Source organism: Phascolarctos cinereus, unplaced genomic scaffold (assembly GCF_003287225.1).
Source record: "Phascolarctos cinereus isolate Bilbo 61053 unplaced genomic scaffold, phaCin_HiC Scaffold_4;HRSCAF=312, whole genome shotgun sequence".
NCBI classification, from domain to species: Eukaryota; Metazoa; Chordata; class Mammalia; order Diprotodontia; family Phascolarctidae; genus Phascolarctos; species Phascolarctos cinereus.
The window spans coordinates 539,191,279-539,263,367 of record NW_027555847.1 but is presented as its reverse complement, the minus strand read 5'-3'; positions in this window follow the sequence as shown (position 1 = coordinate 539,263,367).

Below are 72,089 nucleotides of genomic sequence, written 5' to 3'. Positions count from 1 at the left end.
CCTGTACCTTTCTTACATAGCATATTGAACTTGCAAACATTAGTCATGGCAGTGCTATGAAGTCTGGTCAAAAGACCTGCCACATGCAGCAGGAGCCAAGAAACATGAATAGGTTGCTGTGTGTGTTTTCTATTCAAGGCTGGTATGTAGGACAATTTGAATCACATTTCAAACCAACATTTCCTTTGTATTTATTTAACTGTGTCAATATTTCCTGGCATTAAAATAAAAAAAATAAATATTCAGAAATAATTATTTAAATAATGACATTTGACCTGAGGTATATAGATTATTAAGAGTGCCCTGATTTCACCAAGGAAATATATTATTTTGTTCTATGCTTTGATTTGTCATGACTGACCAAAGAAGAGTTGACAAGGTTGTGAACACATTTCTGACCCAGCTCAAGCCCCACTCCTTTCAAGAAACCTTCTAATTTGCCAAAAACCCACAGCACTGTCTCCTACAAACCCCATATTATAGGTTTATAAATTTAACAGGATTGTAGAGAGCATCTAGGCCAATACCCTATTTTACAAGTGGAAAAACTGAAGCTGAGAGAGTTTATGTGATTACATGAAATAGTAAATGGAAGAAGCAGCATTTGAACCCAATGCCCTGATTCCAAATCTGATGACACCAACTTACCTCTCCTGAACAAACTCATTATCTGTACTATCTATTTGGCACATGTTATCTGTGTTGCCTCATTATGTGAATTTCCTAGCTCCCAAACCTCATCATAATTCAGCCCTTCCAAAGCAGGGACTATGGATTATATTTCTGAGTATTACTAGTACTTAGCAAAATGCCCTAAATGTAGACCCCAACTTAATGTTTGTTGATGGTGATTTAGGTATCATCCAGTACAAGACACTCATTTTACAGGTGAAGACACAGGCTCAGGCAAGAAAAGTGACTTATCCAAGATCATGCAACTATAAGTGGAAGATAAAGGATTTGATAATGATATCTGTGAGTAAACAATTTTTGTCTCAGTTGTACATGCCCAACATGGTGGGCTGAATACATGGATATTTTAGGTAAGAATTTATAATCTCGTCATTTCCTGATGTTACTCTTCCCATTGCAAAAAATTTTTAACTTATCTGAGCACTATAGGCCACCCAATTTCATTATTTAAAAAACTGAATATATAAAGATTTCTTTCTGAAGATTAAGAAGAGAATGAAAACTTTTCTTTCAAAATTGGTACTATAACTTAAATGCAGGCAGATTACCACTAGAGATGCCAGCAAGCAGGTCATAGACAAACCTGAGCAACTGAATAAGAGATAAAAATGCAGTTAATTATCCTGATGTTTCCAAATATCAAAAATTCCACTCTGTGCAAACAAAACCTTTTAATGCTTGACTAAATACGTATTACTTTTCATTTAAATATTTTAATATCATACAGACACCATCTTGAGAAAGAAAAAAAACAGTCCTCATTATAATAAATTATCTGATTCTGAATGCTATCAGTGTGGAAAGTTTAAATGCTATTTTGTGGAAAGTTTAAAGTTTGTGATGGACTAATGATATGGTTCCTCACACATTTTACTTTGCAAAATTTTGTCGTACAATACTCCACAAAGCAGTCACCAAGCATGGCACAATAAAAACAAAGACCTCAAAGCCTGGCACAAGCTCAAAGTATTTGTGGAGATCAAGATGGATGACATAATTACCAATATTTATGCATGCTTTATAATCCAAATGGTAATAGCTGCTATTTTGAGATATAGCAGTGGGGAAAAAATGTATAGCATTGTATTTCACATTCAAAGATACTGCTACTACTGCCAGTGTTGACAGTGGTTGTTGAAGAAACCAGAAGTGCATTCCTCCTTGGATTTATTTTTTCAACAAATATTAATTGAGCCCCTACTATAAGTAAAGTATTGTGCTTAGGTGATGCAAAGATGTATAAGTTGTGGCCCCTGCTCTCACAGAGCTTACAGTCTAAAGATTATATTTGAGGTTATAATCTTTGACAATTCTCAATGCTATTGATTCTAGCCCTTCTTTTGCTTTATATTCTTTCATTCACTCAAAAAATGTTTTGAACACAGATTTGTGTGAGTCACAGGGCTCACCATCGTAGGGAATACAAAGATGATGAAAGTGTAATCTCTGTCCTCATAGATTTTACAATGTAGGAAGAAAGAAGTTCTATAAAATTAAAATCAAGGTATGATTGATGCATAGGTACGTAAGAAAAATATGAACACAGTGCTTTGGAAGTTGAGTAGAAGGAAATATTCCCTCTTAATGAGAATAAGGAGAAAGAGACGTTTGGGAAAGTTTCATGGAAGAGAAGGCACCTGAGTTGGGCCTTACTGAATGGATGGATGGTTGGATGGATGGATGGGTGGATGGGTGGATGGATGGATTGATCGATGGGAATAGGAAAGTTTGTTGCATCTTCATCTCTAGTTATACACAAGAAGTCAAAGAACTGACATTTCTTAGTACTTTTACAAAACCATGTAGTTTTCTTTTGTAACAAACATTTTGTCAGACTTTTTTAGAATTTCTTTGTCTCTGTTTCAAGTTGCTGCACTTGAGCACAGGACAATGAAGTTATCTGAAGATGACTTTAATGTATTCTCTATCTATATCATATTCCAATGACCAACCCTTTGAAGTTGTTAGACAGACTGTGCTGTTGGAACCTGTTGGTAATGATTCATTAGTACAGAATGATTCATGTTAATACAGAATGATTCATATGTACATTGATGGAATATTAAAGGTAAAATGGACCTGATAAAATCGCCTAAAGTTATAGCTGAGAAAATGAAGGATTATAGGGGATAAGTGACATTTCCAAGGTATCAAGGCCTCTAATTATTTTCATTTTTTTCAAATTGAGGAAAATATGTTTTTTCTCTGAAATATGGCCTAAAGTAAACAATTAACAATCTTACATTTTTAACTTTTGTATTTGACATGGAAAAACAATATCTTATCAATATTAATTTTTTTCAGAACTTCCTATTTGTACATTTTATCACTTAAAACTTTGACCAGAACTAAGAATATGTTTTTTATACTTAGTTTTCCACAACATGACTACTATGGAAGTGTTTTGCATGACAACACACGTATAACCTGTATTGAGTTGCCTACCTTCTCAATGAGGGTGAGTGGGAAGGGAGGAAGGGAGAAAATTTGGAGCCCAAAGTTTAAAAAAATTATAAAAATATTTAAAAAAAAAAAAGAAATGATGCACAAATGTACTCCAGAAAAACCTGGAAAGACTTACATGGACTGATTTTAAGTGAAATGAGCAGAACCAGGAGAACATTGTACACAGTAACAGCCACATTGTGTGATAACTAACTTTTAGGGAATTAGCTCTTCTCAGCAATGCAAGGATGTAAGACATATCCAAAAGTCTCATGATAGAAAGCGCTATCCACATCCAGAGAAAGAACTATGGGAGTTTGAATGCTATTTGCTCTTTTTTTTCCTTCTGTTTTATTTTGTTTCTTCTTTCTTATGGTTCCTCCTATTTGTTCTAATTCTTCTTTATGACATGACTAATGTGAAAATATGTTTAATAGGAATGTATATGTAGAGCCTATATCAGATTGCATGCCATCTTGAGTAGGCAAAAGAGAAGAGAGGGAGAGAAAATTTAAAGCTCAAAAGATTATGGAAGTGATTGTTTATAAATCAAAATAAATTAATTTTTTTAAAAAGTAAAAAAGATTGTGTATTTATTTAAAATATATTTTAAAATAGTATGAATATTTGACTATTTATTTATATGTATTATGACAGAATAGCACTGTCTGAATCAGTGGTAGAATTTGAGTCAGGAGTTATGGACTTAAATTATGGCTTTTGTGTTACCTTGAACAAGTCACTTCCTCTCTCTTATGTATAATAGTATTATTATAGAATAATAGTATTCCTTAGCTATAAAATGATAAGATTGAACCAAACACCCTTCTAAGTATACTGTCAGCTCTGAATCTATGATCTTAAGATATTTTGAAAAGATTCAGTGGGTCACATTTGTTGACACAAAACTCTAGGGCTCCAGATACAGCACAGAATCCCAAAATATATGCTTTCATAAAGAGCATGAATCTGATCCACTCTATTAAGAAGCAGCATAACATAAGGGACAGAATGCTGGTCTTGCTGTCAGGAAAACATAGGTTGGAATGCCACATTCAACACATCCTCGTTACATGACTTTGGGGAAGTCATGTATTTTCTCTGAGCCTCAGTTTCCTCATCTGTAAATTTGGGGAAATTATAGCACCTACCACATAAGGTTATTGTGAGACTAAAATGAGATAATGCATGTGAAGTATTCTGGAAACCTTGAAGGGCTATATTTATGTTGACTACTATAATTATTTTGGTTGGGACTTTTAAGGTTTCTTGATTGATATTTATATTTTAGTACATTCAATCTTGAATTTCTTGACTAACTTCTATTATCAGATACCAGGGATTTAGATTCTAGGTTTTAGTTCAACCAAAGCCAAAGGTGAAAGTCACAGGGAAAATGTGATTCAGCTCAATGTAAGGAAGAACTCAACATTTAGAATTGTTGGAAGATGGAAGAAGTTACTTCTGCTTCATGTAAAGTCTGGCATTCCCACCATTAGGGGTGCTATTCAGGGAAAGATTTGGATGACCTTTTACTGGCAAAGGTGTAGAGGGATTTTATTGTATAAGAGTTCAATCTAGATAACTTGTTCTCTTCCAGTTCTCCAGATTCACTCTTTTTAAATTTCGTTGTTACTATAAAACAGAGAAAATACTATTATCTGTTGCTATTTTTCAGTATTTCTTCTCTACATTTTTCTCCTACATAGACTTCTACCCAACAGGTGACCTTTTTAAGGAAAGCAATTACTTGCTTTCCCAGATCCAGAGGTGAGTTAGAAGCTCAACCTAGGATGCTGTTTTGTATTTATAACTATCTTGTGGAAATAGGGAGCAATTCTGAGCATGGGAAAAGATAGAAAATAGCCAGTTTTCCTGAGGTAGTTTTTCATCAATGTAACTTGATTATTTTATTTGAAATGCTTTGTATACAAATCAGTCACAACATATTTAAATGCAAGTTCCCCTAAATCAAATACAAATAACTTCCAAAAAATTATCGGCCACTTTGGAATACCTTTGTCCCAATTCTTCTTCATTACTGTGAATAAAATAAATAACTGGGGAAACAGGCATAGCATTCTCCTTAAGGCATCTACACTCAAATATTTTCAATGTCAAAATAGAAACTATACACAAAAATTATAAATAAAAATTATATACCTAGAAATAGCATGGGAATTCACAACCACTGAGTTGTAAAACAATAATATAACTCATTAGGCATGGAAATAGGTATATGATTTTTTTTATTTTTTAATACACTAACTTTATTCATTCCAAAGTGTTTCCCATCACTTGTAAGAATGCTGATTTTTTTTTCATAAATGTTCAAGAGTCACTTCTCTAGTGTATTCCCAACATCTGGGGGGGGGGCGAGGAGTGGCCAAGGGACAATCTATTTTTAAGTTAAGCTTTATGTAAACAATCAAAAATTGTTTTAAATGAAAATATATCCACTCTTCCCTACTTGTACAGAAAGATGGATGAATTTGCTGCATTCAATTTCTCTCTCCATCTTTAAGAAATTCTTTCATTTAAATATCATATGTTAATACATCGCTTTCAAACACAGTAAAGTAAGAAAAATGAAACTATGATGAAAATCTGCATATAACCTTAGTTTTAATACTTGCAACACTCGAACATTATAGCAATTATGCACATATTTGTGTGTGTGTATCTGTCACATATTCATATATATATATGGCCATGGGAGTTTTTAATAATCTCTCCTTTGCACTTGCAAACTTGACTAGAAATCCCTTCATGTGACCGGAAAATAAGGAACAAATTATTTCCAAATGTAGCCCTTTATAGTTATATGCCTTATTTCATTTAAGTTGGACTTAAGTATACCTGGTATCTGGGCATATTCCTGATGAAGTAGAATTCATAGTATAGTCATAAAAAAGTGACCACTTGGATAAAGGCCAGCTTTTCAGAGAGTTCAAAAATCCTACCATTTTCAAGTTTCCCCACCCTTACTGAAGAGGATCATGCAGAATCAACCCAGTAAAAAGAATTGTCATAAAATCTCACACCATTGACTTGTAAATGGAATTGAATCTGCAGCGTCTACATAATGATACTATCAAAAAGGAAGGAAGTATCACATTCATATAACAGATGAGATATGAAATGACTACTATGGCAGATGAACACCCCAGAGGTATTTTGCTTTATTCTACTCACTGCGCTTATATCTCCAGTTTCTCTAATTTTCGTTATTTTTTTTTCCTCAGGTCTCAAGACAAGAGCAGAAAGACTTTTACTTTTTTTCTTCCCTTAACAAATAACCTCATACAGAAGTCAATAATATAAATACTTATGTTTCTGGGGTCAGTGCTGGGGCTTTATTAAAACTGATTTTTCAAAACGTATTTCTGTTGTTGCTGCAGCTGCAGATAAACCCTCCAATCACCTCCTTCCTTTCCTATAATCAGACCCTGGGTGGCTTGGGTTCTGAAGGAGGAAACACACTTGTGGGAGACATGCAGGCCTCCCTTGAGCCATTGTGAGCCTTCCCTCAGCTAAGGGAGGCAACCTGAGTGAGGACATCAGATGGAAATTCCCCTTCAACTACACCCCCACTCCCCTTCCACTCTGCAATATGTTCACATTCCTCCACATCTCTTGATTCCCTACTTTCCACAAACCCCACCCCCAGCTCTTCTCAGCATAATGATTAGTGACTACTTAACATAATCAGAAGACCCACTTAACCAGGATTCTTGCACTCATGCACACCTGAAGCTAAAATGTGGTGTCATAAAAATGAGAAGTCATGGGAAACATGAAGACGGTTCTTTGCATACAGCTGCCAAAAGAATATATTGCTGGGGGGGGCGGGGTAGGTTGTGTCTCGTTGTAGTTAGTCAGCAGGAGCAGGATTAGTGTATAGACCCTTCTATCATTGCCCTCCAGGGAATCACACCCTGGCTTTAATTAGGGCTTGTGCCTGCTTCTGCTCCAGAGATAAACCCAGATAACTGTAGTCCCAGTGTACTGAGCCAGATGACTTTGGTGGTCCACAAACTTAAGGCCCACTGTGACATTACAGATACACACACACACACACACACACACACACACTCTCTCTCTCTCTCACTCTCTCTCTCTCTCTCTCTCTCTCTCTCTCTCTCTCTCTCTCATCATAAATTATTGGCATCACTACGATTTACAAGCTGGAGGGTCCTGGTTAAACTGTGTGCTTTGGACTTATTAAACATCACCGGCCTCAGGGAATGGAGCCAGCCAGTGTTCACGCCTATGAAGTGTTGTTGGCACTCTCTAATTGTATAGAACAATATAATCCAATGTGATATAATGAAGATCTATGGAGCAAACCAGCTTTTGTCTTTGAAAGGCCTACCAACGTGTTTTTAATTTTTGCTTCAGTCAGTGACAGATCAAGCAATGAAATAAAAGGTTCTGGACATTAAAAGCGCATACTGAATAAGCCCCATAAGAGGGAGAAAGGGGCCACATGCTCATGGTACAAATAAATATCAGCATCTATATTTAAATAGTTTTAAGCCTGAGAGGCAAACAAAAGACAGGAAATTCTGTGTTAAGAGTGGCACCACAGCCTTCAATCACATTGCTTAAACAAAACAAAACATGCACAGAATAGGAGAAATTCCCTAAGTGTGTGCACAAAAAAAAAAAAAAAGAGATGTCTTTCTCTTCCTTCCCATTCATTTCAATTCTATCCATGCATTTGCCAGGCATATGAGTTGGAGGGCAGGAGGAGGTAGAATTATATTTAAACTTTATTTCTTCCTATTTATTTTTGAGGTATATGTAGTATTGTTTGGAGAAGGTTGTAGAACAAGTGGTATTTACCATGAGGAATTGTTGGCTGGATGATTAGATATTTATACTGTACTGTAAATTGAGATGACTAAGAAAAAAAAAATACACCAAACAGTGACATGAGCCAGACTCAAGTGAAGTGATATCTGTAATATGTTTTGTTTGCTTTTGTTTTTTAAAGACTGAGACTACTATAGATAAATACATTCTATTTAATAGTAGCTCGATCTCACCAATCCACCATGTTAGGTCTCTAACATGGAACTCTTTCTAGCATTTTGAAGCTTTGCTTTACTTACCAATAGATTAGAATGGTCCCTTCAATCATAATGGAGTAAATATATAATTATAATATTTTGAAAAATTGATCAATAGTATTATTCACTTGACAGACTAAATTAGTGCTCTGAAACTTTGAAATCTTAGAGTCATAACAGTTAGAAGTAGCTAGAGATTTTTTTTAATTAGGAAGTTGGTATTAAAAAAAAAACTTCTACCCATATTTGAGTTGAGGCCCTATAATATCAAATTTCCCACAAAATGTAAGGTCACCACTTGCTGAGTGGATTCTATCATGTGAAACGTTCAGGTACACTCCTGGTGAATGAAGGATGAAGTTTCAGCTTTCATTCAATGAATGCCTTGGGATTTATGGGTTTAAGTCACATCATTAATGTTATTTTTAACTTCATTTTTGGTATGAAAGAGAATTTCCTTTTCTTTGTTTTTCATGTTGGTTTAACAAAAGGCGGGGGGTATGTATGGAGAAATTCTCCTGAGGTGAGGAGTTTTGAGGCAGTACTGAAAATGTACTGGTTTTGCTCTGAAGACCTTGGAAAACAAGAAGATAGAAGTGATAAACTGTCATTCAAGATGATAAGGACTCCAAAAACACTTTCTAGTATTATGAAAACAAAGATTTTATGGTCATTCACAAATACAAGTTAATCTACCAAGCTTTCTCAGGTTAAACATTTTAGAAGAAGTTCTAAATTAAAAAGTTAAAAAAAAAAAGATAGACCCAGTAATTGGTAATGACTATGAATAAATTGACCCAAGAAATAATGAAAAAGATACTGAGTCCCTTTAGAATATAATTCTTTGAAAAATACATGTTAGTACCATTGTCTTCATGTAAAAATAGCTAGCATTTACATAGCACTTTAAGGTTTGCAATGTGCTGTAAAAATACTATCTTATTTTTATCCTCACAATTCTGGAATATAGGCATTATTATTGCTCCCATTTTACAGTTGAGGAAAATGAGATAAGTGACTTGCCTAGGATCACACACCTAACTAAATGTCCGAGGCTTGATCTGGAATCAGCTCTTCCTGACTCCAGGTCCAATGTTCTTTCTATCTGGCTGTCTCTGCTCATTATGACCTGCCAATAGCTCATCTGTAATAAAGGTGTTCATATTATGACCACATCAACAGAGAAATTAACTTTATTCTTACCCAACCTACCATCTTAGTGATATTTGGTTTAAACAAACTAATAATCATGAACAAGAATATTTGCCTATTCAGATTTGTAATTACCTTGATCATTTAATTTACCTGAACAATAACCCCCCCAAAAAAAATTAGGTTAAATTGCTTAATTAATTTTGAATTTTTAATCAATCTTTCACTAAAGATTAATGGCTATAAGGGGAAAAATAATTTTCAAATGAAAGAATCGGTTATTTAGTTATAAGAAGTAGCAAAGCAAAGATGCTTCTGTAATGATGTGTGTGTTTTAAAAAAAAAAAGAAACCAATTGCTTTTTGTTGTACTTGTTTAATGCTTAATGCTAATCTTACCCTATTGGAGGGTAAGCTCCTGAAGGGCAGGGAATGCTTCATTTCTGACTTTGTATCCCCAGGCTAGCATAGTAATGGACATGTTATGAGTGCTAATAAATGCTTATTGATTGATTAAATTTTGAATTAAAAAATTGAAAATATCTTGCATTCTGTTTGGCATTTATTTCTAGGGTACACACTTTATCATTTTGATCTTCCAAATGGAGCAAGAGGAGGAATGTCAAAGCAAGGTGAAGACAGGTCTTGCTTTTTATTTTGCCCAACCACTAGAAAGAGATAATATAATTTCTTAGCTTAATGGCTTCCTTTCTCTGGAGGTTCTTAGTTGCATCAGAAGAATTCCAGGTATCTTTAATGAGTACCTACTTCATGTACCACAATGTTAGGCATTGTAATGGGTATAGAAGATGTATCAGATGTGGTCCATGGCCTTAGGGAATAAAGTCAGGAAAGAAAGACTAAAATGCCTGAAGCAATGACATAGCAATACAAAACGGCAGATGATTAATGGCTAGGTTTAGGAGCACTGTGGGAGCAAAGAGGGCCATCAGGGCACCATCCCAACACACCAGTTTTTGTTGTCACAATCTAAACAATTCATCTAAACTACCAGTTTCCCCTCTTTCCTATAAAACCTGGGAAGATCTTTTAAATGAAAGAATTGGTATTTTGGGTATAAAAAGGGCAAAGATGCTTCTATAATTATGTTGGTTTTTTTTCATTTTGCAATTCCATAACACTAAAACATCTTAACTGATTTTATTTCTGTGTTTTGTTCAAGTGATTTGATTCCAAGCTGAGACCTCGTATGCCCCAGTTCCAAAAACCCAGAGAAAATTTTACCTGCTGAGTTTTGAACCCACGTAAACAGGGGCTTTTAATGAAAATGCTGACAGACCCTTAAGTATAGCAACGTGAATGGCACCAACTATAATAAATATGAGGAGTGATTCCCAAACCGAAGACTGGCAAATAGTTACCCAGCTGCTACAGAAATAGCAAGATAGAATTTAAAAAAAAAAAAAAAGAAAAGAAATTAAATGAAATGGATATTAGCTGGAAACATCTGTGTTCACCACAGAGCAAAATGCATATTCAGCAGCCAGTTTATTGGCTCTTTAGAGGATGTGAATGGTGCATTGTAAATAATGACACGCCTGTAATAAATTCCCAGTAAAAAAGAGAGGGGGGCCTAAGCGTGTTCCTCCCACAATTCACATTTCTGGGTCCCTGCTGTGAGTGATGATTCACAGCAGTCACAAATTCCTGTTTTCAAAATGCTATTGTATACTCCAGGGCTTTCATTAAGTTTTACACTAGCTGGGGAAATTTAAAACTTGAGAGAGAGAGAGAGAAAGAGAGAGAGAACAGTTCTCTGTAGTGACATGCATTTAACACTCACTATACCATACTGATAGATGTGATAGCACTGCAAGTTTTCAGATCACCCTGAGTTGCCTTGTATTCTTCTTTCTTCTTGAAATATATTTAGAGAAGGGAGAAGTTTACTCTTTTATTCTGTACAAGAGAGGGCAATAAAGCTGAACCATATTGTCAATTGGGTTGGAGAGATGAGTGGGACACAGAGTGGAGGTAGGAACAATAGCACTCAACTTACGTTTCTACTAGATGGGTGGCTATCTTGATTTCTTGATTGAAGTTTGCCAGTCACTGTGCATATAGACATAAACAACACATTGCCTGTAGGGCTTCAGTACTGAGTTCATCATTCATTCAACAAATATTTCTTGAGTGCCTACTAAGAACAAAGCACTAAGCTTGGCTCTGTGGAAAATGCTAATTATAGGGTAAGATTTATTTCAGAGAAAATTCTTTTCCCGTTTCACCTGATATTGAAAAGAAGAGAGAAATCTCCCCATTCTAACAACGGAATTGCTAAGCTTCACTCTGGTGTATGGTGTTCCAGGACTGGGCCTTCCAGGACTGGGCCTTCCAGCGCTGTGCTGGGTCTGAGCCTAATCCCTGCGCTGAGCCTTTCACCTCCAAGACACGGTTTTATATTCAGTCTGTATCATTCCAGCCAAATGGCTGTTATACAGCTGCAAAGTACACTAATGAAATGAGTTTTTGGCAGACTCACAAAGTTCTCAGTGCCCAGAGTTACACATGTTGCATGTTGTCTGCTGGCTACCTCTATTTGCATATAGCAAGATGAGTTGAAGTGTCTCAGTCGCTATAGATGTACTAAAAAGTCTGTGGGTGAAACCTACTGCTGCCTGGATTCCACTTGCTCCTAGCAAAAAAAAAGAAATGGTCCCACAGTTTAAAACTAGAGTAGTTCAATGGAGTTTTTAATGAGGGCATGCTAGGGGGTGATGTTTCCCTTTCAAACAATTAGAAGTATATTTAAACTGATGGTCCAAAACACTTTTTACAAGATATTCTTATATTCTGAAATAAAACTGAATTCACTTATGTTCACTAATGGCAAACATACCCTAGCAATATTCTAATTAAAAAAGAAACAACCAAAGTCAATCCAAATTCTTCCCATGTGTTCTCTAAATGAAGTCCTTAGACCTCATCATATATATGTATGTGTGTGTGTGTGTGTGTGTTTTTTTTTTTATCCTGGATCTTTCACTATCCAAGCTGTGCAGCCCAGGGCAACTCACTTAAACACTCTGAGCATGTTTCCTCAATGGTAAAAATGAATGGATGGTATCTACTGTCCAACTTTGATGAATGCTTTCTTAATTCTTGTTGACTAATAATTTCTGCAGACACTGATAACTATAAAAGTGTGAGTCCTAATGCTGTTATCATTGAAAAATATACCAGCGGAGGAAGTTTTTTTCATTGATCCTCTGATACAGGTTTTGATTCTTTTGTTGTCTTTTGGAGTTTGTTAGAAAATTTTGCAGTCCTGGTTTAGCAGAGAGGAAGCAACTGCATTTGGCTTTGACAAACCCTTTCTTTCCCCCTTGCAAAGGAAATGGGCTGTCAAGAGGTACCCAAGGACAGCTTGAGCGTCCATATGCGCTGTGTCCCTGGGGGGAAGGAACTGAAGACTGAAGGAGCTAGTAAGGATCATAATCCATACCTCTGCATTGCACTGCAGTATTCAATGCAAACCTAAATGAGGGCAGGGCCCGGGACAGGTTAAAATCCCTCCAGAGAGCAATTTCATAGTGGCTTATGGGATAACCTGCTACTAAGGGTAATTTATATTTTTATAACTGTTCAAAGGGGTGCTTCAGATAAGGACATTTATCGAACGACTAGGAAAGACATGTCCTTCTAGAATGATCATAGAATCATAGAATCCTAGATTTAGAAAGGACCTAAAGGTTATCTTGTTGAAGACCCCCTTGGAAAACATGAATTTCCTCAACAGCATTCCCAGTGACTCATTATTCAACCTCCTATGACACAGAGCTCATTACTACAAGAAGCAATCTGTTCCATTTTTTTGGACAGTCCTCCTGATATGAATATTCTTTTTTATATATTGAACCAAAATTTGCTTCTTTACATCTTCCATACATTCATCCCAGTGTTCTTATCTGGAACCAAGCAGTATGTCTAGTCTCTTTTACAAAATAACTCTACAAATACAGTACCTAGAATGTAGTAGGTACTTCAGAAGTATTGATTGATTGATTGATTGATTGAAATAGTTCCATATAGGTCTTGGCCCACCCCTAATCCCCAAACTTTCTCTTCTGCCTGCTAAATATTCCCTTTCCTTCAACTAATCCTTACATTATATAATTTCAATTCTCATTGCCATCCTCGTTGTCCTTTTCTGAATGTGTTCCACTTTACCTCTTCCTAAAATGTGCTGCCTAACTAAACCTGTATGTATTAATCTAAATGTGGCACAACCAGGCCAGAACACAGCAGGATTATCAAAACCTTCAATCTGATGATATCCATCCAGTACTAGAGGAAATGCTGAGTAGTGTGGCCTAAGATCCCTTTAGCTACTAGGGCTGCAGTGTCAGAGAGTAGCAGTAAAAGAATGATAATGTGAACTTCACTATAAATATTAATTAAAAAATGAATGAATTAAAAAAAACACAAAAAAATTTAAATAAAAAAATTTAAATGAATGAATGAGTGATTGAATAATAAAGACTGAGGTCAAAAGCTACATTTACAACATCATGAAATGCATGAATATAACACTAGCGAAGGTCTTGCATACAGTAAGCATTTAATGTGTTTGTTGATTTGAAATGAATACAGTAAACAAAAACACTCAACAAATCCCAGAATGCCAGAACCAAGATCTATCCTGGTAATTGCTAACTCTGTGTATGTGTGTGTATGTGTGTGTGTGTGTGTGTGTGTGTGTGTGTGTGTGTGTGTGTACACATACAGCTTTTAAAGGGTAGGGTTTTTTTTTTGGTTGTTTGGTTTTTACTACTAGGTCTGTATCCCAAAGAGATCAAAGAGTCTCTAAACTCTAAAGTTAATCTGCTTTTGACCTCATCCTGATGTATTGGTATAAGCTAAAAGCATAAATAGTGATTTTTTAAAAAAGATTTATGTAAATCCATGGAGGAGTGAGCCAAGTTAGATTGTTGAGGAAAAATAGGCTTCTTGTGGTTGCAATTGTGGCTTTGTTCAGTAATTGTCAGAAACAGAATTTTATAGCATGTGGACTATGAGTGACATAGAATGATAGCTAGGTGGTATAATATTTGGAGTTTGGACCTGAGTTCAAATCCCACCTCAGAACTTACTAGCTGTGTGTCCCTAGACAAGTCCTTTAACCTTTCTCAGCCCCAGTTTTCTCAGTGATCAAACAGAGATAATAATAGCACTTACCTCCCAGGGTTATTGTACGGATAAATTTATATTTGCAAAGTGCTTTGCAAATCTTAAATTAAAATTAAAATGCTAGCCATTCTTCTTGTTATTACTGTTCTCAGAAGTGTGGGGGTCAACTTCCACCTCTCACTCCAAGAAATGACCTTAGGGTGTGCATCTTTTATGACGTTGCACAAAATGTTTCTTCATATCAATTCCTTTCTTCTTGTCCAAGGACCTGTTTAGCTTCCCGTGACTCTTCACAAGGTTGTTCATGAGGTGATAACATTCTTAAGCCACAAAAAGTGTGGAGGACCATCTTTTCAGCTATGTAGGGGTTCTTATTTACATGAATGGAAGGATTATCCATCCTGATTAAATTACAGATTCTTGAGATATTAAAGAATATCATTAATGTGACTGTCAGAGGAAGACTTACTATGACATTAAAAATTCTTATATAACTGCATTATAAAAATAGCTCTAACTGGCATGTAATGAAACAACTAAAGACATTGAAATAACTGCATTGTATTTATACATGTGTAGTATAACAACAGCAGACATTTTTGCTCTCAATTCTCACTATCTCTGATGGGGGAGAAACAGATAAACCTCTTTCAATATTCTCTCTAACTTTTCTCTGCACTGGGGCTGGGTGAGTGGGGGTGGAGTCAGGGGAGGAGGTAGACCAGACCTGTGATTTCATTGGAATAGGGAGCTCCCAGAGAGGAAACTCTTCTACCAAGGCAGAACAACACCTGTCCATCAACCTATATGTAGTTTTAGTGAGTTGTCTTGGGGCACTGAAAGGTTGAATAATTTGCCCAGAATCATACAAGCAGTATGTAAAAGGAGAAACTAAAAGTCTTAGTAACTTCAGGAGGAACACACTAACTACTTGCTATGCAGAGCATTCTGCCTCTCCAACCGCAAGTGGACAAAAGTAGTTTCCAACACCATGAGGAAAAGTGACTCAGTCTACATTAGTACTCTTCTCATATTCAACTAAATGATTTGAAAGCCATCCATTGTCATTGACTTTAGTCTGCTAAGTGATTTTGTAATCTTTCCCAATGTCCACAGCATCTTTGTGGTTTACGGCAGGATATTTCTGATTGCCAAAATGACTAATGATTTCGTGAGTTGCAAGTTCTCATTTAGATGAATTGGACTTGCCTATAGTCAGCTATCATTTTTTAAGGACCCATTATGTGATAGAAACTATGATAAGCACTGGAGATGGGAAGAAAAGCAAGAGATAGTTTTGGATCTCAAGGATCTCACAGTCAAATGAGGGAGACAATGTCCAAATGACTGTAAAAACAAAATGTAGACAGATTACATTGGGCATAATCAACAAAAGGAAGGGAATACCATTCAGGGAAAACAAGAAAGGCCTCATGCAGAAGGTGGGATTTTAGATGAGACTTAAAGGAGGCTGAGATGAAGAAGGAGATCATTTCAAGCTTAAGGATCAACCAGTAAAAGTGGAGTCAGAAAGGGGAGTTTCTTGTTTGAAGAATAGCAAGGAGGCCAATAAACAGTTACTAAGTGTTTACTGCTTGCCACGCATCGTGCTAACTACTGGGAATACAAATGTAACAGTGAAATGGTCCCTTTTTATCAAGAAATTTACATTTAGGTAGTAGGAGGAGGATATAAGTTGTATGTATAGAAGTATACATAGAATAAATGCAAGATAACTGGGGACCAGAGTAGGAGAAGACACTATCAGTTGTGATATCAGGAAAAACTTCACATAGAAGGTAGTGCATGAAATATGCTTTTAAGGAAAATAGTAATTCTAAGAGGCAGAAGGAGTAAGACCGGCACACTAACAGATAATGCAAAGTCAAGGAGACCAGATCTGGAGTATAATGTGTGAGGAACAGAAAAATCAGTTTGTCTGGCCCTAAAAGTGTGAGATGAGGAATAATATATGATAAGCCTGGAACAGTAGAGTTGTTTGGACATGGGTTATAAAGGGTTGTAAATGGTAGAGAAACTTATGTTTGATCCTAGAGTAAGGGCATTTATTGAGCAGGGGAGTGATATGGTCGGATCTAGCTTTAGGAAGATCATGTTGGCAACAGTCTGGATGGTTTGGAAAAGAAAAAGACCTGAGGAAGAAAGACTAATTAGGAAGCCATTGCAGTAGTCTGAGTGAGAGGCTATGGGAGCTTGAACAAGGAATGGAAAGAGGAGAAAACCCTCGAAATAAAAATGCATTTGGAGTAAGGAGGAGGAAGACAAGAAGGAGAGGAGGAAGAGGAGGAGAAAGAGAAGGAGGAGGAAGAAGAGATTTTACTATTTTCTATAATATGATAGACAACTGTGAAATAGTGTCAGTTCTTACTTAGGAAAGAGTTGAGGGGCAGCTAAGCGCACATTGGATAGAGCACCAGCCCTGAACTCAGAAGGACCTCAGACACTTGACACTACTTAGCTGTGTGACCCTAGGCAAGTCACTTAACCCATTGCCTATGAAAGAAAGAAAGAAAGAAAGAAAGAAAGAAAGAAAGAAAGAAAGAAAGAAAGAAAGAAAGAAAGAGTTGAAATTAGAATATGTTAATTCCAAAGTCCTTTCCAGCTTTACCTATTTATGATAGTATCCAAAGGCACCAAATTAGCAGACCTTTCTGTAAACCTGAATGATGGAAGGCTATTATGTATTCTGGAGCTGGGAAATACACTAGTGCTGTAGAAGATACTGCCTGTAACATGAAGCATTAGGTGTCTTTGAGACTTGCCTTTTCATTTGTCCTCCCATTTTATGAGTCAAACTATAGGTAGCTTGAAGGTGGAGGCAGTAGGGTAGGACTGTTAGGAAGAGCCTGGAGTCAGAACCCCAGGTTTATAATCTTGCCTTTAACACTGTGTGACCACTTAATCTCCAAAAGCCTCATTTCCTCCTCTGTAAATAAAGGGTTGGACTAGATGTCCTACAATTTCTCTTCTTGTTCTACATCTGTGATCATCTGATTGACTTTCAGATTCAAAGGGCCATTAGATAGGTAGAAATATTGTTAGAATAGGAACTTTGGCTTTGCCAAAAAAAATACTTCTTCAAGATTACCATCTGCAAATGGCATTTTGCTGCCTTCAAAGAAGATGTAGTATATTACTCATTTTTATTCCCTTCTTAAGACAAGCCATTTGTAGACACTGATGTTAAAAAGTGATCTCTTTTTTAAGCATACTGCTCTTTGCAACATGGCGAACTTCCAATATAGTTTTTTTTTTAATTAGGATTATATTTCATGCACTGGAAAGCCTGCATTCTCTGTAAACTACGGAAGTCTCTTTCCCCTCCTTCAGGCACCTTTGGGCCCAATTACTTTGCCATTGGGGTGGGAGCTGCACTCTTTAGCGACTTTCATTACCCTGTTTGTAAACCTTGGTTCAGCTGTGATTCTCCAAGGACATACTGCAGCACTGGGGAGCAGGTTTTGGTGATCAGACTTCCAATTTTTTAAAACTCCAAGCTTTGGGGCTCAAGTCACTGAATAACTTCCCCTTCCCAGCCTGCTTTCTCACCATCCATCCTAAAATTTGCATTGCAGATGGAAACCCTAGCAAGGAAAAAGTTATTTACCTCAACCCAGAGGATTCCTGATCAGTAATTCCTGCACAGTGAAGTACACTGATTGCCTCACCTTCAAGCAGCCCTGTCCTTCCCCTGGATCAAATAGAGTAACGTATGCCTTCAGTATCTTAAAGTCATCATGTATGAGTTTCTGATTTCTGTGATAGATTGTAATACATTCACAAAGAGAAAGTTTCCGAACTTTCACCAGAATCACAAGCTTGTCAGTTACTCTCACTTCAACCACAGAAGTTGGACGAGGAAAATATCTGCTGTACTGGTATTTGTCCATTCTTTTCATACGTTGCTATTTCTTCAGTGCCTCTCATTCTTGCTTCATTCACCTCCCATTTCTACTTCACCCACAGGAAAAAAAAAAGATTCTAGAAATATGAGGATAACCTAGGAAGTAGAAAGAAGGGAGAATAGAGAAACAGACAACGATAGATGTTTCACTTTCCTAGCATGATCCAATTTTTTGCCTCACAATTTATCAACATATAAGCTTGAATTTCTTGCGCACAATGATTTTGCAACCAGCAGGGAAACTAGGAAACATCAGATAAGAAATGAATACTTTTTAAGCCAAACCAACTCTGTCTGATAACTGGAGCAAAAGTTTAAAAGATAGTGAGATTAAAGAAGGGAAAAGGTAAGATATTTAAATTGAGTTGTAAAGGTAGCTACAATAAATATAATATTAAAAACAAACCCATGTTCATTGTCGTTCTGCAATATTAAAATGCTATCACATCAGAGAGTGCAAAAGGAGATGATGTATATTTCCCAAGCACTTCACAATGGAAAATGGTATAAAGGTTTATTTTGTCTACTTTTTGTATATACTTAACTATGAACATTCTGTTTTCCCACAGTAGAAAGCATATATATATATACACATATATATATGTATATATATACATATATATGTATGTATGTATGTATGTATGTTTGTACGTATTTATAGTTATATATGTATGTATACGAATATATGTATGCATGTGTGTATACATATATACATATACACATATGCATACATATACATATACATATACATACATTCTTGAGGGCAGGAACTGTTTCATTTTTGTCTTTGTATTTCAAGGGCCTAGCAAAGTGCCTTGCACATAGTAGACATTTAATAAAAGTTTGTTGAGTTAAAGTGAAGTGAATTTGGTGGACTGGATGAACTGTATTCTTACTTAAACAGTGGCCATGATGACATTTACCAAGCTCATATTATAGGTGGTGTCTTTATTGCTGACATCTCAAATAGATGCTTTTTAAATAAGTATCTAGTTGATGAGGGCCAATGCTATATCGATCTAGATATGGCTCACTTACAGAAGTTATTTGCTTATGAAAATTGCATGACCAACACCATTGAGAGAACTGGTCATGGTGATTACCAGACAATTTTAATTTCCAATATAGTTCTCTAAATCTATTGCAAAATCAGGCTCATAATTCTGATAGACATTCTAGAATTTATTAATATTACCACTTTGTGCTCTCATTTTGCATAGAATTCTTCAGTTTTCATGTTCATTTCTATGTCTCCTTTTATCTGCCTAGTAACTAGGTGTATTATATATATATTATATATATATATATATATATATATAATATGTATTATAGTACATTTTGTAAATATGTACTTACATATACAGTAATATCCATTTGATAGAGGAAGAGAGTATATCTAAGAGAAGTTAAATAATTCATATAAAGCCTCACTTACTGGAAGAACCAGAATGATAACTGAGTTTTAACTCATGGTCCAGCAGTCTTTCCAGCATAAAGATAATTTTTTCTGGTAGCCTTTCCTATATATTGAGTAAAGGAGGCTTAGATATTTTGATAGATCTTTGGTCTCATTGATGTGTTAATTCTTTCAGCATTGTAGATCATAAACTATCCATACCTCTCCATCATAGGTGACTTGTGTCCATGTTCTGTCACAAATCCTCCATAAAGGGCCTTCACAATGTAGTAGGAGACTTCTTCTTAACATCATGATATTGTACTGATGTCACTGGAATAGATGAACTGCTTATAGTTACCTGTGAAAGAAGGGGATAGAGGGGGCATTCCAGGCATATGGGCAATAATTTCATCATAGAGACCAAAAAACTGGCATATACACACATACATACACATATATACATACACACCCATACACACACACAAATAGTAGTAATGAGAGACTTAAACTATGAATACTTAGCCACAGTGACTTGAAGAAAGTGTGTTATATGTGTGTGTGTTTTCCTCAGAGTCAAGTAAAAACTATGCATACACAAAGTAGAAGCTGAATCACATCATACTGGAGAAAATGGAAGGGTTGGAGGAGTGAATTTGTATTCTATTTATCAAGGAGACGAAAGAATTCCTTACAGAACAGAAGTGATTCAGTAAGGAAACAAAAGATATGAAGAGGCAGAGGGACATTTTAATCTGTTTCATGAGTTTGGAAAGTGGAAGAATTATACATAGAAAAGGAAGGGGACAGGGATTGCTGAACATTTGGAGCTGAATAATACTGTAAAAAGAAGCAGTAGGAGGCACGGGGGATAGAGCACAGGGCCTAGAGTCAGGAAGATCTGAGTTCAAATCTGACTTCAGACACTTACTAACAGAATGACCCTGGGCAGGTCACTTAATCTGATTTGCCTCAGTTTCCTCAAGGAAGAAATGACTTATTGTGCCCCAAACTATAATGAAATGGATCCATAAGAACTATCAGGTTCAAGTGGTCAAAGGAAAAAATGAGTAGAAGTAGTTGGCAAAGCCAAATGAAGAATATAGAGCAGTTATTTGTCAGCTTGGCATGAATGAGGGAGGTGTCTACTATCTTCCAAAGACAGATATATTTTTCTGTAGATATATAGATAGATAGATAGATAGATAGATAGATAGATAGATAGATAGACAGATAGACACACATACATATACATATGTATGTGTATGTATGTATATGTATATATATATGCACACATGTATGCTTGTGTGTTAATGATAAAAAACCTCTCAAAATTTGTCAAGTCTCATGACTACTATTCATTTCTGATGAATCATGTAGGGACAAATGATACCTCTAAGACATACCACTGCTAGAAATCACTGTCAAATACTATGAAATTCTGGGCAAAAAAAAAATATTGAATTTAGGGAAGGGATTATTAACCCATTTTGTGGAACAGAACCCTGTGGCAGTTTGATGGTGCCCATGGACCTCTTATCAGAATAACATTTTATTAATGAATAAAATAAAATATTCAGTGTTACAAAAGAAAGTAATTATATTGAAATACAATTATCAAAATATTTTTCTTAAAAATAAAAAAAGACCGCAGTCTTCAGGTTAGGAATCCATGCTAGGAACACAGCTGATACTGTTAAACACTACTGTTATATGAAGGCACAGGTTTGAGAAGAAAGAGGTCATTCTGGGAAGGAAATGACTAACTAAAAATATTGTGTGTGAAAATGAGATTTTGATTACAGTGTAAAACAAAGACATAATATGTTATATTGAAGCTCTAAAATTTAAGTATTGTATGCCTTGGAATTTTAAGCATTTTTTCCCTGTTATTGATCCATGAATTTGATCAATTATTGCATTGTGGTCTTTATTCAAAAGTTCTTGCTAATTTTCTTGTGTATTTCCTTCCATGTGGTATTCAGGGATTTAAAAACTTAAATATATCATGTTCTTCCATGACAGCTATGATGATTATGTTAGCTCTATATATTGTATCTTCAAGATCATGCTTTAATGTTTTTAGTTTTACCATTAGCTTCTTTTCTGCCAAATTTTCTTCTGCTTTTGTATTTTTGAGACCTAAATCTATCATTTCCTTTTCCAGCTACTTTTTTTGGAAAGAGTATCCATGATTTCAGGTTAAAATTATAAGAGTACATCCACATAAACTCTGGCAAAGATTTAAAAGAGCACAAGATCAAATAATGATTTGCCCACTTAATAATATTTATTTTTCCAATAACATGCAGAGATAGTTTCCAACATTCATTTTAGAAGACTCTGAAATCCAAATTTTTCTCCCTGCCTTTCTTCCCTCCCCTTTCCCCAAGGCAACAAGCATCTGATGTAGGTTATATATGTGCAATCATGTCAAACATTCCCACATTAGTCATTTTGTGAAAGACGAATCAGAAACAAGGGAAAAACATGAGAAAGAAAAAACAAAAAGAAAAAAAGTGAAAATAGTATGGTTTGAGCTACGTTCAGACTTCATGTTTCTTTCTCTAGATGTGGATAGCATTTTTGATCACAAATCTTTTAAAATTGTTTTGGATCATTGTATTGCTGAGAAGAGCTAAGTTTATAATACTTGATCATTGCACGATGTTTCTGTTACTGTGTACAGTGTTCTCCTGGTTCTGCTTACTTCCCTCACCATCAGTCCATATAAGTCTTCCCAAGCCTTTCTGAAATCTGCCTGCTCATCATTTTTTATAGCACAATAGTATTCCCTTATATTCACATGCCACAACTTGTTCAACCATTCCCCAACTGAGGGGCATTTCAAATTCCTTGCCACCAAAAAGAAGAGGTGCTATAAATATTTTTATACATGGGAGTCCTTTTTTATGATTTTTTTGGGATACAGATAGTGGTATTGCTGGATCAAAGAGTATGCATAGTTTTATAGCATAAGTAAAAATTGCTGTCCAGAACAGTTGAATCAGTTTACAATTCCACCAACAATACATTAATATACCAGTTTTCGCACATTTTCTAGAACGTTTATCATTTTTCTTTCCTGTCATATTAGCCAATCTGATGGTATGTGTTGGTACCTCTGAGTTGTTTTAATTTGCATTTCTCTAGTCAACGGCAGTTTAGATCATTTTTTTCATATGACTATAGATAGCTTTAATTTATTCATCTGAAAACTGTCTGCTCATATCCTTTGACCGTTTATCAACTGGGAAATGGTTTGTATTCTTATAAATATGATCAGTGGTCTATATATTTCAGAAATGAGGACTTTATCAGAAACACTGGCTGTTTCCCAGTTTTCTGCTTCCCTCTTAATCTTGGTTGCATTGGTTTTGTTTGTGCAAAAGCTTTTTAATTGAATGTAATCAAAATTATCCATTTTGCCTTTCATAATGTTCCCTGTCTCTTCTTTGGTCATAAATTCTTCCCTCTTCTATAGATGTGACAGGTAAATGATTCCTTGCTCTCCTAATTTGCTTATGGTATCATCCCTTATGTCTAAATCATGTACCCATTTTGACCGTTATCTTGGTATATAGTGTGAGATGTTAGTCAATGCCTAGTTTCTGCTATACTGTTTTCCAGTTTTCCCAGCACTTTTTGTCAAATAGTGAGCTCTTATCCCAAAAGCTGGAGTCTTTGGTGTCTATCAAACAGTAGATTACTATAGTCTTTGACTACTATTCCTTGAGTATCTAACCTATTCCCCCTGATCCACCACTTTATTTCTTAGCCCATACCAGATAGTTTTGATGATTGCCACTTTATAACATAATTTTAGATCTCATGCAGCTAGTCCACCTTCTTTTGCATTTTTTCATTAAATCTTTGTATATTCTTGGCTTTTTGTTTTTCCAGATGATTTTTTTTATTATTTTGTCTAGCACTATAAAATATTTTCTCATTTTGATTGTTGTGGCACTGAATAACTAAATTAATTTATGTAGAATTGTCATTTTTATTATATTATCTCAACCTACTCATAAGCAATTGATCTTTTCCAATTGTTTAGATCTGACTTTATGTGTATGAAAAGTGTTGTGTTATTGTGTTCATATAGTTCCTGGGTTTGCCTAAGCATGCAGACTCCCGAATATTTTATATTTTCTATTATTTTAAATGGAATTTCTCTTTCTATCTCTTGCTGCTGGGCTTTATTGGTCATATAAAAATGTTAATATTGGGTTTATTTTATATACTGAAACTTTGCTAAAGCTACTAAGTATTTCAAGTATTTTTTTTTGTTAATTCTCTAGGATTCTCTAAGTATGCCATCATATTATCTGCAAAGAATGATAGTTTTGTTTCCTTGCTGCCTATTCTTATTCCTTCCATTTCTTTTTCTTCTCTTATTGCTAAAACTAACATTTCTAGTACAATATTGAATAATAGTGGTGATAATTGGCATCCTTGTTTCACCCCTAATCTTATTGGGAAATCTTCTAGCTTATCTCCATTATATAAAATGCTTGCTGTTGGTTTTAGATACATACGTATCATGTTAAGGAAAACTCCATTTATTCTTATGTTCTCTGGTTTAAAAAAAAGGAATAGGTATTGTATTTTATCAAAAGCTTTTCCTTCATCTCCTGAGATAATCATGTGGTTTCTATTAGTTTTGTTATTGATATGGTCAATTATGTTGATAGTTTTCCTAATATTGAACCAGCGCTACATTCATGGTATAAATCCCACCTGGTCATAGTGTGGTATCCTGATGATAAATTTCTATAATCTCTTTGCTAATATTTTATTTAAAAATTTTGCATCAAATTGGTCTGTAATTTTCTTTCTCTGTTTTGGCTCTTCCTGGTTTAGGTATCAGCATTTTATTTCTATCATAAAAGAACTTTGGTAGGACTCCACCAATTTTTCCAAATGGTTTATATAGTATTAGTATTAATTGTTCTTTAAATGTTTGGTACAATTCACTTGCAAATCTCTCTGGCCATGGAGATTTTTTCTTAGGGCGTTCACTGATGACTTGTTCAACTAATTTTTTTTTTCAAATGGGTTTATTTAAGAATATTATTTCCTCTTCTGTTAATCTGGGCAATTCATATTTTTATAAATATTCATCCATTTCACTTAGATTGTCACACTTATTGGCATACAGTTGGGCAAAATAGCACCTAATGATTATTTTACTTTCTCTTGATTGGTGGTGAATTCACTTTTCATTTTTGATACTGGTAATTTGGTTTTCTTCTTTCTTTTACTGATCAAATTAACCAAAGTTTTATCTATTTTATTGATTTTTTTATAAAACCAAGCCTTAGTTTTATTTATTACTTCAATAGTTTTCTTACTTTCAATTTTATTAATTTCTCCTTTGTTTTTCAGAATTTCTAATTTTATATTTAATTAGGGATTTTTGATTTGTTCATTTTCTAGCTTTTTTGGTTGCATGCCCACTTCATCTATCTGTTCTTTCTCTATTCTATTCATGTAAGTATGTAGAAATATAAAATTTCCCCTAAGTACTGCTTTGGCTGCATCTCATAAATTTTGTTATATTGTCTCATTATTGTCATTCTCTTTGAAGAAATTATTGAGTGCTTCTATGATTTGGTATTTTACTCACTCATTCTTTAGGATTAGAATATTTAGCTTTCAATTAATTTTTCATTTCTCTTTACATAGACCTTTATTATATGTCATTTTTATTGCATCATGATTTGAAAAGGATGCATTTAACATTTGCCTTTCTGCATTTGATTCTGAGGTTTTATGCCCTAATACATGGTCAATTTTTGTGTCAGTGCCACATACTGCTGTGAAAAAAGTGTATTTCTTTCTGTCCTCATTTAATTTTCTCTAGAGGTCTTTGATATCTAACTTTTTATAAATTCTATTCACCTCCTTAACTTCTTTCTTGTTTATTTTTTTTTGTTAGATTTATCTATTTCTGAGTGTGGGAGGTTGAGGTCCCCCACTAGAATAGCTTTTCTGTCTATTTCTTCCTATAATTTTCTTAACTTCTCCTCTAAGAATTTGGATGCTATAACACTTGCCACATATAGATTTGTTAATGATATTACTTCATTGTCTATGGTACCTTTTAGCAAGATGTAGTTTCCTTATCTCTTTTCATTAGATCTATTTTTGCTTTTGCTTTCTCTGAGATCAGGATTGTTACTCCTGGTTTTTTTTTTTATTTCAGCTGAAGCATTATATATACCTTTCCAGCCATTTACCTTCACTCTGTGTGTATTTCTGTGCTTCAGATGTGTTTCTTGTAAACAATATATTGTAGGATTCTGGTTTTTAATCCACTCTGCTATCCACATCTATTTTATGGGAGAGTCCATACCATTCACATTCACCATTACAATTACTAATTAGGTATTTCCCTCAATCCTATTTTTCCCTGTTTTTCTCTCTTTCATGCTTTCTCTTCTCACCAATGTTCTGCTTTTGACCACTGCCTCATTTAGTCTGCCTTCCCTTCTATGAGCCCCCCTCCTCTTTCATTCTCTTTCCCCCTCCAACTTCTGCCCTTCATTCTACATTCCCTCCCTTTTATTTCTCTTTTCCCATCCTTCTTCCTTATAGGGTAAGATAAATTTCTACACTCAACTGAGTGTGAATGTTATTCCTTCTTTAAGCCAAATACAGTGAGAATAAAGTTCAAACAGTGCTCACCACTCCCTTCTTTCCCTTGACTCTAGTAGGTCGTTTATGTTTCTTCATGTGATATGATTCACCCTATTCTGCCTCTTCCTTTCCTCTTCTCTCAGTACAATCTTTTTTTCACGCCTGAATGTTTTATATCATCACATCAAAGTCAACTTATACTCATACCTCTGTCTATGTATACTCCTTCTAACTATCCTAATAGAGATACAGTTTTCAAGATTTATAAGCATCATCTTCTCATATAGGAATTTAAACTGTTTCCAGGGATAAGGAACCTGTGGACTCAAGGCCACATCTGGCCTTCTAAGTCCTTAAGTGTAGCTGTTTCACTGAATCCAAAATTTCACAGAATGAATCCTTTTATTAAGGATATTCATTCTGTGAAGTTTGTATTCAGTCAAAAGGATGCAGTTGAGGACCTAGAGGGCCACATGTGGTAAGGCTGCAGGCTCCCCACCCCTGCTTTAACCTTATTAAATAACATGTTTTGTTTTGTTTTTCTTGTCTATTTGCATTCTAATGCTTCTCTTGAATCTTATATTTGAAGATTGAATTTTCTATTCAGCTCTAGTCTTTTCAACAGGAAAGTTTGAGTCACCTATTTCATTGAATGTCAATCTTTTTCCCTGAAAGATTATGCTCAATTTTGCTGGGTAGTTGATTCTTGGTTATAATCCAAGTTCCTTTACCTTCTGTAATATCATATTCCAATCCTTCTGCTCCTTCAATGTAGAAGCATCCAAGTTCTATGTAATCCTGACTGTGGCTCCTTGATATTTGAATTGTTTCTGTCCACTTGCAGCATTTTCTCACAGACCTAATAATTCTGTAATTAGGCTACAATATTCCTTGGAATTTTCATTTTGAGATCCCATTCAGGAATTGATTGGTGGATTCTTTCAACTACTATTTTACCCTCTGATTCTCAGATATCAGGGCAATTTTCCTTGATAATTTCTTGAAAGATGCTGTACAGGCCCTATTTTGATCATGGCTTTAAGTTGGTCAAATAATTCTTAAATTCTCTCTCCTGGTTCTATATTCCAGGTCAGTTGTTTATTCCAATGAAATATTTTGCATTTTCTTCTATTTTTTAATTCTTTTGATTTTTTTTACTGATTCTTGTTGTCTCATAGAATAATTAGCTTCTATTTGCCCAATTCTAATTTTTAAGGAATTTTTTTCAGTTAGCTTTTGTATCTCCTTTTCCATTTGGCCAAATCTACTTTTTAAGGAGTTCTCTTCTTCAGTTAACTTTTGTACATCCTTATCCATTTGGCCAGTTCTACTTGGATTATAAATAAAAGTCAACTCTCCAGCAAAATTGAGCGTAATAATCCTGAAGATACCTGAAGACACTTACCATGCCTTCTTTAAAACCATGAGAAAAGAAAAGGGCAGGATTTCATAGCAAATTTTGTTCAGTGGGTTAATTATTGTCACATATTTCACATATTTGAAAATACCATTGTAAGTGGCCATAAAAAATGATTATACTACATACATACACACACACACACACACACACACATACACACACATACACATTTTGCTGATGTGTTTTGTTTTTGTATTACATTTACAGATTACTCCCATTTCATAAAAATTTCTTGTAACACAATACAATGGTAAAAAAAAATTAATAACAATGTGTCCTTATAGGAAAATCAATACAACATTTCACATCTGTAGAAATGCCCCCACCTCCTTATCTTTAAAATTTGACAATTTGACAAAAATCTATTTTATCTTTCTTCTACCATCATCCACTGGGGGAAAAAATATCTATGTCTTATAACAAAAAATTCCTCAATGGCCATATACAAAAATATATATGCCTCATTTTGCATATCTAATCTGTCACATCTCTGTAATGAATAGCACACTTACATATATGTGTCTGCAATGTGCTTTATAACTCCGATTTCATTTCCTCCCTACTATAATGTTATGAAGCAGATCAAATAATAACTGTTGCCATTTTACAGATCAGGAGACAGGATCAACACATTTAACATAGTTGCCAAGAATTGCATTGAAGAAAAAAATAGAGAAATGATAATAGGATGCTTGTGAACATCACTTTTATACCAATACCAAAATCTATGTGACGCTACTAAATTGAGAAGCAAATTTATATCACTGAATGCCACAGCATAAAGGAGAAAATAAGTGAATTAAATTTGCACCTAAAGGCACTAGAAAAAAGGAAAAAAATAAATTCCAAAAAAAAAGGCATTATAAATTTAAGAGCTGAAATAAATAGAATAGAAAATAAAAGAACAATTTAATAGATTAATAAAAGCAGAAGTTGTTTTAGTAAAAGACTATAAAATTAGCAAGTCATCATCAACTTTTTTGTTTTTGTTTTTTTTAAAGAAGAAAGCTGATACAAATCAGCAGAATTATAGAGTAAAAAAAGGGAAGATCACAGCAAAAATGAAGACTGATTAGAAATATTACACACAGTTATATTCTACCAAATTAGAGAAATTGAGGGAAAGCTATAATTGTCTGCAAAATAAAAAATTTACCAAAAACTGATGTAACGGGAAATAATAAAAATTGCCACCCACACGTAGCATTTAACGGGTTCATGGGCAGATTCTTTCAAAACTTCCAAGAACAAATAATAATGCATTGCAGATTATTTATAAATATGGAGGAAGACAGAAATATTCCCATCACCTTTTTAAGGCAGATATAGTATTGATTTTAAAACTTGGAGAAGATGACACTAAAAAAAATAAAATTATAAAACAATTTCCTTAAAATAAATGAATACAAGCATAAATATTAACAAATAAATTACAGTAGTACAGTCACAAAATTATTCCATAGGACAAAAACAGAATTTTTGGCAGATATGTAAACCAAATTCTGTTATAGAGGAGGTAGAGGGGAGAGCTATTACCATAACAGAAAATATAAACATTTTTAAATTATATATCATTTCAATAAATATACAAAAAGCTTTTTTTAAAAAATCCAACATTCATTAATGACATTATGATATTAAAAAAGAGAAAGAGATGATTAACCTTAAGCCAAGAGTTAATGTCATGCAATTGCACATGTAAATGGGTACCTTAATTAATTGCTCTTAGAAGGGCATGCTATTAGAATCTTTCTGGAAAGCAAACCTGCACTTTGAAGTAAAACTTTCAAAAACTAATCATACCCTTTGAAGGGCCTCGGATTTATGCCATGTGATGATTAGCTATAGAAATAAATGTGTTTATTGGTGAGAAAAAGATTTAAAGAAAGCATGGTAAGCATCTTCAGGTTTCTCCAGGATTGTTATCAATGAGTGATGGAACTTGTACTTGGTCTCAGAAGGCAGAATTAGAATCATTGTGTGGAAGTTGAAACATCACAGATTTAGGGTTCCTATTAAGAAAAAAAGAACTTTCCCAGTCATTCCTATTATCTCAGAGTAAAATAGGCTACTTATGGAGATAATGGGATACCCTTCACTTGAGTTCTTCAAGAAAAGGCTATTAGACTGCTTTCTAGGAATATTGTAAAGAGGCTAGATGAGATCAGAGATGTTTTGGAGCTAACTCCAACCATACTGGAGAGCCAACTGTTAAATTTTCAGTGTGAGCATACACACCTTGGAAATCCATAAGTGCTTAATTTATTGTTTTGTTGATTGCTTTGACTTAATTAAGTGATGAAGAAAATGTTAATAATGCAGATTAAACTTTAAATACTTCATATTTATATTATTTTTTTCCCCAGAAAGCCAGTTGTTTAAACATTTACCAGGACATTCCTGGATGGGATGAATACTCAAGGCCTTTCCAACTCTGAAATTCTGTGATTCTCTGAATAATTCTGTTATTGGGAATATCTTCTAATAAATGCTATCAAAAAAGCAGAAAGAAGAATTAATATTCAAGATTTTCATTGCAGTACTAATTTTAATTACATGGGAATAATAGGTAGAGCACTGAGTTTAGAATCAGGAAAATTCTTCATGAGTTCAAATCTGGCCTCAGACACTCACTAACTGCATGACACTGGGCAAATCACTTAACCCTGTTTGCCTCAGTTCCTCATCTGTAAAATGAACTGGATAAACAGCAAACCATGCTAGTGTCTTTGCCAAGAAAATCCCCAGAAAGGATCAGTTAGACACAACAGAAACAATTTAAAAACAACAAAATTTTTAATTACAAATAAATAGGAGGCAACCTAAATGTTCAACAATGGAGTGGAGTGGGGGTAAATAAATTATAAATAAAATAGGCTTCCCTAACCCCTTTAATTCCAGTGTCTTTCCTTGGTAAATTATTTTCTATTTATCCTATATATAGCTTGCTGTTATATATTTGCATGTTGTCTCCCCTATTAGCCTACAAGCTCCTTCAGAGCAGGGATAGTCTTTTCCCTGTTTTTGTATTCTTGCTACTTAGCATGGTGCCTGGCACATAGTAAATACTTATTAAAAGTGTGTTGATTAATTGAAAATGGATATGTTCATGTAATGGAATACGATGAAAATGAAGGAATTTGAGGAACATTTAAAAAAATGAAATACCTTTATAATAATGAAAAGGAAAATAATCAGAATAAAAAAAAAGATCACATACTAACTACAACCATATAAGAAGAAATGGGGGGGATGAATAGACATATAAAGAATCCTTTTTTAGATTTTAATGGAGAGGCTTCTAGAAGGGAGGGGAAAGGGTGTTTTAGTGGAAACATAATAGCTGTTGAATATTTGAAGGACCATCTTATGGGAAGGAGCAGGAATAAACATTCTGTACAGTTGCAAAAAGAAGTGAATTTTGACTCCATATAAGGAAAACCTTGCTAAACATCAGAGCTAGCTTAAAAAGCTAAATCATAAAGTTATAGTTTTCCCTCACCAGAAGTGATTAAGCACATGACAGATAAGCACTTGTTGAAGAAGGAATTCATAGACTGGATTTCTGAAATGGCTTTCAAGTTTGAGATTCTGTCTTTGACTGATTGGCAGTGTCCCTTGATCTTTGAACTTCTATTTTATTTCTATTTTATGATTTTAATTCACCACAGAGAAATTGAAGTCAATGTATAGGGGAACTTGAAGCTTCATTAGAGTATTTGGGACATTGTAGACATTGAAAATTTTATGTCTTTTTATTCCCAGAACCCAGTGCAGTGTTTTGTATATAGCAGATACTTAGTAAATGCTTGTTGAACTTGACTTGCCCTGTCCCAAAATGCCTTCAGTCACCAACACAAAGTTATTTATAGCATTACAATTTCCTAGGCTCTCTGAAAATACCCTGGGAACCATATATATCCAGTCTACAGAAAGAGGAAATATTAGTGTAACTTCGTGAATCTAGCAAGCTATGTTCATTTGGACCATGCAAAACCCACTTGAGATGTCATAAGTCAAACCCCATAGGATTAGTTTGCCCTTTGAGAATTTTCTTAGAGGCTACTAAACATACTCAGAAGATACCTAAAGGTAAGACTTGGGGAGCTTAGGATAGAGTGGCTTAGAAAGATCTGAGTTTCCCTTGCCTTAACTAGCCCTTAGAGAATCTAAGATGTGTTTAGGCTGTCCCCCAAGGACTGATACTAAAGAACTCCAAAAATAGAGAACAAACTTCTGTATGTGGCTTTAGTCATGAATTAAAAGACCTCATATTTTGTTCCAATATTTATCTCACTACAGAAGCTGGTGAAAGTATGTCTCAGTCCCATGGTCATTGACTGCTCTTTTATTTTTAAATAACCCTCTTCTTCTACTTTCCTTCATCTTAAATTGAACCCTCAGCATTACTAAGAGTTATGTAACTCCAAGAGGACAGGATTGCTGATGACAGTACAAATATGGCTATCTTTCAGTGCTTTAAATATTTAAATAAGCTATCCTACCATTGAATTAACATGGCTGTAAGTGCTTCAAATGTGTTCTTAAACATATCATCTTATCGGTCGCACTGACTATGGTCTTTTAAAATGAAAACCACTGTTATTTTATGCCATATATACAAACAATTCCTTTGTGATATTCTTAAATATATGTGAATTCATATTAAAATGGATATAATTTACTCTTTTAGGACTTCCACTTCCAGGAGTCAAGATGATAGAGTAAAAATGTAGTCACTCTCACCCTCCCCTATCAACCTCTGAAAACCCAGGAAATATCACCCCAGAAAAAAAACACCTGGAACAGATGAACTAGAAGAAAGATGGGGAACAGCAGTGCATCAGCCCAGCAAATGGGTCTTCCAGTGCCTCAGCAAAAACAAAGGAAGCAGCACTACAAAGGGCCCCAGGCAGATAAGCACCCTGTAGCATTCATCTGAAAGGAGCTGAAGAAAGCAACCTACAGTCTTCCTAAAGTCCCAGTCTTGCTGATTCCAACCCAACACCAGGTAAGCTGTCAGAACCCTACAGCCTCCAACTATTAACCAGGAGGACATCCTGAAGCCCAGGTGGTAAAGCAGGCAAACATCAACACCTGGACCTCCAAGTGCCTCAGTGAGGGCAGGAGGTGGGGGGGGGGGAACCAGTGGAAATCAGCTCAGAAAACCACCAGGTGCTTCAGCACTATACCTCAAAGGAATTTCCCAGTGCATTAGCAGAAACAAGGGAGGCAGCATTGCAAGGGGCCCCAGACAGACAAATATCCTGCAGCACCCATCTAAAAGGAGCTGAAGAAAGCTAAAGGAAAGGAAAAGCAGGCAACCTAAAATTGCCTGAAAGTTCCAGCCTTGCTGATTTCAGCCCAACATGAGGTAAGCTGCCAGAACCCTACAGCCTCCAATTGCCAACATAAGAGGTCCCAGCACACAAAGCCTATGACCAAGACCTAGGCTCCCAACACAAGAAGCTTGGGTCAGTACCCTCTGTTCTCCAGTAGGAGAGCTCAATCTCTTCAAAGGCCAGGGAATAAGGAAACACCATGAGTAAAAAGAAACATACCATAAGTTCATATTACGAGAAGAGTGAAGATCAAGACAGAAATTCTGAAGAGGACAACATTGTCAACAAACCCACACCTGCAACATCAAAAGGGAATATGAACTGGTCTGAAGCCCAAAAAGCCTTCTTAGAAGAGCTCAAGAAGGATTTTAAAAGTCTAATGAGAGAAGTAGAAGAGTCCTTAAAAAATACAATTGGCCAATTGGAAAAAAAGTACACTGAAGAAAACAAGTCCCTAAAAAATACAATTGGCCAATTGGAGAAGGAAGTACAAAAACTAACAGAAGAAAACAATCTGTTAAAAACTAGAATTAGACAAATACAAACTAATTATTCTATAAGAATCAGTCAATCAGAAACAAAAAAAAATGAAAAAATAATTGAAAACATAAAATACCTCACCAGCAAAACAACTGACTTAGAAAATCAACCCAGGAGAGACGATTTAAAAATTATTGGGCTACCTGGAAATCATGATGAAAAAAAGAGCCTGGACAGTATCTTTCAGGAAATCATAGAGGAAAATTGGCCTGAAGTCCTAGAACCAGAAGGTAAAATAACTGTAGAAAGAATACACCACTCACCACCTGAAAGAGATCCCAAATTGAAAATGCCAAGGAATATAATAGCAAAATTCTAAAATTACCAGATGAAAGAGAAGGTGCTACAAGCAGCCAGAAAGAAACAATTTAAATGTCATGGAACTACAGTCAGGGTTATGCAGTACCTTGCAGCTTCTACATTAAAAGACAAAAGGTTGTGAAACATGATATTCCATAAGGCAAAGGATCTTGGATTACAGCCAAGGATCAAGTACCCTGCAAAAATGAGCATGATTTTTCAAGGGAGGAGATGGATATTCAACAAAATAGGGGACTTTCAAACCTTCCTGATAAAAAGACCAGAGCTCAACAAAAAAAATTTGATCTTCAAGTACCAGATTCAAGAAAGACATAAATAAGTAAATGGGACAGAAAGATAAAATATGTTGTTAATAAGGGTAGATTGTTTACATCCCTATAAGGGAAGATGACACTTGCAACTCTTGAGAACTGTATTGTTATTACACCATGTTAAAGGAGTATACATAAAGGGGTGGAAAATAGTTGACTTTGACATATTGATAAAAAAAAATCTAATCAAGTGGATTAAATGGGTCCAAGTAAGTGGATTAGTCTGATCTTAGAAAATGTACTGAGAACGGAGGAGGCAGATAAGGGCAAATTACATTTCAGGAGAAGACAGAAAATCCTATTCCAGCAGAGGAAAAGAAGGAAGGCGGGGTAAGCATTGTTTGAACCTTACTCTCATCAGATTTGGCTCAAGAAGGGAATAACATAATCAGTTAGGTATAGAAATCTAACTTGCCCTATAGGCAGTAGGAGGGAAAAAGGGGAAAGAAAAGGGAGGGGGGATAGAAGGGAGGGAAGAAGCAGTAAGGGTCAGATTGTGTGCTGTCTTGGGGAGGGTGGTGGGGGAGGAAGGGGAAGAAAAATTCTAAACTCAAAAGCATATGGAAGTGATTGTTGATAAATAAAAATAAATTTAAATAAATTTAAAAAAATAAAATGGATATAATTTTCTCTTTTAGATTATAATAGTCTACTTATAAGCTAAATTTTCTTACTTTTTCTTTGACTACTTTTTCCCTTTTTGTTTTATTAAGACTTTGTAACTAAGAATAAAACTGTTAAGAAATATCATTTGCCAGTTCTTGTGCCCATATGCTGAAGAATAACTAGAACTATTATATTAAATCAATCTGAAAAAGACAATTTTCTTCAGAAATGAAGAATTCTCAGAATATAGCTTCAAGAAACTTTTGGGGCCTGTGGAGAAGGAAATGATGTAGTTTTATAAAGTATTCTGCCATCAACAATCCCTAAATCTACAATGGTTCATTGCCACAGCTTAAAAAAGATTGTTAGGAACAGTTAAGTGAACTTCGTATAGTATAAGGTTTCATGATATGGCCAAAAGTTCTAACTCCTGTTCTGTTCCACTCAATTAGGGTATATTCACAATTCAGCCAAATAATCATGTATCAAAAGGTAAAGGGTACAGCTTCTATTCTTCCTGAGTCTAAATCTGTGAAATTCCCATGCCTTAATCCTTCATGAACAAATCACCAAACCATAAAACATATCTATGATTATATCTAAATTTATATTTACATATAGTAACTAATATTTAAATAGCACTTTAAGATTTGAAAATCACTTTAGAAATATTTAATTTTATCATCACAAGGTACTATCCCCATTTTACAGATAAAGAAACAGAAATAGACAGAGATTAAGTGACTTGCCTAGGGTCACACAACTAGTAAGTATCTGAGCCTAGATTTGAATTTATGTCCTCCTGATTGTTGGCCTAGCACTCTATCCACTGAGCCACTTAGTTGCTTCATCTTTTTTTTTTCAGCCAAAAACAAGGTTTATTAAAGATCTGCCATATTAGCCAGACTCTTAAGGAATCTAAGCATCTGTGAGCTATAGGCTAGGTGGTAAAAATTCTGAGCGGTTACTAGACTATAAGAATCCGAGCATCTTAATGGAGACAAGATGGACCTTATATACAGAAAGACTATGGGAGGGATCTAGGAGTGACCAAGTAGTCTATGAGGTAATAGAACTCCAGGGCCCTGGACCATGTGGCCAAGGGAGAATGGAGCCTAGAAGGATTAAGGGTGGGAAGTGGCCAGGGATTCATAGGGAGGTAAGACAATGAAACAAAGAATTGGGAGATGGGTGTAGCCACAATGAAAGGCCGGTTGATGGGACTATAGCCTCAGGCCAAACCCAGAGATTTGGCCATATGGGAAAGTCCAGGGTTTTTCCTTTTTGGAGTCTAGATCCCATCCTCATCATTCCCCCCTCAGACAAATGGGACCCAAATTCTTTTGGTGTAAGGGGCGAAGGTCTTGACTTCTGAAGCTCCTTCCTGCTGGCAAGGGGTATAGAGCTATCCCTGACTCAAGGGGATCCCAAAGAGGAGGTTGACTGAAACTGAGCACAGGCTGCATCCAAGGAAGGATGGGGGAACACTGGCTGGTACCCACTGTTTGCTACCAACTGTAGGTGAATGGCCCATAGTCTGCAAGACACAAATTTGACAGAAAAGACTGCAAGGCCCAAATGGCAGGTTAAAACATCCTTAGCTCTGTTTGGATTTAGATAATTCATTTTTCCAACCATGCAGTATCAATTCCACCTCATAACCAGAGTCAGGAATATCCAGGTAAGTAACATTCCTTTTCAAAGGAACATAACAGGGAAACTGAGCCAGGAGGATGCCATCCTAGACTGAGGCCAAAATTGTCCTTTCAGCTTTTCCCAATTCTTATTTCCCACCACCATCACATTCTCTCTGAGTTGCTTGTGGCATTTCTCTCAGATGGTGGATTATTGATTGTCAATGGATTATTATGATCCATCAGACAACTCAAAATAAAATCCTATGAGTTTTTACCTTACACAGCAAGTTTCACTAATCACAGTTTAGGAAAAACTTTTCCAGGATTTATATCTCAAACTTAAATTTGTTCTGGTGCAAAAAGCCAATCATTAGAGATTTCTATACACTTGCAAATTCTCAGCAAGCCATAACCCAAACAAGCTTTTTGGCTAATTTACACATTAAAACAATAACCAACAATAGCCAAATTACTTTGGTGGTAACCAAATTATGAAAAGTTGCTTGACATAATTTCTGATGCCAAACAATTAGCTCAACTGTATCTCATGCTTCTGGGGAACAGGGGGAGGTCTGGTGAACTGGAAAAGGGAGATGAGAGGCTTAACTAGAGAAGATTGGCTCCCCAAATTCACCATCAGGTTCCTTCCCAACAAAGGGGCAGAGCAAGAGAAGAGCATAAGGAGGGAGTATTCAAACAACAGATCCTCAAATAGGCAGGCAAGAGGGTACGTCTGGAGACACCCCTTAGTTTTCCCTTCAATGCCCATGACCAGACAGGTTGAAGGGCAGGTAGGGCCAGAATAATTGGTTAAAACAGAGAATGTAGCCATGATAAAGTGGGTAACCTTGATTTTGCCCAGGGCTTGGTGAGAGAAATGGAGAAAGTGGTAGTGCTACCAAGCCCCAGGTACCCTGTCATTCCTGGTCTTGAGAAGACTGGAGGATGGGTTACTGGGAGGGGAGGGTGACTCCACCACTTTTCCGACCTTGGGGATAATCCTTCCTCCAAAGTCCCTCCTGGTCACATCTTGGGCACAGTCCTAGAGGCATCAGTTGTAGGAGCTCCCTCTGGCAGGGTGGCATAGAGGGGCATTCCTTAGACCAGTGGGCCTCCTTGTGGCCCTCACTGCCTGAGTTGGCAGGCTGCCTCTGATGGGGCCCCCTGGAGGGGCATTCCTTGGACCAGCAACCCTCCTGGAGACACCAAAAGCAGGTTTTCCTGCTGCAGGAGTTGTTAGGAACACCCTTGGGTCTTTTCCTGGCCATGACAGCAGCCAAGAATTGAGCGTGTTCTTTGTCTCTAGCCCTTTCCCTTCTTTTTCTTTCCTCTGTTGCTATTAAGTCTTGGTTGTTAAAAACTCCAAAGCCTGTCTCCAGTAACTGGGCCCGAGGTGTTTGGGGTCCCATTGTCAATTTCTCCAGTTTCCTCCTAATATCTGAGGCAGATTGATTAATGAAATGCATGCTAAGGACTGTTGCCCCTTCTATAGTGTCAGGATCTAAATCTGTATACTTTTTAATAGCTTCTACTAGCCTGTCTTGGAAAAGGGCAAGGTTTTCCTTTTCTCCCAGAGTAATTTCCTTAATTTTTTGAAAACTTACTTGCTTTTGAAATGCAGTTCTTAGGCCTTCTAGCAGGCAAATTACCACATAGTCTCTCTTTCCCCTATCCTCACTCTTCTGATAATCCCATCCTGGGTCAGTAGTAGGAACAGCAGGTGTTCCTGGGGGGTATTTGTGGCATCATTGCTAGCCAGACGATCTCCAAATTTTGGGGCTTGTTCCCAAATTTTCCTCTTCTCTTCAGTGGTACAATAGGTGGAGAAGAGGATATGCAAATCACCCCAAGAAAGCTTGAATTACAGGGATGCATCCCTAAAGCCCTCAGTAAACTTAGTGGGATCTTCTGTGTATTGCCCCAGTTTCTCTTTGACCTGACTGAGGTCTGAAATGGAGAATAGAACATGCACCCTAATTGTCCCATTGGCGAGACAGGAACTTCCCTTGGGGGAAAAAGCCCTGAAGGTGCTGTGGGAACTGGGGCTAGGGAGGAAGGGAGATAGGAAGTCCCACTTCTTGTGAGTGAGGGACTGGGGAATGCTGGCTGAAATGGACTGGACTGCAAAGCTGGGGGATCTTGCTGGCACCAGAGGGGGAGGGGTCAGGGGAGGATATACCACTGAGGCCAGGGTCTGGGTCGTCTTTGCCTCAGGGGAAAGGGCCTGGGGAGGAGGTGCCAAGGTAAGGCTCTTATCCAAAACCTGAGTAGGGGTCACCTCCGCAGCAAGGGCCTGTGGAAGAAATCCAGAGTAGGCTGGATGTGAAGGTAGGTAGGCTAGAGGAAAAGGGAAGGTAAACCAAGGGAAGGATGGGGGGCACATGGGAAGCAGGAGTGGCCAGGGGGAGAATGGGGTGGAGATAGGAGCTGGGGAGGTAGTGTTAATGGAAGATGGGAAGAGCAGGGTGCTCTAGCACTGGCCACAAGAGGATCATCCAAAAAGTCTAGTTGATCCCCATTCCCCATTTGTGGGGCAGCTCTAGCTAAGAACATCCTACAATCTTTTCTGAGAATGGGGTCCAGAGAAAGTTCGACAAAAGTCATTATGTAGGGAATCTCCACCCATTTTCCTTCTCTGCTACAATATCATTCTAACTCTGAGAGTATTTTGCTGTAATGTCCCAAAAACGAACCATACCTCATAATTTTCCAGGTCTTACTGAGGTTAAATGGTGTTGCATTTGGAGAAGCTAAATTTTTCCCAGTTTTGTAAAAGATAGCCCAAAGGCCAATCTTCAGGAATTAAAAAGGGTTGACTCCTTAAAGGAGGATTTGAGAATAAGCCTCCCGAAACAAATTTTTTAAAAAAGTCCAAAGAAGTACCTTAAGTTTTCCCAAGTCCCTAACACTGACAGAATTGAGAGATTGGGCCTACACTTTCAGATAGGGAGTCCAAAGGTATGCCCAGGTCCATAGTCTTGAACAGAACCACTGGACCAAGAGCCTGAGAGTGTCAGGCTGATTTTGAGACAACCTTGTAGATCTCTGACCTAATGGGACCTAAGAGATCAGGCCCAAAAAGTACTTCCAAGCCAAGACTTCCTAGTTGCTTGGAAATCCACCCAATTGCAGGGCAAAAAAAAAAAAAAAAAAGGAATTGTGGAAGAGTGGAACTGGTGAAGAGCTTGGTATTAGGCAGTTTTTCCTGGTCAGGGAACCATATGATGAGGTCAAGAGGTTTAGGGGTGCTTGGACCCCAAGATCACAACATGTGGGTCCTGCCCAAAAGAGTTCAACCCAAGCCTTCTTTCAGCCAAAAACAAGGTTTATTAAATATCCACCATGTTAGCCAGACTCTTAAGGAGTATGAACATTAGTAACCTATTGGCTAGATTATAACAATCTAAGTCTCTACTTCATCTTTATAACTAATCTCTATCTGTAAGAAAGACAGCATGAAGAGCTGGCCTCAGAGTCAGGAAGGTGTGACTTCAAGTCATACCTGCTCTGTACTGGCTGTGTGGCATAATCTTTCCATTCCTTAGGCAACTCTCCAAGGCTAAAGAGTAGAACACTTTTTGAATTACTAACATGAATTGGTAAAGGGAGTTTCCTTACCAGTAATTCCTTATACCAATGAAATTGTAGAATCTAGGTAAGCTATATAATATGTACATATATAGCACCCTCTCCAAAGATAATTTCCCAACTCTCAATCCACCCAATTTGGTATGATGATTTCCCAGAAAAGAGCTTTACACTTATTCCCTCAGTGATTTTAAGGATAACCTTGAGGGACTGGTTTTGGCTGGTAAGGTTGTTGATAAGCTCCCATTGATTATGAACCCAGACACTTAGATTTTAGAGAGATTATTTATTGAGACTGTATTTATTAAGACTGTACAAATTGAGAGCAACTTGTACAAAACAATGACCCTAAAATGGGAGCACACTTCCCCCTTGTATCCCTAGAATTTCTGGGGAGAGTGGCATCAGACTTAGATAGCAAACGTAATGAAAGAGGTAACTGATAGCTCTTGTTTATTTTCCTCCCTTAATGAGCCAGTGCTCTTATGGAGTCCAGAAACTGCCTTTTCTCTGTAGTTAGTTTTTCTTTCATACATCCTTCAGCTCCCCGTCCAGATGTTATCATTAGCCATTGCTGCTCTTAGACTTCAATTACTAGCTTCAGTTGCCAATATAACTTATTTTATAGTTTTGAAGGATCTCTCAAACTCATAGTCAATGTTGTTTGGGTTTGAAAAGTGACAGAATTGTTATGAATTATCCTATGTCAGAAATCCTTCACCTTATTGATGTCATAGACATTTTGGGCAGGGTAATGAAGCCTTTAAGAACAATGCTTTAAAATAATTACAAGGCATACTAAATATTAGTTAAAAGTTAATGAAAATAAAGAAAATAATGAATATAGAGAATAAAGTAAATAATGAATATAAAGAAATAAATGAAAATAATGAAAATAAGTTTAGTTAAAGGTTAATGAAAATAAAGATTAATTATTTTTCCTATTCAAGCTCATGGGCCCTCTTAAATCTCTCTGTGGAAAATATGGATTCCAAATTAAGAACCCCTGTACTAGATAACAAGAACAACAACATTTATTATTTGCCACTGTGCTAGGTGATATATAAAGTACCCAAAGAACCAAGAGTTTTATAAAGGCAATGAGAAAGCAACAGAAATAGATATGTTATACATGCATAAGTATAACTGAGAGGTAAAAAAGCAAAGTACTAAGAAGGAAGATGGTTCTTGCTATATTAATAGAAATTTAATGACCAGAACCAGTGAGGTTTTAAAGCCACTGCACTCTGTCTTGCTTTGATCCCATCTAGTAATATTACATCCCATTGAATTTGAGGCATTTAAGAAAGCACACTCTCTATCTTGCCTAGACATTGCAAAAGAACAACAATTGGGGTCCATAATTGAATGATAGAGGAGAGAAGGCTAGTTTACATTGAAAAATAAAACAGCAGAGTTCCCCAAAAAATTAAAAGCAAAACAAAATAACCTTTTCTTTGAAACCAAGGGCAAGCTTTCTAAGGCCAAAATTATAACAATTTTATTGTATGGCTGCAGGTCATGGAACACTACAGACTCATAAGAATTCAAACTAATTGTCACATAGATGGTGATAATGAAGGATGTGGTGGTATTCAGGCTTGAAGACGTAACAAATAAGGAACTATGGGGAAGAACCAGAAAAATAAATGTCATCAAAGAAATGTATGACCAAAAATATGTGCTAGTCCTGAGATGTGAGCAAAGGATAGATGACAGCAGCTAGTGTCATCCACAATAATCCTCATGAGGTTAGGAAAAAATGAAAAAGATCTCATAATTTTGATTGGATATTCTATGGAAGACTTACAGGAGTAAAAGGATGAGGAACTGACAGAATGGGCAGGTGTGGTTCGACTCTCATCTGCATCTTTGGAGAAGATAGACACATTGATGAGATCATAGATTCATTTAGAGTTTTGCCTAGTTTCTTAGGAAGAGGAGAATATACAAGTTACAAGTATAATTCTTCACTGAAATAGACATTGAGGATTAATTTTTTTTAAGTAGTCAGGAGGCACAGGAAATTTTTATGGACAAAAATAAAATTTATGTATCTTAAAATAATTCAGGCAACAGGGAGAAAAGTAGGGAAATGAGGAAGAGGATATTACACATCTACTAAATGAATTTACAGAAAAACAAGACTCATCCTGTGGGATTATTTTCAAAGTAACAATATGAAAATATAGTATTGCTCTGCTCTTGAGGGTTATCAGAGATAATAATGTGTTCATTTAAAAGAAAATGGGCTTCAATCTAAAAGCAAAGAACAAAAGGGCTCTCAAAAAATAATGAAAAATCTTAACCAGTTACAGGAGGCTGGAGATAATACAAAAGAGATAGAGAAGGAGAATCACTAAACTCTTGGAGCTAAGTAACAGATATAAGTAAGCTGTACTGCTAAGGAATTATAATGTGGATTCACAGGGGCCATTAAATGAGAGATAAGCCAGTAAAAGTCAGAGAAAGAAGTGACACATAGTGTAGGTTGGTTACTGTCTATTGCATGTACTGAAGCAGCTATTTGTTGATTTGATATTAACAACAGAAAGGTCTACTATATTCCCAGGGTGTGCATTTAGGCTGTGCTAGAGAGCTTGCCAGGTCTTATAAAACTTAATGACTAGTACCAAATTCTGATGATTCACTCAGGCATAAATGATACTACCATAAGGAATCTAGAAATCATCATTATGAATTACAGGATTTGGAGTAAGAAACTACAGATCTAAGAGGCAAGGGATGATTTTATCATTGCCACTGATGAAGGGCACATACTTTGGAAGAAAAAGTGCAACTTAGGCAATCAACATTTGCCTAAGAAAGTATGTAAGAATAGGCTTTAGATTTTTGGATGAAAAATAAATAAAAATACAGGAATGATAGGTGCTTAACCAAAGATAGAGCAAAACTCCAAGGGCTGTTAAAAAGTATTCAAATGGAATATTGTAATTCTAATATGCTTTAAACTTTGTAGAAAAGGGGAGGGAAAAAGTCCCATAATGAGGATTTTTTTTCCATCTGAATGGAAAGCAATTAGGGGGTCAATTGCAGAACAATGTATAGTCTAACCGCAGATATATTTGTGCTAGTATGGACTACTATCCTAGAGAGTTGGGCTACAACCCTGGGGAAGTTGGTTGGAAAGGAAGGTCCTAGAAGAAGAATATCACTGTTACTGCAGCCTTAGGTAGTGACAAAAGTCATGCAAATGAACAGGGTCACTGACACAGGCCAGCACAAGACCACAAGATAAAAATCACAGAGAGAGTGGTTTCTATACCTAAACACAGAAAGAGTCCCAGCCCAGAAAAGAAGCATATCTCTACTTGCCCCCATGATTGTGAACATTCTAGGGACAAACCTTGGCCTCCTCAATAAAGTTATGTCTCTGATTGTAATACAAATATCCCAATAGTAAGGAATTACTTAGCTGTCACTGATGAATTTGAGTCACCAGAGACTGATGAATTGTTAACCAGGTTCTGAAAGAACTGAAAGAAATGATTACTAAAATAATTTTTTGAAAGAGCATGAAAACAGGAGTGGTTCTTCAGAATTAGAGAAGAACAAATGTCTTAATTTAAATAAAAAAGAAGGAGAATAAAATTGGCCAAGGAACCTGACTTGTTTTCTTGTAGCAAAATTTTATAACATTGTTAGATAGTAAATATCTACAAAGAAAATTATGTTCACAAAAGAATAGGATGGCTTCATTAAGACAAGGTGAAACCAAATAAAACATTTCCTTTTTTGACTATAAGTAGAGTTGATTTCAGAGGACCAGTTTTTGAAAGACATTAATCATCTGGAATATCTCCAAGAAAGAGCAAATGATGTAATGAAAGTCTTTAAGATAAAATCTATAAAAATAAATTAAAGGGGAAAATAACAAGTTAAACAAAGTAGAAGTTTGTTTAATAGCAAAGTTCAACAACAAATTTCCACAAGCTAAACAAACTTGCAGAAAAGAATTGGGAAGATGTGTCATCTCTCTTCATGTGTATGAAGAGCTGTTGTGTGTGTGTGTGTGTGTGTGTGTGTGTGTGTGTGTGTGTGTGTGTATGGAGAAGATTTGGAAATGGAACCAAGATGTCAGAGTAAAGGCAGAGACTCACCCAAATTCATTTCCACAAATTCTTGGGGGGCAGAACCAACAAAAGAATGAAGTAAATTTTTTTTCCTGCCCAATCAACTTAGGTCAGCAGGAAAGGTTTGTCTCATTGGGGTGAGAGTAGAGCTCAGTCCAGCACAGGCCATGCCCTAACAAACCAAGATCAAGCTTTGGGGGTGAATGAATCAGTAACAGCAGCTTTTAGAACTCTTAGCCTAAAGATGGTAAAGGAATCAGACAAGTGATCAGAAAGAGATTGTAGGGGACCTTTTGATGGCACTAGTACAGGACTCTGTAACATTATCAACACAAGAATCTGGGTTGTAGTACTAGGGTGAGGAGGAGTACTAACACACGTAGATGGCTGCAGAGGAAAAGGAAACCTAGTCACAGTCCAAGGAAGACAAGAGTGCTTGTGGTTGTTCACAGACCAGAGCACAGACCAAGAGAGCAGTGACTATACCTCTCCTTAAATCATACCACTTTGGAAAAGTTGAAATATCACGGAACTAGCACCAAAAATGGCAGCAAGAAAAACCTGAAACTTGGGACAGTGTCCCCTTAACCCTGGGAGCCCAAATTTAATATAAAGTTAAGAGTCAAAAGATAAGCTGGAAAAATGAGCAAACAATAAAAAGAGAACCTGACTATAGGAAGTTACTATGGGGACAGGAAATAACAAAACACAAACTCAGAAGACAACAAAGTTAAAATACTGAAAATGGGGCAAATAATAAATGACACATAAAAATCTACTAAAGAGAAGAACTCCAGGGAATTCCAAGAGCCAAGATGGTGGAGTAAGCAGTAAACTGCCAAAACTCTCCCATATTCACCTCCAAACAACCATGAAATAGCACTTAGAAATAAATCCTGATACAACAAAACCAGCAAAAAAAAAAAAGGAGTTCAAACAATCTTTTAAACCAAGAAACTTGGAATATCACCAGAAAGGCCTTTCTCACTCTGGCAGAGGGAGAACATAGTCCAGGTCAGGAAGCATCCAAGTAAGCCAGCTGAAAGCCCCACCACAGCAAACCAGTGGCAGACACTGAGCCCAATGTGGTACAGGAGGCAAATGCCAATATCAAAACTACCATTTATCTCAGCATAGTCAGGAGAATGGGCAGTCTCTAGCTCTGAGAATCACCAGGTGCTTCAGCAAAACCACAGGTAAACAGTCAACCTTCAATAGCCAGACAGCCACATTCATCAGTGTTGCCCTGGAGAAATGCAGAAACACACCACTGCCCTCAGCACATGCCAGACACCACCGCTAGGACCCTGGTGCAAACCCAGGTAAGCTGCCAGACCCTTATGCCCTCCAGCAGCACCAGATACACCCCTCCCCACTTCTTCAATTCAGCACCAGATATGAGGCCCCTATAGGCCTCAGGGTAATATCTGCAGCACCAGGTAAACAGCCAGGCCCTGTAGCTCCTGGCACCAGAAGCCCAAGACAGTGCCCCCTTCTACCCTGAGAACAGAGCTCAAACTTAAAAGAAAGAGAGAAAGCCAAAAAAGATGAGGGAAAAAAAAAAGAAAGAAAAATTATCTGGCCATAGAAAGTTAATATGGTGACAGGGAAGATCAAGACACAAACTCCGAAGAGGACAACAATGTTAAAACACCTATGGGCAAAACCTCGAAGAAAAACCAAAAGTGGTCTCAAGCCCAGAGAGAACTCATGGAAGAGCTCAAAAAGTACCTTAAAAATCAGATAAGAGAGGTAGAAGAAAAATTGGGAAAAGAAATGAGAGTGATGCAAGAGAATTATTAAATAAGAGTCAACAGGTTGGAAAAAGAAAACAGCTGCTTAAAAAGTAGAATTGGCCAAATGGAAAAGGAGATACAAAAATCCACTGAAGAAAACAGCTCCTTAAAAAGTACAACTGGCCAAATGGAAAATGAAGTACAAAAGCTAACTGAGGAAAACAACTCCTTAAAAATTAGAATTGGGCAAGCGGAAGCTGATGACTCTATGAGACATCAAGAGTCAATCAAACACGTTCAAAAGAATGAAAAAAAAATGGAAGAAAATGTAAAATATCTCATTGGAAAAACAACTGACCTGAAAAATAGATCCAGGAGAGACAATGTCAGAATCATTGGACTACCTAAAAGCAATAATCAAAAGGAGGGCCTGGACAGCATCTTTCAAGAAACTATAAAGGAAAATTGCCCTGATATCCTGGAACCAGAGGGGAAAATAGGCATTGAAAGAATCTACCAATCATCTCAGTAAAGAGGTCTCAAAAGAAAAAACTCCAAGGATCTTTATAGCCAAATTACAGAACTATCTGGTCAAGGAAAAATACTGCAAGTGGCCAGAAAGAAACAATTCAAACATCAGGGAGCCACAATCAGCTTTCTATAGGACACTTAGCAGCTGCAACATTAAAGGGTGTGGGAGTCATGGGATATGACATCCTGGAAGGCAAAGGAGCTAGCACTACAACCAAGAATCCCCTACTCAGTGAAATTCAGCATAACACTTCAAGGGAAAAAATGGTCATTCAATGAAACAGAAGGATTTCAAGCTTTCTTAAAGAGAAGATCAGAATTGAATTAAAAATTTGATCTCCAATATCAAGACCCAAGAGAAGCCTAAAAAGGTAAAAAAGGAAAAGAAAACATAAAGGATTCAATGGAGCTGAAATATATACATCCCTATATGGGAAGATGATACTAGCATCTTAAAAATTGCTTCCCTAATAGTACAGCTAGAAGGAATATCCATAGACAGATAGTACAGGTATAAGGTGAAATTGAGGGAATGACACAAAAAATAACTAAGGGATAAGAAAGAAAAGTACACTGGATGCAGAAAAAAGGCAGAGGTAGAATAGGATAAATTATTTTACAAGAAGAGGCATGAGAAATATATTATAGTAGAGGGATGATGGGAGAGTGGGCAATGGGAATCACTTGAACCTCACTCTCATCAGATTTGGCTCAGAGAGGGAATAACATATACACTCAGTTGGACATAGAAAGTTATCTTGCCCATAGTGAACTAGGAGGGGAAGAGATTAAGTAAAGGGTGGGTGGAATTAACAGAAGGGAGGGCAGATCAACTGGGGTGATAGACAGAAGCAAAACTCTGGTGAGGAGAGAAAGGGTGAAAGGAGAGAGAACAAACAGGAGGAAAAATAGGATGGAGGGAAATACACAGTTAGTAACCAAAAACGTGAATGTGAATAGGATGAACTCTCACATAAAATGGAAGAGGGATAGCAGAGTAGATCAAAAAACAGAATCCTACAATATGTTGCTTACAAGAAACACACTTGAAGCAGAGAGAGAGAGAGAGACACAGAGAGTAAAGGTAAGGGGCTGGAGCAGAATCTATTATGCTTCATCTAAAATTTTTTTTTAAAAGGCAGAATTTACCAAATGGAAGACATACAAAAATCCATAAAAAGTAGAATTGCCAAATGGAAAAGGAGATATAAAAGCTCACTTAAAAATTAGAATTGGGGAGAGGATTCTGGGAAGACAGAGGAGTAGGTCAGAAAATTCCAAACTCTCAAGATTTTTACCCACAAAAGAGATGGAATAGCACCTCAGGACAAACATAGAGTGATAAAATTAAATAAGAGTAGGAGCAAAATGGGAGTTCTTCTGGGACAATCAGAGAATACATAAAGAAAAATCCTAGGATGAAGTTTGGTCCCTATTAAGAGTAATAGGCTGGGTCTTAGGTCTGCTTAAACAACAAGTGCCAAGCCCTGGGGATAGTTGCATTGGGAGGCTGCCTTGGCCCCAGCCACAGGAACTTTTAGTCCCGGGACAATGAGGGGAGTTGGGCTTTTAAGCCTGGGAAGATTGAGGGATCTCTTCTGACAAGGAATGCCAGATTGAGCTGTGCTGTAAATATGCATCCCAGAGCAAGAAGGAACCAGCACACATCCAGTGAGTGCAGAAATAGGGCGCGAGAATGCCACAGGCGCTGGGCACTGACAGGAGCCTGGAGGTCTTGATTTTCAGTTCCAAGACACAGGAGAGAACTGAAGGAGGCTCTGAGACCAGAGGCACAATCTTCCATACCCCAGCATTAGAGATAATTACAAAAATTAAGGTACTATAAATTTTTTAAAAATGCACAGGCAAAGGAGAAAGACTCCAACCATAGAGAGTTACTACAGGAATAGAGAAGACTGGAGTTTGTCTTCAGAGTAGGATATTGAAGCAAACCAAAGGGTAATGTCAAATGGTCATCAGCTCAAAAAGAATTCATAGAAAAACTTTAGGACTATACGAAAGCCATGATCAATACACACACACACACACACACACACACACACACACACAAGTGTGTGTGTGTATATGTGTGTGTGTGTGTATACATATATATATGTACATATACGTATATGTACATATATACAGAGAGAAAGAGATCAAATTTCAAGAAATTATCAAGGAAAACTGCACTGATATCCTAGAACCAGTGGGTAAAATAGAAATCGAAAGAATCTACCAATCACCTCCTGAAAGAAATCCCCAGATGAAAACTGTCAGAAATATTATAATTAAATTCAAGAGCTACCAGTTCAAGGAGGAAATACTACAATTAGCCAGAAAGAAATAATTTAAATATTGTGAAGCCACAGTCAGTATAACACGAGATTTGCACTAAAGAATCAGAGGGGTTGGAATACAATATTTTGGAGGGCAAAGGAGCTCGAATTACAACCCAGAATCACCTATCCAGCAAAACTAAGTATAATCCTTTAAGGGAAAAAGTGGATATTTAATGAAATAGAAGAATTTCAAGCATTCCTGAAGAAAAGATCAGAGCTAAATAGAAATCTTGACTTTCAAATACAAAACTCAAGAAAAGCATAAAAAGGTAAATAGGAAAGAGAAATCATAAGGGATTCCATCAGGTTAAATGGTTTACATTCCTACATAAAAAGATGATACTTTTAACTCCTAAGAAGTTTATCATTACTAGGGCAGTTAGAAAGAGTAAACATTTACAGAGGACATGAGTGTGAGTTGACTATGATGGGATGAAAGCCACAATAAATACATAAACAAACAAACAAATACATAAACAAATAAATAAATAAATAAATAAATAAGTAAGTAAATAAAATTATGGAATGATAAACATAGATGATTACAACTGGAGAACATCAAAACAAAAATAAGGGTTAAGAAAGAGGGATACACTGTGAGGACCTAAAGAGGCATGAAAGAGTATTCACAGTGAAAGAGAGAATAGAAGGGTGGCAGACAACATGTGACCCTTACTCTCTTTGGAATTGTCTCAAAGAAGGAATAACATACATACTCATCTAGATATAGAAATCTATTTTAGTCTACAGAAAAAATATGAGAGGAAAGGGATCAGAGAAAGGGTGAATAATAGAAGGAAGGACGGATTGAGGAAGGCAGTTTTCAGAAGTAAAACGCTTTTGAGGATGGACAGGGTGAAATGAAAGAAAAAGTATAAATAACTGAAAAAAATACAGCAAGTTTCTCTGATAAAGGCCTTATATTTCAAATATATAGAGAATTGAGTTAAATTTATGAAAATACAAGCCATTAGCCAAGATGGCGGAGTGAAAAGGTAGTCGCTCTCATTCTCCCCTATCAACCTCTGAAAACCCAGAAAATATCACCCCAGGAAAAAAAAAACCCTGGAACACCTGAACTAGAAGAAAGATGGGGAGCAGCAGTGCAGCAGCCCAGCAATCGGGTCTCCCAGTGTCTCAGCAAAAATAAGGGAGGCAGAATTACAAGGCGCCCCAGGTGGATAACTAACCTGCAGCATTCATCTGAAAGGAGCTGAAGAAAACAATCTAAAGGCTTCCTAAAGACCTGGCCTTGCTGATTCCAACCCAATACCAGGTGAGCTGTTGGAGCCCTGCAGCCTCCAATTGTGAAGAAATCCTGAAGCCCAGGTGGTAGAAAAGGCAAACACCAACACCTGGACCTCCAAGTGCCTCAGTGAGGGTGAGGGGAACCGGTGGAAACCAGCTTAGAAAACCACCAGTTGCCTGGGCACTATACCTCAAAGGAATCTCCCAGTGCATTAGCAGAATCGAGGGAGACAACAATGCAGGGGGCCCAAGTCAGATAAACACCCTGCAGCATCCATCTAAAAGGAGCTGAAGAAAGCTAAAAGAAAGGAAACGCAGGCAACTTAGAATTGCCTGAAAGTTCCAGCCTTGCTGATTCCAGCCCAACATGAGGTAAGCTGCTAGAAACCTACAATCTCCAATGCCAGCATAAGAGGTCCCCAGAACACAAAGCCAGTCACCAAGACCTAGGTTCCCAACACAAGAAGCTTGGGTCAGTACCCTCTGTTCCCTAGCAGGAAAGCTCAATCTCTTTAAAGGCCAGGGAATAAAAAACACAATGAGTAAAAAGAAATGTACCATACATTCATATTATGAGAAGAGTGAAGATCAAGACAGAAATTCTGAAGAGGACAACATTGTCAACAAACCCACATCTGCAACAACAAAAGGGAATATGAACTGGTCTGAAGCCCAAAAAGCCTTCTTAGAAGAGCTCAAGAAGGATTTTAATACTCAAATGAGAGTTAGAAGGGTCCTTCAAAACTACAATTGGCCAGTTGGAAAAAAAATACACTGAAGAAAACAAGTCCCTAAAAAACACAATTGGCCAATTGAAGAAGGAAATACAAAAACTAACAGAAGAAAACAATCTGTTAAAAACTAGAATTGGACAAATGGAAACTAATGTCTCTATGAGAGAGCAAGAATCAGTCAAACATAAGCAAAAACAAGAAAAAAAATAGAGGAAAACATAAATTACCTCATCAGTAAAACAACCAACCTGGAAAATCGACTCAGGAGAGACAATTTAAAAATTATTGGACTATCTGAAAATCATGATGAAAAAAAGGAAAACTGCCCAGAAGTCCTAGAAGCAGAAGGGAAAATAACCATAGAAAGAATCCACCGATCACCACTTGAAAGAGATCCCAAATTGGCAACACAAAGGAATATAACAGCAAAATTCCAAAATTACCAGATGAAAGAGAAGGTGCTGCAAGCAGCCGGAAAGAAACAATTTAAATGTCATGGAACTACAGTCAGGATTACGCAAGACCTTGCAGCTTCTACATTAAAAGACCGCAGGGTATGGAACATGATATTCTGACAGGCAAAGGAGCTTGGAATGCAGCCAAGGATCAATTACAGCAAAAATGAGCATCATTTTTCAAGGGAGGAGGTGGATATTCAACAAAATAGGAGACTTCCAAACTTTCCTGATAAAAATACCAGAGCTCAACAAGTACAGGACTCAAGAAGGACTTAAAAAGGTAAATGGGACAGAAAGATACAATATGTTGTCAATAGGAGGGGGGCTGTTTAAACCCCTACAATGGAATATGACACTTGCAACCATTAAAGACTGTATTGTTATTACACCATGCTAAAGGAGTATACATAAAGAGGGTGGATATTAGTTGACTTTGATGTAATGATAAAAAAACTAATCAAGTGGGTTAAAGGGATCCAAATAAGTGAATCATTCTGATCTTAGAAAATGTGCTTAGAAAGGAGGAGGCAGACAAGGGTAAATTACATTTCAGGAAAAGACAGAAAATCCTACTACAGCAGAGGGAAAGAAGGGAGGGGGAAGCATTGTTTGAAGCTTACTTCATCAGATTTGACTCAAGAAGGGCATAACATAATCAGTTAGGTACAAAATCTAACTTGCCCTATAGGCAGTAGGAGGGAAAAGGGGAAAGAAAAGGGAGGAGGGAAAGAAATGGGAGGGGGAAAAGAAGGGAGGAAGAAGCAGTAAGAGTAAAGGGGAAGAAAAAGTAAAGGGATAATAAAAGGGAGGAGGGACTGAAGGAGGTGGTGGTCAAAAGCAAAACACTAGTGAAGGGAGGAAAGGAAAAAGGAGAAAGAAAAGCATAAATGGGGGGAAAGGATGGAGAAAAAGACAGATAGTAATCATAACTGTGAATGTGAATGGGATAAACTCTCCCATAAAACAGAAACAGATTGCAGAATGGGTTAAAAACCATAATCCTACAATATATTGTTGACAGGAAACACATTTGAAAAAGAGTGACACATACAGGGTAAATGTGAAAGACTGGAGCAGAATATATTATGTGTCAGCTGAAGTAAAAAAAGCAGGGGTAGCAATCCTGATCTCAGACAAAGCAAAAGCAAAAACAGATCTAATCAAAAGAGATAAGGAAGGAAACTACATCCTGCTAAAAGGCACCATAGACAATGAAGTATCATTACTAAACATATACGCACCAAATGGTATAGCACCCAATTCTTACAGGAGAAGTTCAGGGAGTTACAGGAAGAAATAGACAGCAAAACTATACTAGTGGGGGACCTGAACTCCCCCTCTCGGCACTAGATAAGTCTAACTACAAAATAAACAAGAAAGAAGTTAAGGAGGTGAATAGAACATTAGAAAAGTTAGGTATGATAGACCTCTGGAGAAAACTGAATGGGGATAGAAAGGAATATACTTTTTTCTCATCAGTACATGGCATATACAGAAAAATTGACCATGTACTAGGGCATAAAAACCCAACTATATGCCAACAAATTTTACAATCTTAGTGAAATGGATACATATTTACAAAAATACAAATTGCCCAGATTAACTGAAGAGGAAGTAAAATACTGAAATAACCCCATCTCAGAAAAAGAAATTGAAGAAACCATTCATGAACTCCCTAGGAAAAAATCTCCAGGGCCAGATGGATTCATGCAAATTCTATCAAACATTTAAAGAATAATTAATTCCAATAATGTGTAGACTATTTGGGAAAATAGGTGAAGAAGGAGTCTTACCAAATTCTTTTTATTATACAAATATGGTGTTTATACCTAAACCAGGAAGAGTCAAAATAGAGAAAGAAATTTATAGACCAATTTCTCTAATGAATATGGATGCAAAAATTTAAACATAATACTAGCAAGTAGATTGCAGCAACTTATGACAAGAATAATACACTATGACCAGGTAGGATTTATGCCAGGAATGCAGGGTTGGTTCAATATTAGGAAAACTATCAGCATCATTGAGCATATCAACAACAAAACCAACAGAAACCACTTGATCATCTCAATAGATGCAGAAAAAGCTTTTGATAAAGTGCAACACCCATTCCTATTAAAAACACTAGAAAGCATAGGTATAAATGGAGTCTTCCTTAAAATAATAAATAGCATATATCTAAAACCTTCAGCAAGCATTATATGTAATGGGGATGGACTAGAAGCATTTCCAATAAGATTGGGGGTGAAACAAGGATGTCCATTATCACCACTGTTATTCAATATTGTACTGGACATGTTAGCTTTAGCAATAAGAGAAGAAAAAGAAATTGAAGGCATTGGGAATGGGCAAAGAAGAAAGAAAGCTATCACTCTTTGCAGATGACATGATGATATACTTGGAGAATCCTAGAGAATCAAGTAAAAAACTACTTGAAATAATAAACAACTTTAGCAGAGTTGCAGGCTATAAAATAAACCCACAAAAATCATCAGTATTTCTATATATTACCAACAGAGCCCAGCAGCAAGAGATAGAAAGAGAAATCCCATTTAAACTTACTGTAGACATTGTAAAATATTTAGGAGTCTACCTCCCAAAACAAACCCAGGAACTCTATGAACACAATTACAAAACACTTTTCACACAAATAAGATCAGATCTAAATAATTGGAAAAACATCAGTTGCTCATGGGTAGGCCGAGCTAATATAATAAAAATGACAATCCTACCTAAGCTGATTTACTTATTCAGTGCCATACCAATCAAACTACCAAAAAATTGTTTTATAGTGTTAGAAAAAATAATAACAAGATTCATTTGGAAAAACAAAAGGTCCAGAATATCAAAGGAACTAATGAAAAGAAATGCAGGGGAAGGTGGCCTAGCAATTCCAGATCTTAAATTGTGTTATAAAGCAGCAATCATCAAAACTGCTTGGTACTGGCTAGGAAATAGGGAGGTGGATCAGTGGAATAGGTTGAATATGCAAGACACAGTAGTCAATGAGTATAGTAATCTATTATTTGATAAACCCAAAGACCCCAGCTTCTGGGATAAGAACCCACTCTTTGAAAAAAACTGCTGGGAAAACTGGAAAAGAGTATAGCAGAAACTAGGCATAGACCCAAATCTCACACCATGTACCAAAATAAAGTCAAAATGGGTTCATGATTTAGATATAAAAGCTGATACCATAAGTAAACTGGGAGAACAAGGAATAGTTTACCTATCAGATCTATGGAGAACACAAGAATTCACGACCAAACAGGAGATAGAGAACATTATGAAAAGCAAAATGGATAATTTTGATTACATTAAATTGAAAAGTTTTTGCACAAACAAAGCCAATGCAACTAAGATTAGAAGGAAGGTAGAAAATTGGGAAAGAATTTTTACAACCAGTCTCTCTGATAAAGGCCTCATTTCTAAAATATATAGAGAATTAAGACAAATTTATAAGAACACAAGCCATTCCCCAATTGATAAATGGTCAAAGGATATGAACAGACAGTTCTCAGATGAAGAAATTAAAGCCATCTATAGTCATATGAAAAAATGCTCTAAATCATTATTGATTAGAGAAATGCAAATCAAAACAACTCTGAGGTACCACATCACACCTATCAGATTGGCCAACATGACAAAACAGGAAAATGATAAATGTTGGAGAGATGTGGGAAAATTGGAACACTAATACATTGTTGGTGGAGTTGTGAAATGATCCAACCATTTTGGAGAACAATTTGGAACTATGCCCAAAGGGCTACAAAAATGTGCATACCCTTTGATCCAGCAATAGCACTTCTAGGGCTATATCCCAAAGAGATCAAACAAATGGGAAAAGGACCCACATGTACAAAAATATTCATAGCAGCTCTTTTTGTGGTGGCAAAGAATTGGAAATTGAGAGGATGCCCATCAATTGGGGAATGGCTGAGCAAGTTGTGGTATATGAATGTAATGGAATACTATTGTGCTATAAGAAATGATGAACAGGCTGACTTCAGAAAAACCTGGAAAGACTTACATGGTCTGATGCTGCGTGAAGTGAGCAGAACCAAGAGGACTTTGTACACAATAACAGCCCGTTATGCCATGACTAATATTGTTTAAATTGAACCCTTCTCAGCATTACAAGGATCTAAGACATCTCCAAAGGCCTCGGATGGAAAATGATGTCTACATCCAAAGAAAGAACTGTGGAAGTCGAATCGCTATCACTTATTTTTACCTTCTGTTGAGTTTTGTTTCATCTTTCTGATGGTTCCTATTGGTTTTAATTTTAACTTGCCACTTCACTAATGTGAAAATAGGTTCCCTGGATATATAAATGTAAAGCCTATATCAGATTGTGAGCTGCCTTGGGGAGGGTGGGGGGGAAGAAGGGGGAGAAAAATTTTCAGCTCAAAAGCATATGGAAGTGATTGTTGATAAATCAAAATAAATTAATAAAGTTTTTTTAAAAAGAAAAAAAAAAGAAAATACAAGCCATTCCCTAATTGCCAAATAGTCAGAGAACATAAACAAGTAGTTTTTAGATCAAGAGATCAAAGCTATCTATAGTCACATGAAAAAATACTCTAAATCATTGCTGATTAGAGAAATACAAATTAAAACATCTCTGAGGTACCGACTCACACCTATCAGATTGGCTAATATGACAAAAGCAAAATGACAGATGTTGGAAGATGTGGGAAAATTGGGATATTAAAGCACTTTTGTTGGACTTGTGAACTGATCCAACCATTCCAGACAGAAATATGAAACTATGTCCAAAGGGCTGTAGAACTGTGCATACCTTTTGACCCAGCCAATAACACTACTAGGTCTGTATCCCAAAGAGATTTTTTTTTTGCGAGGCAATTGGGGTTAAGTGACTTGCCCAGAGTGACACATCTAGTGAGTGTTATGTGTCTAAGGCTGGATTTGAACTCAGGTCCTCCTGACTCCAAGGCCGGTGCTCCATCCACTGCGCCACCTAGCTGCCCCAAGATTTTTTTAAAAAGAGGAAAAGGACCTATATGTACAAATATATTTATAACAGCTTTTTTTGATGGCAAAAAAATAGAAATCAAAGGTATGTCTATCAATTAAGGAATAGCCAAACAAGTTGTGGTATATTACTGTGATGAAATACTATTGTGCTGTAAGAAATGATGAGCAGCAAGTTTTCAGAAAAACCTGGAAAGATTTACATGAACTGCTGCGAAGTGAAATGAGCAGAACCAGGAGAAGAGTGTACACAGGAAGAACAATATCGTATGATGATCAATTATGAATGACAGCTCTTCTCAGCAGTACAGCAATCCAAGACAATCTCAAAGGACTTATAATGAAAAAATGCTATCCCTTTCCAGAAAAAGAACTGATAGAGTCTGAATGCAGATGGAAACATACTTTTTTCTTAATTTGATTTTTCTTGGATTTCTTTTTGGTCTATGTTTTCTTTCACACCATGACTAATGTGGGAGTGTGTTTTGCATGATTACACATCTATAACCTATGTCAAATTGATTGTCTTCTCAATGAGAAGGTAGGAGAAGGAAAGAGAAAATTTGGAACTCAATTTTTTTAAAAGAATCTTAAAATTGATTTTACATGTCATTGGAAAAAATAAAATTTTTATATAAAAAAGGAGTAGATTTGGAATAATGGTTGAATTTATAGAAATACAAATTAAACTTTCTGTAAAGAAAATTGTGTGAGGAAAGAAACTTCAGATCCCACCTATAATTTGATAGGGGTAATTTCCAGTGAGGAAAATCCCTCCATTACTTAACAGTCTAAGAAAGTTTCTTAGGGCACTGAATGGTTAAAGGTCTTGCCCACAATCACATAGCTATGACAAGTCAGAGGCAGGACTTTAACTTAAGTCTTCCTGATTCCAAAGAGCTTTTTATCTACCATGCCATTCGATCTCCTAAAAGTAAGTATCCAAAAGCAAAACTGGCTCTTTTGAAAGGGGATGGGCTCCTCTTCATTATAAATTTTCCATGAAAGGCTCTATCCCTCCTTTTCATCTCTCTAGCCTTTTAATAGAGACAATTCTTGGTCAAATATGGTTGGGGTAGATGTCCTTGTCAGTTCACCCAGCTCTGGTGATTCTCTTCGACTCTGTTTTGAATTCCGTATTCAAAGTTTGCATTTGATCAGACGATCTATAATTTTAGTTCGTTGGTTATAAATTGCACTTAGAAAAAAATTCTGTCAGATTCCAGAGAACATTAAAACACATGCAGGAAAGAAATTAATATCATGTGTTTCAGCCCCAGTTAAGAGTTGCATAGATCACAGATTCGTTGTGGTGCACCAAGGGTCTGACTTTGACTTTTGAACAAGAAGAGAGTATGAACCACATGACAAGACAGAAGCATGAACAGCTAATTTCTATGGATTCCATCAATTGTAAATGAAACACAGGGTGGTGAGAGGCAGCATTCAGCCATCCTGCACAGGGGTATGTCAATCGCATCCAGATACTGTAATACTCTTTATGGGATTGCAGACATCCAACTGAACATATTTTTAATGGCCAAATGTGTTTTACCACTTCTGACAGAGACACTGGGAATTCTTTTTTTTTTCTATTCTTTCCCAAAACAAAGTGTTGTTCTCCTTTATTTCTTTTCCAAGTAGCAATGAAGAGCTTGTATTCTAAGGTAAGGCAAGCAAATTCTCAGCTTGATGAATGGCAGTGGAGCATTTTACTGCTCCCCATTTCCTCCCTTATGGAATAAGCAATAGGATGTCACTTCAAAACACGTCGACCTCTAGTCTTAAATGCCTGAAGCTTTACTTTTTTTGCTCTTTCACACATACTGCTAGTTATGTTGTCTCAAAGTGGTGCCTGAGTATTCTCCTAAAAATGAGAAGCTGGACCATAAAGGTTGAACAGTTGTAAATTTTGCCAGAAAATATACTAATGAAATTCTGGGAAACTAGGATTATTGAAATGAATTTGGGGTGGGGGATATTTGTTTTGTTTTATTTTACACATGAAGGTTAGCTTTTATATTTGCTTCTAGTAAACTTTTTTACCCTCAGCCAACAGTGGTATTTCACATGATGTCTTTTTCAATTTTAGATTAAAGTTAATAAAGGGGAAAGTTTGGAACTGTGATGAAAAACTGAGGCAGGAAAATAGACTTCTCAATATTATCTCCCCAGACTCTGCCTTGAAAGCAAGACAGTGAATACAGCCTACTTAGGAGGGAAGGATCTATACTCACAAAGGTTAACCACATCTGACTGAACTGACTTCTCAGCTCAGGCACTCAGACAATTCAGGTCCACAAATATGTAAAATGACTGTTTTACTAAACAATTCAGTGAAAATGCTTAAAAAAGTAATGTGCAGACATAGCCAATAGAGAATCAGAGGGTCTCAAACTCTCAAGGACAGACTTTAAAGAAACAAAGGTGCTGGTATGGAAAGAAACACTGGAAGGTCTACAAAGATTGCCATCCCTTCAAATAATTTTCTTTAAATTGTGCTATTTTTCTATTTTAATAGTGTTAGTTGCAATAATAATTTCCTTTAAATTAAGAGAACTTCTTAAATCTCAAGTCATATTTCTGAATGGCAAGATGACCACAAGCTGTATTTACTGTGCTTAGAATAAACTTAGTCTTTGTTTCCTGATAGATTCTCATCATGGTTATCTAGAATAACAGCTTTATGTTGGATCAATTTGGAGTCTCTCTTCACTTCTTTCAGTTACTCCTTTGCTCATGGTGTCAGGTAAATGACCATGCTGTACAGGGAGAGGTGGTGGGATGTCCTCCACTCTGAGGTGATGTGGTCCTGAGAAAGTGTTTTGGTATTTGACCTCTGCTTTTGTTTTTCTCTCTAGGTAAAGAGTAGAGTCTCTAATCTTAGAAGATGACAACAACAAAAACATGTTTTTAAGGGTCTATGTGCCAGGCACTGTGCTAAGCACTTTATGAATATCATCTCATTTGATTTTCAGAAAAGTCCTGTGAGGTAGTTGCTATTATCATCTTTATTTTATAAATGAGGAAACTGAGGCAGAAAAAAGTAAGTAGCTTGCCTATGGTTCACACCTAGTAAATGCATGAGGTCAAATTTGAACTCAGAACTTCCTGAACCCAAGATCAGTTCTCTATCTATGCTGTTCCACTTAGCTGCCTCAGAGATTTTGAACAGTCACAAGAGTGAGCCACAAGAAGCTAGGAGTCAGAGTACAGATCAAAGGTAATTACTTTTAAATGGGGCTGAATAATCAATGGAACCCCACCCTTCAGTTTTTTTCAGTCCTGTCTGACTCTTTGTGATTCCATTTGGGATTTTCTTGGCAAAGATACTGGAATGGTTGGTCATGCCTGTATCCAGCTCATTTTGTAGATGAGGAAACTGAGGCAAAAAGATTAAGTGACTTGCCCAAGGTCACATAGTCACACAAGTATCTGAAGCTAGATTAGAACTCAGGGAGATGAGCCTTACTGACTCTAGGCTTAACACTCTATCCACTGTGCCACATAGATGCCCAAACATCCTTATACCAATACATAAAATATCTTTATACCATAGAATGTAGATCTTATAAAACTTAATAGAGATCAATATAGTGCTTTTCACTTTGGTTGAAAAAAAAATACACTGCCCAAATATAAAATAGGGGAAATGCAATTAGACAACAATTTATTTTTAAAAAGTCTGAGATCTTATTGAACTATAATTCTGTCATTCAGTATTGACAGAATGACAAGCAACAGCAAAGGCTAATTCCAGCTTAGGCTGCATCATCATACCCAGGATTAAGGACATAATAATCTCATTTAGATCATATCTTGGCACCTTTTTTGCCAAATTTGGAGTAAAGAATTGATAATCTGAAGACTGTGACTGTCTTGAAAAAGGTGACAGGATGTTGAAAGGCTTAACTATTTAGGTCATATTGGGATCAACTGAAGGAAATGGGACATTCAGACGGTAGTAGGGCAGACTTGGGAGGTACATGATAGCTGTCCATGTATTTGAAGAGCTGTCAGGTGGGAAAGGCATTAGGTTTGCCTGGCTTGACCTCACAGAGCAGAACTAGGATTAATGTATGGTAAGGAAAAACTTCCTAACAAATGAAAGCTATCTAAAAGAGGAAGGAGATGCCAGAAGTAGTGGCTCTCCCACCATCAGAAGCATTCAAGCAAAGGTTGAATGAGCATACATCAATTTGTCATATAGGAGATAATTGTTCATGTATGGGTTGAACTAGATGGTCTCAGAGGTATTTTTAACAGATTTTGTGAGTCTATGATCCTATCCTATGATGATTAAGATCCTTTCCAAATTAACATGAATCACCTCTTTCATCTGTCCTAGATTTTTTTTTAAAGAATCAACCTATAGCTTACCGGTCTCTAGTTTACAGATCTTACTTTCTTCCCATTTTTGAAAATCAAGATATTTCTCCTTGACCATTCCCATAACCCTGTTCCACCAAAGCAGGTGGTTAATAAATGCTTATCAAATGGAATAGAACTGAATTTCAAAGATCACTTACTCTTTCATTATATTCACATTTCTTTCAGTACCTTGTGCTGTCTGGTAGCTTGAACTCATTGAGGGCTACTAGGTGTTCTGACTTACTTAGAGTCAGGAGAGACCTAGGTACAAACCCAGCTTTTAACATGATCTAAACAACTATGGAATTCCAGTTAACCTGTCTAAGCCTCTGTTTCCACATCTATAAAATAATATCTGTGTCCCCTGCCTCATAGGATTCTTGTGAAAGCCAGGTGAGATATTGTATATGAAGTATTTTATAAATCATGTAGTATCACATAAATGTCTATAGTTATTATTATTATTTTGGGACTAGACATATGATTTGATTAGTAAAGGAAATAAAATCCTTGAGGACAGGGATGGTCTTTTGCTTCTTTTTGTAACACCATGGCTTAGCATAGTGCCTAGCACACAGGAGAAGCTTAATAAATATTGATTGATTGGTGAGGAAACTCCCTCCATCAATTAAAATGGGTACCTTCTCTGAAACTTACCTTCTTAGAAAGTTGCCTAAGGCTTCAAGTAGTTGATTGATTTACTAATAGTCACACTGCCAGTATGTGTCACTGGTTAGACTTAAAATCAAGATTCTCCAGAGTACAAGGTTAGCTCTATCCATTAAACTATGCTGTATAATCATCTTTATCTTCATCATCATCATCATCATCATTGCTAATATTTAAGACTTGCAAAGTACTTTGCAAATATTATCTCATTTTATCCTTATAACAATCCTAGGAGTTAGGTGCTCTTCTTATCCTCATTTTATAGAGGCAGATAGGTGGCACAGTGGAAAGAGTGCTGAGTCTGGAGTCAGGACATCTTCCTGAGCTCAAATTTGACCTCAGATGCTAGCTGTGTGACCCAAGGCAAGTCACTTAATCCTCTTAGCCTCAGTTTCCTCATCTGTAAAATGAGCTAGAGAAGGAAATGGCAAACCAGTATCTTTGCCAAGAGAACTCCAAATGGAGCCACAAGGAGTCTGACACAACTGAAACAACCGAACAACAACAGGTGGAGGTAAACAAAGGCTAGGTGACTTGCCAGGGTCACACAGCTATGTCTGAGCCTGGATTTTAACTCAGGTCTTCCTGACTCCAGGTTCAGAGCTTTATTCACTGTATCAGACCTGTAATTTAGCCTATTAGGGAACTCCTTGTGAGAAAACTTCTCCTACGAAAGTATAAAGTGTATTTGCAACCATTCCACAACTTGGAATCCTAGAGAATACGCCAGGAGCACTGAGAGATTATATAACCTGGCCAGAGCCATGAAATTAATATGTGTCCACAGAAGGACTTCAACCCAGCTGATCCTGACTCGGAGACTAGCATTCAATCTGCTATGCTGCATTGTTGAGATTAGTTCCCTGGTTGCCATTTTGCTGTTGTTGTTCTATCATACTTTGTTAGATGGTTACTTCCCTTGACAGAGAAAATAGCAGGAAAGTGAGGTCCTCTGACTCCAAGTTCAGTGGTCCTCAAACTCTACTATCGCTGAAAGTCATGGGATGGCGTTAAAGGACTATGAAGTAGCTCACTGCCACTAATTTCTCTGTATGTCTTGTTAGGCCCCCCTCATTTTAGTATTGTCCACAGGAACTATTAAGTTGAGTCTTTTTACAGAACCGAGTGAACAAAAAATTGGTTTGACCCTCTCAAATCCATCGACACAGTCAAGCCTGTCATGTGTTATACCTTGAATAGACAAATAAGGGGCAAATTGGTGCAACAAATGAATTATTTGGGTATTATGTAGACATAGCCTCAATCACTAATCTACAACATAAAATTTAAGTCTGATCAATTGGTTCAATTACTGTATTAAACACTTTTCTGTCTTAAATTACATTGACAACTCCCTTCATTTAAAATCCATATTCCTTAGATTTATTCGTCTGTGAGCGAAAAGCATATTGTCTGCTTTCCTTCTACAGAGCAAGAACTCTGTGTTCTTGGGGATATAACCTCCCCATTAGTTCCTGTACCTATCCTAGGAGTAAGTAGTCCCAAATAGCAACACAATTTCAGGTCAATCATCTTGAGTGAGAAAGGAAGAAAGAAAGAAAGAAAGAAAGAAAGAAAGAAAGAAAGAAAGAAAGAAAGAAAGAAAGAAAGAAAGAAAGAAAGAAAGAAAGAAAGAAAGAAAGAAAGAAAGAAAGAAAGAAAGAAAGAAAGAAAGAAAGAAAGAAAGAAAGAAAGAAAGAACTTCACTACAGGTGGTAAAGGTAAATGAAACCTCAAGCTTCATACAAACATCCCTCACCCAAAAACAATAAATATCTATGCTTGTCTGGTTTAAGACACATTTTAGTGAAATCCTTTGGTTTTCATCTTTGTCTATCAAACAACATCCATCCTGACCTTGCTGTTTCTGCCTAGGTGCCTAGCAAGTCCACATTGTCTTTCTAGGTCCAGTTTATTTTTCCTTTGGTCCCGGCAAGAAAGTCCCCAGTTTCCTTTCCTAGCCCCGAGGCTCTAGTGAAATAAAATGTTTTTTTTTAAATTTCTCTCTTTTACTACCCTTAAATTCATGCATCCAAAACTGAGCTCCCCCCCCCATTCCTGAACTTCCCAATTATTGCTGAGGGCATCACCATGCTTCCAATTTAAATGCCATCCTCAACTCCTTACTCTTTCGTATACACCTGCCCATTCCATCTGTTGCCAAGGCCTGTTGATTTTACATTTGTTACATCTCTCGTATGCACTCCTTCTCCATTCTGATACTGCCAGTATTATGGTGCAGATCCTCCTCACCTGAAGGGTTGTCCTGACACAAGTCTCTCCCCACTCCATTCTCTCCTCCACTAAGATGCCAAAACGATCTTCTCAAAGTGCAGGACCTCCCACTCAAAAAACTTCTGTGGCGTCCTACACATCTAGAATCGAGTATAAAATCATCTGTTTGGTACCAAAGCCCTGTATTGTCTGCTCCCTTCTTCCATTTTTCTATACTGGTGATTTTAAATCTGCCTATCCAATCCTAACCTCCCTAATGAGTTCCAGTCTTGTATTTCCAGCTGCCTATTAGATATCCCAAACGAAATGTCCTGTAGACATATTAAACTTAACATGTTCAAAGCAGAACTCATTTTGTTTTCTCTCAAAACTCTCCCTTTCTAAACTACTCAATTACTGTCAAGGACACAGTTATCCTCCAAGTCACCCAGGATCACAACCTCGATGTTGTTTTTGACTCCTCATTTTACCTCACTCACCCATATCCAACCTATTGCCAAGATCTGTCAGTTTGGTCTGACATCTCACACATGCATCTTTATCTCCTATGACACTACCATCAACCTGGGGCAGGCCCTCATCACCTCATTCTTGGACTATTGTAATAGCCCACTGGTTGGTCTCGCTCTCACAAGCTTCTTCCCACTCCAATCTGTCCTCTCAGCCACCAAAGTGATCTTCCTATATATAATATGATTCTAACCATATTACCTCTCCCCATACTCAATAATCTATGGTGGCTCCCTATGTTCTCCAGAGTCTAATATGAAATCTTCTGGCATTTGTACATCCTGGCTCCTCTCTACTTTGCCAGTGCCATTCCAGGGACAATAGCCTCTTTGCTATTCTCCAGAAAATATACTCCATCTTGTGACTAGCGATCCTCAATTCCTGAAATGCTCTCTCTTCTCATTGCCATCTCTTCACTTCCTTGGTTTCTTTTAAGTCCCAGTTAAAAATCTCACTTTCTACAGGAAGCCTTTCTTGATCGCTCTTAATTCTAGTGTCTTCCCTCTTGATTACTTCCTAATCATGTTTATTTATGCATAGTTGTTGGCTTGTTGTCTCTCATTAGAAAGTCAGCTCCTTGAGAGCAAAGACTGCTTTTGCCTTTCTTTTTATTACCTGTGTTTAATATAGTTCCTGGAATAGAGAAGGCTCTTAATAAATGTTTATTGATTGACTACTTCTTCCTGACCAGCTCCCAGGAACCTTATTGTATTGCATTGTTCTTTCAGGCATCTTAACACCTGTTCTACCTTTTTGGAGACAGAGAGCTCTTTCTTGGATTTACCTATTAAAGCATGACATTGAATACACACACATAATCATAAAATAATAAAACATATTTAGGTACATGGGAAGTGTCCCAAATTAACACAATCTCACTTCATTTTATTTTAAATACTGACAATTAAAAAGATTTAACTAAGACAGGATTTTATTTAAATTCAGGATCAGCTTTATCTCTACCTTGATATTTCTTGTCAGAGGAAAGATGATTTGCTCATTGTTAATGTAAATAATCATTCACCAAATTCTTGACTTCTTCATCTTCTTTGGCACAATTTTATTTTAAAACTTATTTTTGACAGTTACATGAGGAATTATAAATTACCCAATAACATTTAATTTCAGTTCAGACCAATTGATTTGATAACTATTAGACATTTCTCTGTCTTAAAATATGTATATATTACTCTAGATCACAGAGACAAGATTTGAAAAGATCATGACAGACTAGAATATTGGACTGAATCTACTAAGATAATATTGAGGAGAAATAAATAGAAGGTCTTATACTTGGGTTCAAAATTCAATTTCATAGCATAAGACAAGGAAATCATAGCTAGACAAGTTTATCTGAAAAAGATCTAAGACATGAGGTGGACAGCAACTCACTAAGTCTGCATTGTGATAGGGCAGCCAAAAAAAATGTTAATGCTCTTAGTCTGCATTTGAAGAGGCATGAAGTTCAGAGCTATGGAGTTGAGTCTTCTGCACCTTGCCTTGGTCAGACCACATCAAGAGGATTGTGCAAAGTGATAGGATGCATATTTTAAAAACATTGATAAGTTGAATAATGTCCTGAGAAGAACAGCCAGGATGACTGATAGTAAGATAATGAATTTAGGGCTGGAAGAGACCTTCAGAATCATCAAGTCCTCATTTTACTGATGAAGAAATATTCACTTTACTCCATCAGTGCCCTCATTTTACTGATGAATAAACTGTGGCAAAAAGACATTAAGTGGCAACCAAAATCACACAGAGAGTAGGTGTTTGAGGTAGAATTCAAACCCAGACTCCAGTCAAGGAGCTGTATCCACCACACTACTTCTGGAGGCATCAAAAGCATGCTATTTTTAAAATAAAAGTGGCAGGAAAAGACCTAAGGAGAAAACTGTAATTGTCTTCAAATATTTGGAGGGCTGTCACTTGGAAGAGGAACTGTATTTGTTTTTCTGAGCTTTAGTGGTCAGAACTAGGAGATGCAGAAAAAAAAATTATAACAATGCAAAACTGTGGGTTCCCCTGAACTGAAGTTCTTCATGCAAAACCTGGATGACAATTTGCTGAGTATGTTGTAGAGGAAATTCTTGTTCAGGTACAATTTTGGCTGGATGGACACTAATGTCCCTTTCCCCTCTTAAATTTGATAAGTTCTCAATTCCCAATGTATAACTTTATAAAGCATCATATATGCACATGGTGGCATCTAGGCTTTAATGTTTAAAAAAATGTACCAATCAGAAGATCAAGGGTAAAGGGTAAAATTAAAACTAATTAGAAACTGATCTTACCCCCCATTCCCAGGTCTCAACCACAAGTAAATTTCATGACAAAAAATATCAAGATGGAGCTAAACCTGATGCTGAATTAAAATAAATCTCATTATCAGTTGAATCTTTTGATGTCCACATTTCAAACAAAATGCAGAAAAGATTGTATTGAATTGAAACCTTTCTCTTGTGCTTGAAGATGTTTTACTGTTTCACTTGATTTGGAATCAGGACTGGCTTAGAGTCACATATCTTCAGTATCACTGTGAATGTAGGCAAATCAGTTAATATCTTTAAACTCCAGTTTCCTCAAGCATTAAATGGTTATAATAATAGTTATAGTACCTAAAATCTGGAATGGTTGGGATTTTTAAAAAGGGAAAATGTGTTTTTTCTTTTCAAACTATAGCCTATTTTTCCCCGCTGCAATCGCTCACACACACACACACACACATACACACACACACCCCACTACTATCACTACCACCAAAACTATAAATTCCACATAGGGGGAAGGGAGAAGTAATCTCAACAATTCAAACTTTTGCTAAAGTAAAATGGGCTGTCTTATGAGATAGTGGTTCTCCATCACTTGAAATCTTCAGTCAGAGGCTAAATTGCCACTTGCTAGGTATAATGTTGGGCTATTCTTAGTTTATTATGGATTGGACTAAATTATCTCTGAGGTCCCTCTCATCTCTGAGATACTATGTTTCTATGATTCAATGAGTTTGAATTCAAATCTTGGCAAAACTATAGAATGTGTTATAAAAGGAAAAGATAATCACTGCAAGGGAGTGATATAGTGATCCCTATGAGTCCAGGACTAGGCCCAAACAAGTCATGCCAGATTAACTTCATATTTCTTGACAAATTTATTAGCCTGATAAATCAAGAGAATGCCATAAACATATGAAACCGTAGCAAAGCATTTGGCAGACACATTAACTACATCCTTGTAGATTATATGGGAAAAGATACAGTTTACACATGATCACATGCAGTTAGTTATATCCAACTCTTATTGAAAGACTAGACCAAACACCTAGGGACCAATGTTACCTTGGAGGGGAGTCTCTAGTGCTATAACATAAGGCTCTATCATTGGCCCTATTCTAGTAAACATTTTTATGAGAGAATTGGAAGGTGGTCTGCTTATAGGGTTTTCAGACAACACTAAACTTATGAGGATAATAAATGTGTCTAATTCAAAACTGGAATCCAAAAAAGATATTGAGTGCTTTGCTAGTTGGCTAAATATAATTAGATTAAATTAAAATGGGATAAATATAGCTCTAACTTGAGTTTTTAAAAATCACTTCCTCAAGTACAATAAAGAGGGTAAGAGTGGGATAAAAGCAGCCTGGGCGTCTTATTGAGTGAGAATAAGGCAATGGACACAGGTAACAGTATCCAAGCTCTGACCTGGTCTAATAGTGAGAGGCCTGACCTTTATGGCCCAGTCAAAACATCACCTTAGCACTAACAGCCTGCAAAAACAAAAACAAATTTTTAAAGTAAGTAAATGTTCTTTTAACAACTCTACCCTGAAAATGGAGGTCTTCATGAAAAACCAGAGGAGTTGCATTACATTTTCATTATGACATAACTTAAAATCTCCATTCAATTGTAATTTCAAGGCAATTTTGTTATATTAGGAAATAAAACACCTAATATGACATTGCATTAATTTGAAGGGTTTTACATAAAACTATCAAAAAAGGAAATATCAAATCATCACTCCAAATGCTGACTTATTTTAGCGTATATCTTTCATTGTTTCCCCTAACATTACTTTTGTGTAAAGGACAAAAGTCCTCTAAGGCATAGCAAATTCTTTCCCAAATACAGGTTTCTTCCGTAACCTTTGTGCTCTCTGTCCTCAATGAATTCCTACTCACTAACCTTCGCTCCAAAGCTCTTAGGGTCTACAAAGTTTTTATCTTACTGTTTATATGTGTCCTCATGATATATATCATTTATCACAACACTCTGACTGTAAAGTTGGTTTGGCGGGGTTGGGGGGGGGTGTCAGCATAGGCCAGAATGGACCTACCATAATCAGGTTATGCATTTTTACATCTTTAACTTTGTCAATTAATAAACTTTTTGTTTTTGAATTTTGGATTTTTCATTTTTAACATATATTAAATTCTACAGAAACTGATCGAGGAAAATGCAACAGCCTCATCACTCTCATCTCCAAAAATAGATTCTCCTCCCTCCCAACTCCTACACTTTATCAAGCCCCTAACTACTAATTACTAAAATACAAAATGTTCATCTGACCGAACTACATTATGTGTCCATTTTTAAACACTCCACATTCAATAATCCACCCTCTGTTCTGGATATCTTGGACAGAATTCCCACTCTGCTTTTCAGGGTCATGGCCACTCAGCTCTCAGGAAGATCAGTATAGAGAGCATGTCCCCTGCAGATAATTCCCCCCAAAACCCTCTCCCTTTCGAAGAAGCCAGCACCCTGGCTTTTTTACACTAAGTGTAAAAGCCATGTATTGACACCACAGCAGGCTGCCTCTCATCAGTGCCTGCTGTGTTGCTCCACACTCCCTCACTCCAGGGAGTACTTCCCTGCTTGATGCTGGTAGCAGATTAAAGCTGTTCTAATTTTCCAACCTAAGCCAAATAGATGTATAAGCAAGCTGTTGGATTGTCTCAGGATCCTTGCAGTACACAATCACCATGCTCTTTCAGGGTTTCACTGTAGTTAGCATAACAGGGAACATTTGCAAGTAAAATAATGCTTGGGGGTAGGAGGCTGGAGAAATGGAGGAAGGGGGATGGAAGAGTCCAGTATGTGGATCACCGCTACTTAGTGGGTAGCTAAAGTGGTCATAAAATGCAAGGTGCTATTCCCCAGGAGCAACCAATAGGTTCTTAGGTGCCCAAGCTAAAGTGAAAAATATAATGCATTATTTTGTATCTTGCATGCAAGATTTTTCCAAGGAATAAAGAAAAAAGGAAGGGAGGGAGGGACAGAGGGAGGAATGGAAGAAAGGATGGATAAAAGAATGGATGGAAGGAAGGAAAGAAGGAAGGAAAGGAGAGAGAGAGAAGAGGGAGGAAGGAAAGTAGTGACAATTGGGGAAGGGACCCTAAAGACCCACATATACTCTGTATGATGAATGAGTAGGCACATGAGCTTTAAAGTTCTTCATACTATTTGGATTTTTGAAGAAATGAAACAAAACAAAATTGGTATAAAAGGACTCCTTCAGTTAAAATTTATTACAATGGTTCCTCATGGAGAGGAGATGACCCTTGGTTCTGAAAGGTTATGACACTGGAGTACAGGCTCTGGAATGTCCCACCAAAATGTAAAGGCCAGAAATATGGGCCCAATAAAACAACAACAACAAAAAAAAACCTGTCTGTTTTTCAAGAACCAGCCTAAGCAAATTCTAAAAGCTTATCCCAAGAAAGTTGGCCAGCAGGCATAGACATGCACATTTGCATTGTGTGAGCCAGGTGTGCCAGCAACCTGGGAGAGAATTCCAATGGGAATGCACCCTCAAGATGCCTCAGTCACTATGAATTCCTTTTGTCAGCATGTTGTATTTTGTTGGTGTTTATTTGTTTGTGTTTGTTTTAGCTTCAGTAATTCATTAAAGCACTTACTAAGGTGTAGAGGTCTTGGCAGAGGGATAACCAACTGACACAGACAAAAATCACAGATGTTTGAAGTAGTAAAGAAGTGAAAGAAATGCTAATGGCAGATGAGGATTGTATATGATGATGGTGCACTAATGACATGATAATAAAATGGTTGGGACCCATCTGCAGATTGGGAGAGAAGTATAAAACATCATGGAAAAAATTAAAATGAAAGACATTTTACTATAATAAACCATAGGGAAATATCCTTCAAGATTCACTACCCAGAACTAATGGAAGATGAAAAGAAAGGAAATGAAATCATTGTTGACAATTACTGTCATCATTTTTGTCTTCATTGAATACATATATACATACATACACCCAAACACACACACACACACACACACACACATATGTACATATGTACACACACAAACACATATATATGTGGGTGTATGTATGTGTATCTATGGGATCATAGGACTGAGAGTTAAAAGGACCAGGGACCTTAGAGGTTATTTAGTACAATCCTTTCCTTTTTATAGATGGGGAAAATGAGGCTCAGAAGAGTTATATGGCTTGCACAAGGCCACAGGGGTGATTTGAACCTAAATCTTCTTACTTCAAGTCAGTGTCATCAGCATTATGGTCAATGATGTTCATAACAAGACAAACAGATGCATTAGCAAAGAACAAGCTATAGCTAGACCATCTTTAAGACAACATTTACAGTGCTTTATAGCATACTAAGAGAGCATTGAACTAATATTCTGCAAAGCATCCTGGGATTTTTAATGTTGTGCCCATAGAACATAAGGTCTGGGAAGGTCTACTTTGCTGGAAAGGCTTCAAGTGGAATCCTAGTTATAAAATGAACCTTCTGCCTGAAAAGCAACCTAAGTATGGAGAGGTTCATCACTAGGCTGATGATGACCACTTGGTAATGAATTCTTTGGCTATGACAACACTCAAAACATTTTAAAGACATCTAGTCCTGTATATTCCCCTTTAGCTTCCACAGTTGTGATACTGTAGTAGTGGAATGGAGTACAGGAGATTCTAAAAGGCATAGTTTCTAAGCTATCTATAATATCACTCAAGTACTTAAATAGACCTATGGCTGTATTGATTTGGAAGCTCCTTCCAAAAATGCAGATTGCAAGCTATCCACAACTGCCCATCTAGTGTGACTCTTATCCATGTACTCCCAGAAGATCACATGATAATTATTCAACGTGCTGGTGACCTAAATGAGAGATCTTTGTCTGATGCCCAACAAATTGACAAGAACTGAAGGAAGAAATGAAATACATTAGAATAAATGAAATACACAATTATGGTATTCTTAATAAATAATGTTTGTTAAGTTGATAAATTTAAGAAGAAAAGAAAATTATTACTACATAGACGTGTAGCTCACAGATTTTCCTTGGAGAGGCAAAGAAGTTGTCAAATTTGGTTTCCTCATGCTCCCAGAGGCTTCAAGACATCATTTCATGAGATACTTCTCACATTTTGTGTTGTTCCCAATGAACATAAATAAAGAGATAAATATTAGGATAATTGCAGTTTATATGCCAAATCTACTAAAAAAAGATAGAGATGAATGACTCTGTGAAGAACTTGACAAAATATTGTAAACCCAGTCATTCTGAACTCTAATACTTAATGGCTTTAATGTAAAAGTGGGCACAATGAGAAAAAAGTGGACACCATTTTTTTTTAAATAATGTGAAATAGCCTGTATCAAATTGAATGACATCTTCGGGAGGGGGATGTGAAGGGAGGGGAAATTTAGAACTCAAAATTTTATAAAAGCAAATGTTGAAAACTAAAAATAAGTAAATAAATAAATTTTAAAAAGAAAAAAATACGGTTCATCTGAGGCCAAGTGCCCAAAGGCTTATAAATAGTTCAGGAGGTTTACTTCTGTATATTACAAATATGTTCTCCCAACAGAGAATTAGAATGCATTGCTTATGACAAACATCTCTCAACATCACAAAGAATGAAATAAATTATATTTTAGCCAA